Raw genomic sequence first — 72,089 nt, forward strand, 5'->3', positions numbered from 1 at the left:
ATATACATCATATGTGCGCACCGCAAGCAGGGCTCTTAAGTAGAGGAAATTGGTCCGAGATTTAAGTCATATTAAGTAGAGGTGCACAAACCGGTTTAAAAATCAAAACTGGTTCGGTTTGGTCAACAAAAGTCAAAAACGGTGTATGATCGGTTTCGGTTCGGGTTGAAACGGGTTTCTTACCATGTTACAATCGGTTTCGGTTCGGGTTTTGAGCGGTTTCGGTTCGGGTTTTGACCAATTTTTGTTCGGTTTTGGCCGGTTTCGGTTCGGTTAACCGGTTTGAAACCGGTTTTGATGGAGAAAATTACAAACCAGTTCTGAACCTGCGGTTTCAATTGGTTCCAAACCGGTTTCTACATAATTGGTTTCAAACCGGTTCGGTTTCGGTTCGATTTTCAGGTAAGTTCGGTTAATCAGTTTGTTTGCCCACCTCTAATATTAAGTGAAGGTTGAAAAATTATTGTATTTTTAAATAGATATAAAAAACTTTTGGAAATGTTAAACCAATATTTTAATACACTAATATTTTAAAGCAAAACATTTCATGTAATAACTTAGAATTAAGACCCAATTACAAATTTTGTCCTTTAAAAAAAGCCAAATTACGGTTCGTGTCCTTTCCTTGCAGGCGGTGTCCTTTAAACTTTTTTTTCCTACAAGTTTTGTCCTTTACGCTAACTGGGTTAGAAAAAGTTAGTTAAATGCCCTCACGTGAGACGCATGTGAGGGCATTTCTGTCTTTCCGAGAAAGTCAAACTCATCTCCACCGTCCGATCTAACTCTCACCTTTTGACTTTTCCATCTGTATAAACCTCATTACCATCATCGAGTTATCCGACACAATCCCTTGAAAGGAAATCGTTAACTCCGAATGATCTTGGTATATATGAAAGGCGGGATCATTTTCATAAGGTCTAAACCTGAACGAGCCCTCGGTCGTGATCCCGAGCTGCAAAACGGCATTAACATTAACCGAGTTCCCGGACCGGTGAGCCCGGTCAACGTCAGTGACCCAGAATGATATTAGGTTTAATGGGGATCTTGGATATGAATACGGATCTGGGTTTGGGTTTGACCCGTTGGGTTTATGGGCAAATGGCATTAATGGGTAATTAGCCAAATCTTGAAACCAATCGCCGTTAATGAAGGATAATTTTTGTTTTAATCGGGTTAATCTTTTGTTGTAGGGTTTTTGGTTGGAAATTGGGGGTAATATTTTGGAGCATTGTTTTTGAACCTGGTTGATTCGGTCGTAAGTGTAGGTGATTTTGGGTTGGGATTCCGAAAATGTGGCTCCGAAGACATCAGATTGTGATGTTACGGAGTTAATGAAGAGGAGTGATATAAACCCTAATAATATTATTGAGAGTCTTCATGGAATAATAATAATAAAAATATAAGCTAACCTGAACCAGTTTGCTGTGAAGAACGGAGTGAATCTTTGTGTGTTTTGAGATCTGAGGATTGATGAGAGTCAACTTGATTATTATTCTTTACGCAGGCAGGTGTCTTCGTTAGGTATAGTAGCGCCTGTGCCGTCGTTCTCGTCACGGAAACCGCCGCTGCCGTCGTCTCACCGGAAGAAGAAGTTGCAGGTAGACGAAAAGACAAAAATGCCCTCACATGCGTCTCACGTGAGGGCATTTAACTGACTTTTTCTAACCCAGTTAGCGTAAAGGACAAAACTTGAAGGAAAAAAAAGTTTAAAGTACACCGCCTGCAAGGAAACTTAGAAAAGGACACGAACCGGTTTTTGGCTATTTTTAAAGGACAAAATTTGTAATTCTGTCTAGAATTAATTAGTGATAGATAGATATCATAATCAATAACATTAATTAACATTAATATATGAATTAAATAGAGTGTCAAGAGAATAATATTATTTACTTTTGAATTATTTAATTACCAAGAAAATTTAAGAAACCTTAGTATGTATAGAAATATAGTAATGAACCAATAGAAATATAGTAATGAACCAATAAAAACATGACTTTTGTATAAAAATTCTACCTTTTTTAATAGCATAGGTAGATGCACTATGTTTAGATTACTAATATTTTGATTGATTATGTTTATTGTGGTGTTATAACTAAATGAAGATATGTTTCAAACCATATATGTCCATTTCCAAATTCTAGCTTTGATCCATGCATGATTAAATAAAAGCCAATCACCAAATTTAAATTCGTTCTTTTTTATCATCAATTAATCTGATTTTCAATGTAAACTAAGAACTAAAATAAATAAACCATCCATATAGGGTGGTGAAAAGAGGACCTTAATTGGTAGAAAAAAACCCACAACCCCTATCAAACGTAAACATTTACTATCAAACGTAAATGTAAAACACGTTGAAAAAAAATACACATAGTATTAAAAAACCAACATAGTGATACGAAAAATACACAGTATTTAAGAACTAAAACACAGTATGTTAAATATCATTAATTGAAACACAATATGATGATTTTCTTTTTTGAATTCAATGAATGATATGTTGAACATCATGAACTAAAACACAATCATGAACTAAAACAAAGTCGTCACATAATATCTTCACAAGCTGATGAACTACAACACATATTACCTTCACACGTTGATGAACTACTAAAATAATTTTTTATTAAACTTTAAAGTTATTAAAACAACGTTTTATTAAACTTTAAAGTTTATAAAAATAATTGCTAATTGATAAAAAGTGATCAATTATGGTTATAACAAATTCTAAAAACTTAGTGTCCTGTTTTTTAAATCAAAAGCTTATGTAAAAGTTATTTTTATATAATTAGTAAGTTTTTACAAATTACTTTCTATATTTCTTTGTTTTAAATGCTTAAAATAAGGGAAAAAAATCAAACTGCTCGTGGTCCTAAAAGTATGAAACTTATTTTGGAACACGTTTATTTAAAAATACAGTTTCACTAAAAATTCGAGAGTACTTAATGTTGTTAACAAAGCTTTCTAACTTTAGCCTTTAAAAAAATAAACAAACTGCATCATTACCCAAATCAACTCCAAATTTTACAAAATTTCGTTTGTGAACTTTCATATGACAAATTGAAGCTTTATATATATATATATATATATATATATATATATATATATATATATATATACTAGTTTTTATCCCACATATTACGGGGGTTGTTTTATATTGTTTGTTCTAATATTTTTTTATTTTTTTAGTTTATATTTTTTGATTGTATGAAAATTAATAATATACTTATGGTTTGATGAAAAATTGTTTCACAAATAAATGAGATGTTATAAACCGGTTTAAAAGTTATATGGTTTTGATGAGACCCAATACCCGTTTATGTTTTTTACTATGAAATTGGTTTTTTAATTATATATAATATTTATGAAAGTTAATAATATACTTATGGTTTGATGAGACCCAAGACCCGTTTATTTTTTTATTATCAAATTGGTTTTTTAATTTAAATAATATATATATATTTTTAAATAAATAAGATATTATTTTTTATTATATCCTAATTTATATGATTTTTACATAAATAATTTGGTGAGAATAATTTTTAATTTAATGAGATGTTATAACCCGTTTAAGGAATATCTGGGTTTGGTAATACCCATACCCATGAATTCGGGTCAAATGTATGAGAAGCCTCCATTTAAAAATCAAGTAAATCTGGTGACTCCAAAAAACGGGGGAGCGACCACATTGCGACACGTAGGATTTTTATGTCTTCGTTTATATATATATATATATATATATTGAGAATCTTAAAACTCTGAAGCTTAAAATCACTCAATAAATGTAAAAGACATTAAACAGAGGCGTTTCATCGAACAACTTATGTGTGAACTTACGTTAATGTCCAAAATACATAAATGTAACCCAAATTTTACCACCTAACTCCAATTCAACTAAAACATATAGTTACAAACAAAAACTTAGGATAAAAATTGACGATGCATCAAACATATCAACAATAGCAAACATATGACAGGCAATGCAACAACGAAGTATCAACAACATGAAACACAATCAGAAGAACCAAGGAAAAGGTGAAAGATTAATACTTGACCACAACTACAATTGGAGGAGCCAGAATTTGCATGTAACAATTTGAAAGGCATAAAAATAAGGCCATTCAACTGTGACATTCGTCGAGTTCGGGTAGTGTTTGTGTCCGTTTTATTACCCGTTTGTAATCGGATCCTTATTTAATAAAAACGTCCTATTATTAAAGTATGTTATTCGGTTTTATCTTTATTGTTTTATTTACGCGTGACTCGTAGTAATCTAATTTATAATCGTTTAAAGTATCCATTGTTTGCACTTTTAACCCCTACACTATATTGTTTACCACAATTGACCACCAAACCAATCATGAGGGACCATGTTGCAATAACAAAAAGATTTTTCCCTCCTCTTTCCCTTCTCCCCGTCGCCGACAGCACCCCCCCCCCTTCCAGTTATGATTTCATTTGACCCATAAATTGCGGGATTTGATTAATTAGGATGATCCTTATCATACACGCTTCTTCCTATTATAGTATAACGCATAATTAGCAACTAATTTCGTATCCGATCGAATCATTTTCGTTAACTATGAACGCGGGTTTAAATTGAACGTGTTAGCCTATAAATACATGATAAAAACTTAATTAAAATGCCCCACACCATCATCTCACTGGCACGAAGCAAACCCCTAAGATAATTGCAGCCAACTAACTGTTCTGGACCTCAATTGAATCCGTCTTCTGGCCGCGAACCCTAGCTCGTCGTTCTATTACCTTTCGTAACCAATTAGGGTAATTAAATATAGCTTATAGGTCGTTTTTTAACCATCTTGAAAACCCCTCTGTCGATTTTGATTAACAAAAAGCGTAAGACCGTCGATTGAATTCCAGGGTTCTTAGGGTTCTTAAGTAATTTATATTTTATAGCTTACACAAGTTAATCACTGGTCTGGATGGCCAGTGCACATTTTGTTAAGCCTTGAACCGGCCTGGGGCGCGGGTTCGATTATCCCAGGCCTGGTTTTTGTTGATATTTTTAATATTAATTGTTTTTTAACCTTTTTAATTATTAAATACTTTACGATATTAAAAGTGATATTGTTTATACTCGTTTAACTATACCGTATCTCGTTAAGCTTATAAATTGACAACGTTAAAATGTTTTCATAATATATATATATATATATATATATATATATATATGGTAAGGATCCTAAGAGAACCCTTTGCAAATTGAGAACTTTGAGAACCATTTTAGACCACTAAAAACACCTTCAAAAAATATTTAAAAAAATCCTAAAACAAAAACTAACAAAAATTTTTAAAAAATTAAAAAAGCAAAATTCTTATATTTTATTCCAGTTTTAATAAAAAAAACGTCGTATTATACTCATATGTATAATTTTATTTAATCTTTAGTTACGTAATATACACATACCTACAGAATCATTTATCTTAAATTATACATATGTATATAAAAAAACATGTCAATGCACATATATGTATATATTATACATATGTGTATATAATTTAGCTAAACCGAGTTTTTTTATATGAAACCGGGATGATAAAATAAGAATTTTGTTTTTTTTTTTTTACTTTTTTCATTTTTGTGTTTTCTTTTATTTTATGATTTTTTTTTTTATTTTTGGGTTCTTTGTGGTCCAAAATGGTTCTTATAGTTCTCAATTTCAAAAAAATTCTCTCATGATCCTAATTATATATATATATATGTGTATATATATATAATATTCGGTAATTATACTTTAAATAGTTACACCTAATAGTTTCATTTAATAATCAAATAGGATTTTTTTCTTTTAATATGATAATTAAACTAGTGAAATATTATTACACTTTTATTAAATATTCTATAAAATATAAACGTTTTCCCAAATCCGTTATAAACTCATTTCCTTGTGTCTTGCTTGCGTATATTGGTTAAGTATTTATTTCGTTTACGCCTTACTATTTAGGACAAATCGTCGGGACTTCTCGCGAACCATCTAGTTACTTATATCGTTACCATCTTCTCATTACCGTATTCCCTTTTTAAGTGAATTCTTTATAACCTCATTTTACCACTTTTAACATTTTTGGGGTGTAGCATGTCACAAGTTTTATCTCGTTAGTTATTTGCTTATTTATAAACCGATTCACAATTAGCGTACATGTTAATACTATTCTTGCATATTGTTTATGAATATACGTGAACTTGCTTACAACGTGTTTACTATTCTTATGGTGGAAGTTACGCAAACACATACACATAGTGGGAGGGTCCGACAGGACGTACCTACGCCGTCCAACGTTACGACTTCAGTTGTTCGTAAGGTGGTTCTCATTTCCCCAATTACTACGGCGTCGGCTAAGGAAACAGGAGGACGACATTAATTGATTTCATTTACTTTACGCTTGAATATTTATTGCATTACGAAACTTGAATCGTGCCTTTTATATATGTATACTCGAAAACTTATGAAAACTCACCAACTTAATTGTTGACAAATATATTATTTTCAACGTGCTCCAGGTTGAATCGATGGCATGCTAAGGATGAAGATCATTAGTATACCTTATGATATTTGAATAAAGAACTTATTTATTGTTTTGATGAAGTGTTTATTTTTATTTTTAATTATGAATAATTGTGTACTTGTTACGTTAGGAAATGAAATAAATATAATTATTGCCGCTTTAATAGTGTTACGAGCTATGAGTGATCTTGTCACACCCTCAAAATATACTAACGGAGTTTTACCGTCATAGGGTGTGAACTTACAGGATCGGAATCATTAGTTATATCAAACACCAAAATTTAAGTTCTCAAAAACAACCAAGACATACAAGTCTTAAGTAAAAATACGGAAGCGTAAATTGTAAAGCAAATAGTTGCGCTACACAGGACGACTCAAAAGAAACACAGTTATCATGATAAAATTTAATGCAAAGTTATAGCAACAGAGTTCAGAGTATGCATGTCCTATAACGCTCGCCCGCCTCGGCTACCTGAGATAAACATACTAAAAGTGTCAACACAGGGTTGGTGAGTTCACATGTTTAAGTCAATTTAAGCGTTGCGTTTTAGCGTTACCAGATAGTGTTAAGTCAATTATATATCAATAGGTAGCTAACCTATCAAGCATGTATTACTAAGTGTTCGACACCGAAGCTGACTGTTTATACGATTGCCTTGCCACCATGTCAACCACGACCATGGTAATGTGTTAGCCAAAATTACACCCACTCGACCTACAGTCGAGTTTAGAGTTGGGTGGGGTTTGTCAAACCCAGTAGTACTACTCAAAGGTGACTCGCTATTATCCAATATTAACCGGTTCGATTGTTCAGAAGGACTTAGTTGGTTTCTTGCCACTTAGCCTTACAAGTGATATATAAAGAGTAAACAAAATCTAAAGTATTGGAGTATGTTATCTCCCCCTAATAAAAACGTTAAAGAGTAAAAGGGGCCGTGAGACTCACTGTTTGCGAAGTTAACAAAAAGATTTGAGAAAAGCGTGCGTCTCAGAAATCCTCACTAGTGCTCTAAAAACAAAAATGAGATTTCTATGTGTTTAAACTACGAGTGAGTCTCTAGACTCGACACACATAAGTTATGCATGAGATGTGTTCGTGTTACTTTGTGAAACAAGTGCGACTCGACAAACACGTTGGTGAATTAGTTACATGTGTGAACAAGTATAGTATTAAGTGTTACCATGGTACATTACCAATAAATTATCTCCCACAAGGGCAAATATGTTAAACACATAGCAAACATCGATCAACAATTCACTTTTCATGTTAACTCAAATAATTCAGCAGCTAACTTATCGAGATAGATTTTAACCCGACAATATTACTCTATTTAATAGATCATAACATGTAAATAAAACCACCAAAAATCATCACAGAAGCACACGTGAGTTAGGTTTCTAAAAATACTTTTATTATATTTTTACCACATACGGTTTTCTCACAATGATCAAAACAATACAGTAAACACACAGCAATCATTATCATGCGCAACAAAACGTTATTTACTATTCATGTTACATGGCTAATACAATTAATTCAAGGACAATTGGGTTAGATTCCTCACTCAAAATATTAACTTCCAGTAGTGGAATCAACTCAATTGGTCTTGTCGTTTATGAGATACACTAATTACAAAACAACCTACCAGCAGGCTTCCCGAATTAGACTTGCACAACAGATTTGTAAATTAATAAAAACTAACTTTCACACGTCCAAAAATTACAAACTCGGACACTTTAGAAACTAGACTAGACCTACTACATTATAGAGTCAATAATCACTTCCAAACACAACATTAACATTGAGTTACCGTCATTTATACATGAAATTAAGAATCTGTCCAGCATCAATTTTCACCAAGATTCAACAAACTAATAACCTATGAACTAACAATCATGCATACAACCCTAGAATATCAATAATCAACATGTTTAAAAATTAGGGTTTATGATTATCATGTTTAACCATGCAACCAAGTTAATAGAATAGGTTAGAGAGCATGCTTGATTACCTAGTTAGTACTTTGAACCCTCAAGAAGCATGCGAATAACTTGTATGTATGTGTGTGTGCTTGTGGTTTCGGTCGAACAAGAGAGGGGAGGGGGGAGAGGGGATTCCATCGACCAAGAGAGGGAGGGAGGGAAGAAATTAGGGTTTTATGATAATAACTTGTTTATATATTAATTAATTAATCTACATGTTATAACTTGCACCCTCAACTTCCATTTAGTTTAATTCTATCACAAAATAGACTTTTTCATCCACAATATAATGTTACACATGCAAGCACGTAGTCACATAACATATATTATCGCAACATAATACGTATTATACCAAGTACTTGTTTATAATATTTATTGTTTGTTCACCAACGGTTTGAGTTGACTCGTGTGTGTTTCGGTCAAACTCCGAAAAACTACTTGTGTAATGATTATCATGCATCATATAAATCCTAATTTAAATATAATGAGACATGAGTTACAGTTCGTGTGATCTTGGGTTTTTAATTAACGGAGTTCGGATTAACGAAGTTAACCTGAAATTTGGCGAGTGTCACATCAATCCCATGTTGAAAGAATTTTCGTCCCAAAAATTTTTATCATGTCGCGATGGCTGTCTGAAAAAGGCAAAAATTTTCAGTTTGTCACAGATCTGTACGTTACACCCAGACGTATTCCGCTTAAAGCCGGGGTGTTACAGATTGGTATCAAAGTAGTGCTCCCAAAACACTTCTCGAGGAGGTTGTCCTTGTTGCATCCTTGTCTAACAACCACGTTAAGGCGGGAACCCTCAAAGGCAGCAAGAAGACTGTTGAGAAAACCGAGGTCGAACCTTCCAAAGAGGTTAAGGCCGAAGCCACACCCAAACCAAACCGCAACAACAACCATTCCAAGAAAAGAAAAAAACTATGCCATAACCCAACAAAACCCACCTCAACCTCAATACCAACAAACCCAAACCCAAAACCTTCAAGCCCCACCCCCAAATAAACCTTACCACGGACCACACCCGTTTTGCCAAATTTGCCAACGACACCATCAACTCGGCATCCCTTTCCGACAATGCACCCATTTTGGTCGTTTTGGACACCTTCTTAGTGCATGTTTCGAACTCATGCGTACCCAACCAACCCTCACAAACCACCCCACACTCCCCACACTTTCAACCGAAACCGTGTTTTAACTCAATCTCAAGCCATTGCTCAAGCCTACCCCCACCCCTTGAGCATGTTTCAATTGTGGAGATCCTAGTCATTTCCGCAACGCGTGTCCCTGACTCGCATATCAAGTCCAAATGGCTGCTCCGCCTTTGTACCGTGCTCAAGTCTATCAAGTTCAGGCCTTTCAACCAGTTCCGCAACTTATGTCCAACCAATTTGTTTAACCGGTTCAAGCCAGTCAAGCCTCGACTTCTTAAGCTACACCAGACGTCCCCAATGCTCGCGAGAGGGCATTCGTGATCAATGTAAATCAAGACCAACATAACAATGATGTGGTGAACGGTACGTTCTTGGTTAATAACATGTATGCATCCATTTTATTCGATACCGGTGCCAATATGAGTTTCGTGTCTTTTGATTTTGAGCCTATGCTTTCGTTGTCTCGTTCTAAACTCAAAATGTCCTTTACGGTTGAAGTTGCGAATGGTAAAACTATCTTGATTGACTCGGTTATTCGTGGTTGTACTCTAAATCTCAACGACTATGATTTTTCTATCAACCTCATTCCTATGCAACTCAGAAGTTTTGATATCATAGTAGGCATGGAATGGTTAGATCAACACCATGCCGAAATCGTGTGCTTTGAGAAGTATATTCGTATCCCGCTAGACGGCGATCGGATTTTGCGTATTTTCAGCGAAAAACCTTCCAATGGGCTTAAGCTTATGTCGTGTACTCCAACCCAAAATACTTACGTAAAAAGTATGTGGCTTTTCTTGCCAACATCTTGGAAAAGAAACAAGAAAAGAAGACAATAAAAGACATCCGGTAGTTCGTGATTTTCCCGAAGTTTTCCCTGAAGATGTTTCTGGTTTACCTCCTACTCGTGAAGAGGAGTTTCGTATTGATCTTATGCCTGGTTCGAACCCTGTCGCCAAAGCTCCTTATCGTCTCGCACCTTCGGAAACGCAAGAGCTAGCGAGTCAACTCCAAGAACTCTCTAGTAAAGGGTTCATCCGCCCAAGTTCGTTGCCTTGGGGCGCACCTGTTCTCTTCGTTAATAAGAAGGTTGGTTCCTTTCGAATATGTATCAATTATCGTGAACTCAATAAACTCGCGATTAAGAACCGTTACCCCTTGCCTAGAATTGATGACCTTTTTGGTCAACTTCAAGGCGCATCTTGTTTTTCAAAAATGGATCTTCGTTAGGGTTATCACCAATTGCGCGCTCATGAGGATGATATAACCAAAACCGCTTTCCAAACTCGTCACGGTCATTACGAATTTATGGTTATGCCTTTCGTCTTGACTAAATGCACCTGCGGTGTTTATGGACCTCATGAACCGCGTATGCAATCCTTATCATGATAAGTTCGTGATCGTGTTCATCGACGTCATTCTCATTTACTCAAAATATAAAGTTGAGCATGAAACACATTTGCATGATATCCTCTTGTTGTTAAAGAAAGAACAACTTTTTGCCAAGTTTTCCAAATGTGAATTGTTAAACGAAGTCCAATTCCTTGGTTATATCGTTAACGAAAAAATATTCATGTTGATCCTGTTAAAATCGAAGCTGTTAAAAATTGGAAGACCCCGACTTCACCTACGGAAGTTTGATCCTTTCTTGGTCTCGCTGGTTATTACCGTCGTTTAATTTTGAACTTTTACAAGGTCGCTTTACCCCTCACCGCCTTAACTCATAAGGGTAAACCTTATGAGTGGGGGGCTAAGCAAGATGAAGCTTTTCAAACCTTGAATCGTATGCTTTGCAATGCTCCTATCCTAGCCCTTCCTGAAGGAAACGAGGATTTTGTTGTCTATTGTGATGCCTTGAATCAAGGTCTCGGTTCTGTTCTCATGCAACGAGGTAAGGTTATCTCCTATGCGTCACAACAACTTAAGGTTCATGAAAAGAATTATAAGACACACGACCTTGAGCTCGGTGGTGTATTCGCGTTGAAAATTTGGAGACACTATTTGTATGGACCGAAATGTGTGGTATTCACCGACCACAAGAGCCTCCAATATATTTTCGACCAAAAAGATTTAAACATGAGGCAACGACGATGGGCTGAACTTCTTAGCGACTACGATTGTGAAATACGTTACCATCCCGGTAAAGCAAACATAGTAGCTGATGCCCTTAGTCGCAAAACCCATGTCAAAAGCATTCTTCTTCTAAGTGTTGTTATCCAGACGTATCTTTGAGGCCTAACACATCTCCGATACTGAAGGCAATTTGTACAAAAAGATGTCGTGTGGTGCTGAACACCAACTCGAAACCAAGCGTGATGGTTTGCTCTATTTTCTTAACCACCTTTGGGTCCCAGATCGTGACAATCTTCACACGTTTATAATGGACGAAGCTCACAAGTCACGATATTCTATCCACCTTGGTGAGAATAAAATGTATTTCGACCTTCGAACCAGGTGGCCCGGCATGAAGAAAGATATCGCTATCTATGTCAATGTTTAACATGTGCTAAGGTAAAAGCCGAGCATCAAAAACCTGCTGGTTTGCTCGTGTAACCTTTTATTCCAGCATGGAAGTGGGAGAACATTACGATGGACTTCGTCACAAAACTTACCATCACCAAGAGGCAACATGATAGTCTTTGGGTAATCGTCGATCGATTAACCAAATTAGCCCATTTCATTCCCATTCGGGAAAAGCTCTCAATCAATCAGCTCGCTCAAATCTATGTCAACGAGATTGTTTGTCACCATGGTATACCTTTGAGTATTATATCTGACCGTGATGGTCGTTTCGTGTCTCATTTTTGGAATTCACTTCAAACCGCTTTGGGAACCCGTCTAGATCTTAGCACTGCTTATCATCCTCAAACGGACGGTTAGTCTGAAAGAACCATTCAAACCCATGAGGACATGCTAAGAACTTGTGTGCTGATTTTGGTGGTAATTGGGATGCTCATCTTCTGTTGGTTGAGTTTTCATACAATAATAGTTATCATTCGAGCATCAAAACGGCTCCATTTGAAGCGCTATACGGCCGTAAATGTTGTTCTCCTATTTTTTGGAATGAGATCGGTGAGACTCAGCTCACTGGACCCGAAATGGTACAAGATACCACCGACAAAATAACTCAAATTCGTAATAATCTGCTTACTGCTAGGATTCCCCAAAAGTCTTACGCTGATAGGCGACGACGACCCTTGGAATTCGAAGTCGGCGACCTTGTCCTCCTTAAGGTTTCACCTTGGAAAGGTGTAGTCTGTTACGGTATGAAGGGTAAACTAGCCCCCCGTTTTGTTGGTCCGTTCAAAATCCTTGAACGAGTCGAAGATGTTGCTTATCCTCGAGCTCCCGCAAGAGCTTCAAGGCATCCATCTTGTGTTTCATGTTTCGTATGGATAAGGAAACCAAGCGTAGCCGGATCCCTTTGGTCAAGGTTCATTGGGAATCTAAGCGCGGTGCGGAAGTCACTTGGGAACATGAAGACCAAATGAAGACTAAGCATCCGCATCTTTTTGCTACGGATGTTAATTCCTAATTTCGGGACAAAATTTCTTAAAAGTTGGGAATGTTGTGACATTCGTTGAGTTCGAGTCGTGTTTGTGTCCGTTTTATTACCCGTTTGTAATTGGTTACTCATTTAATAAAAAAACGTCCTATTATTAAAGTATGTTATTTGGTTTCATCTTTATTGTTTTATTTATGCGTGACTCGTAGTAATCTAATTTATAATCGTTTAAAGTATCTACTGTTTGCACTTTTAACCCCTACACTACATTGTATACCACAATTGACAACCAAACCAATCATGAGGGACCATGTTGCAATAAGAAAAAGATTTTTCCCTCCTCTTTCCCTTCTCCCCGTCGCTGACAGCACCCCCCCTTTCCATTTTTGATTTCATTTGACCCATAAATTGCGGGATTTGATTAATTAGTATGATCCGTATCATACACGCTCTTTCCTATTATAGTATAACGCGTAATTAGCAACTAATTTCGTATCCGATCGAATCATTTTCGTTAACTATGAACGCGGGTTTAAAATGAACGTGTTAGCCTATAAATACATGATAAAAACCCAATTAAAATGCCCCACACCATCATCTCACTGGCACGAAGCAAACCGCTAAGATAATTGAAGCCAACTAACTGTTCTGGACATCGTTTGAATCTGTCTTCTAGCCGCGAACCCTAGCTCGTCGTTCTATTAACTTTCGTAACCAATTAAGGTAATTAAATATAGCTTATAGGTTATTTTTGAACCATCTTGAAAACCTCTCCGTAGATTTTGATTAACAGAGAGCCTAAGACCCTCGATTAAATTCTAGGGTTCTTAAGGTTATAATCTGATTTGGGTTTATTGTTAAGTATTTTATGTTTCATAGCTTGCACAAGTTAATCATTGGTTTGGATGGCTAGTGCACATTTTGTTAAGCCTTGAACTGGCCTTGGGCGCGGGTTCGGTTCCCCCAGGCCCGGGTTTTGTTGATATTTTTAATATTAACTGTTTTTAGCCATTTTTAATTATTAAATACTTTAATATATTTAAAGTAATATTGTTTACACTCGTTTAACTAAACCAAATCTCGTTAAGCTTATAAAATAGACATCCTTAAAATCTTTGTATATATATATATATATATATAATTCGGTAATTATACTTTAAATAGTTACACCATATAGTTTCATTTAATAATCAAATATGATTTTTTTTATTTTACTATAATAATTAAACTAATGAATATTATTTCACTTGTATCAAATATTCAATAAAATATAATAAACCCTTTAATGTTTTCCCAAATCCGTTATAAACCCATTTCCTTGTGTCTTGCTTGCGTATATTGGTTAAGTATTTATTTCGTTTACGCCTTACTATTTAGGACAAATCGTCGGGAGTTCTCGTGGAACCATCTAGTTGCTTATATCGTTACCATCTTCTCGTCACCGTATTCCCTTTTCCAAGTGAGTTCTTCATTACCCCATTTTACCGCTTTTAATATTTTTGGGGTGTAGCATATCACAAGTTTTATCTCGTTAGTTTTGTGCTTATTTATAAACCGATTCACAATTAGCGTACATGTTAATACTATTCTTGAATATTGTTGATGAATATACGTGAACTTGCTTGCAACGTCTCTACGCCTTTTAACGTTACGACTTCGGTTGTTCGTAAGGTGGTTCTCATTTTCCTATTACTACGGCCTCGGCTCAGGGAACGGGGAGGACGACATTAATTGATTTCATTAACTTTACGCTTCAATATTTATTGCATTATGAAAGTTGAATCGTGCCTTTTATATATATGTATACTCGAAAACTTCTGAAAATTCACCAACTTAATTGTTGACAAATATATTATTTTCAACGTGCTACAGGTTGAATCGATGTTATGCTAAGGATGAAGATCATTAGTATACGTTAGGATATTTGAATAAAGAAGTTTTTTTATTGTTTTGATGAAGTGTTTCTTTTTATTTTTAATTATGAATAATTGTGTACTTTTTACGTTATGAAATGCAATAAAGATAATTATTGCCTCTTTAATAGTGTTACGAGCTATGAGTGATCTGTACGTTACACCCGGGCGTATTCTGCTTAAAGCCGGGATGTTACATAAACTGAGACAAAGCATGGGAAATCAATGTAACATCCTGCTTTTGATAATATTAATAAAGGAAATTTCGTTTATTCAGTAATGTGTCGTTTATCAGTTTAGATAAATAAACTATTATAGGGTGGGCTTGGACATTAAAAGATGGAATAAGGATGGAATGGGCCTTAGGTCCATGAGCTTAAGGGAGTATTCAACTCTACACCATAGCCTACACCTTCATAAACACACACAAACACTTTCCTTTATCCCGAACCAAGATCCAAAGGTGAGAAACCGAGCTTGTTGGTGCTAGAACGTTGTAACGAGCCAAAACCGACGTCAAACCTAGATCGTGTTCGTGAAACTGATTCGTTAAAGGTACGTTTATAACGAAAAATTGTTCATTTATGTTCGGTTTGTTTAAGTAATCCTTGATCCATGTGAATATGGTAAAAATGAATCAAACGAACTGATTCACAGTGCAATCCATTAACATTTGATATGTTAATCGAGGGTATTAAGAGCCAGTATCAAACGCACCATTTAGACACGATGTTTGGGTGATTTGATGGTTAGGGTTTGCAGGCGCTGAGAATACGATCTCAATGACACCAAATTCTTGTTTTTTCATCGTGTTTTGAAGGTTAATTGGAATTCTAGGGTCTGTTGACTGTCGTTGTTCTTGACGATTTTGACTTTAACCCAGAGTCAAAGATTTTGATAAGAGCTGACGCTCATTCGTTATAATTGAACGAATCGCTGGTCATTCGTTAAGCAATCATAAGGAATGAGAATGCAGGAATGCGAATGAGCCCTCATTCGTCCTATAGGAGTCACAAATGACCTTATTCATTCGTGATCCGTTCATTCGTCATGAGAAGACAACGAATGGAGCCATTCATTATAGTTGCTCCTGTAACGAATGAGCCCTTCATTCATCTCAAAGAAAGCACGAATGGCCTTAGTCGTTCGTTATTTGCACATTTTTCTCAGACCAAGCCATACGTTATAACAAATGAAGCCATTCGTCCTAGCAAAATAGCATAGAGAATGATACATACCCAGAACCCATTCGTCATAATGAGTAGGGTAGCGAATGAGTCTTAGTCAGAGACCATTCGTCATAGCGAATGGGATAGCGAATAAAATAGTAATTTAAGAATCCTAATGAAATTTGTGTTAAGGCAGTTAATGAAAATAAAATTTTTCCAAGCTGACCTAGCAGCTTAAACCAGCCAGGGGCTCTGCCCCTTAGACCCCGCTAGGGGTTGCCGCCCCTAGAACCCTGCTGTTAGGGACGCTACCCCCGGACCCCTGTTCGTTGAGGGTTATAATAAACTAGAAATACGATATGGGTAGTGATAGTTGATTGACATGTGTAATTGTTATACAGTTAGTCATGCCCAGTTAAAGAAAGGAGTTACCATTAACTTTGAGAGGAACCGAGTTCAGGTGAGTTTCTAGACCCATTTCCTGTTATGATTTTGGGGCTGTGTGCATACTCAATGTGATTAGTTAATACACTTATCCTAAGTGGTAAGTGTATGCCTTATATGATTTATGTGATAGTGGATGAGGTTATGAATGAATGTTTATCGGTACGTGAACGATCTTTAGATATTGCACTTATCGCCAGGAAAGGTAAGTTTTATAACAGATGTATGAATGATACATGAATGATTAAGAGTATGTATGAAATTATATAATAAAATGTATGTGTAAAGAAGTGTATGTATGGTTGTATGGAAAGAAGGGACCAGACCCTACTAATATCTGAGATAGAAGGGATTGGACCCTAATTATATCTGAGATAGAAGGGACCAGACCCTAATAAAATCTAAGATAGAAAAGAAAGGGACCAGACCCTACAAATATCTGAGATGGTAAAGATAGTTATGTATGTAGTATGAAAGTATGAAACTGTGATGGAATGAAAGAATGCATTTATGAATTTATGAATGTACGAAATAAAGGTAACAGGAAAAGTATATAATATGTATCTTCGGATGCGTATATGAAACTAAGTGTACGAATGTATACCGCCTGGTTAACTAGAACTCACTCAGCATAGCTGACTTTTAGTATGCACGCAGGTAAATAGATTGAGACAGCTGGCTTGATGGGGACGCATGGCAGGATGGAAGAGGCTGGCATCTGAATATTTGTCATGATGTTTGATACTACATTTTATATTATGTTTTAAAAAAGGACAAGTTATGGATGTTTGTAATGAATGGTTGACTTTTAATATTATTCCGTGAATGTTTTAATTCACTATGATATTTAGATATGTGTTTATGAGTAAATCCAACGTCCAAGTAGGACACCGGGACGGAGGCCTTACAATCAACCTAAAAATACGTGTAGGACAACCAAGTGAATTGAAATTATACAACAAACACAACTGATGGTACAACACACTGAAGCCCCATATGTTTCTTAAAAAATTGGCATCATAACGGTTTTTTTCCGTTAAAAACCCAACACACATCACACCAGAGCCACAACTCCAAATTTCTCAAAAAGACACTTCAGCATATTGATAAAAAATAATCATCATGATTTGGATTAAAAAAAGTTTAGATGTTTTAAAACTAATTTAAGAAAACGTGCATTATGAAGTTTTTCCTAGCCAAATCCATCTAGATAATTATTTTCTTTATCAAGATTTGGTTTATAAAACTCATACGATATGAGATTTTGATGATCAATTCATGTTTTCATCATCACCTTGTGATTCAAAGTGTAATTAAAATAAAAGGTAACATAACATAGTTTGTGGATCTCATCGATCAATATAATCATTTGAACACTACTTTTACCAAAAAAAAAAAAATTGGACATTTGTGCAGGTCGAAGCCTGGAGGAGCAAGCTATTTTATATTTGGAAGCCCAAATTCGCTTGTCAATGGGGGCTCACTAAAATGGCTATAACTTGAGTAATTTTATATTTTATTGGACTTTATTTATAACCTAGTTTTAGCCCGTTTATGTTTGTGGCCCATTCGAATTTGCCAAGCATTTCATATTTCTATAAACCTTGGGAGATGATCAGTTTTTTAAAAATATATGAAACTCATTTTCTCCCTATCACAAGTGTGTGTTAGTGTGTGAAATTCCTGATTATCGCTATTCCTTGTGAATCAACAGGTTCAGTTATGTATCTTGTTAAAGTCTACATCAGTTTTGGTATCTGAGTAAAATTTCTTGATCAAGATGCCTCCAAGGAAAAGACATCTTTATGAAGTCCATGAACAAGAATTGGAGCAGCGTATTATGGAAAGAATTGAGGAGCGGTTGGATCAATTTGTTGACCAATTGGCCGATTGGTGCAAGATTTGATGAATCAAGGAAGGTGTGTTAATTGTAACCGTCGAGAATGGAAGATGAAAATTAGTTTTTTCAGGGTGGTGGTTCATCATCTGATGAGCAACGAGAGCAAAATTAAAGGGGTGATAATCGGCATTAGGAGTCAGGAATGAGAACCAGTATTCTTGAATTTGTTGGTGATACTTTGAAACCAGAAAAATTCATCGATTGGCTTGTCGTCGTTGAAGAAGTGTTTAAATTCAAGGATGTTCTTGAAGAAAAAAAAGCTTCTATAATTGCTACCAGATTAAGTGGAAGGGCATTCGCATAATGGCAACAATTGAAACTGACATAGGAGAGAGTTGGAAAGTCAAAGGTCACAACCTGAAGGATGACGAAAAAGTGCATGAAGGCCAACTTTATTCGTCATAATTACCAACGTTTAATGTACCAACGGTTATAAAATTTATGACAGGGGTCCAAGTCTATTGAAGATTACACAACTGAGTTTTACCAATTAATTGCAAGAAATGATATTCAAGAGACCGAAGAACAACTTGTCTCTCGTTACATTGGCGGTTTGAGGGTCTAGATTATTGAATTTGTTAACATGTCTGATCCGATGACACTTTCGGATGCACATCAATGTGGCTTAGCTTTTGAAAAACAAAATCAGCGTATTGGTGGTTTATCTTCTTATGTGTTGACAAGAGGTAGTTCGGGTAACGTGGCATCTTTTTTTGTGCCCAACCAAACAAAAAAGGGTGGTGGAAGTACTAGACCAATTTATAAAGGGGTCGGTACTAGTAGCATGAAGTGTTTCCGTTGTGAAGATATTGGCCATCGACAATCAGAATGTAAGGAAGCGGGTTAAAGACACCTGTTTGCTAATCCTATGGAATGGGAAGATGGTAGTGAGGCTGATGAAAATTATGAAGACACCCTAGTATTTAATAAGGAGCCTGAGTATGAAGAAGAGGAGGTAGCTGGAGATTTGGGGCTAAACTTGGTTGTTAGACCGTGTTATACACCAACGACAAATGATAATGATTGGCTTAAATATAACATTTTCCAATCGACATGCACCATGTTAGGGAAGGTTTGTACATTTGTTATTTATTCGGGAAGTTGTGATATTTTAGTTTCTGAAGAGGCTGTCAGAAAGCTAGGCTTGAAAACAGAGAACCATCCTAAGCCTTATAAGCTCCAATGGCTCAAGAAGGGAGGTGAGGTACCATTATCTAAATGTAATCTTGTTTCTTTTTTTGTTAGTAAAACATATAAGGATGATGTCTAGTGTGATGTGGTTCCTATGGATGCGTGTCATATATTATTGGGTAGGCCTTGGGAATATGATCGCAACATAGAACATAGCGGGCGGTCTAATACTTATGGTTTTCTGTTTGACAATGTGAAGATAACTTTGTTGCCTAATAAACCTAAAGAAGTAGCCACCAAACCCACAGGTACCCTGTTAAATCTTGCTTAGTTTGAGAATGAGTTGGAGGTGGGAGATGATGTTTCCGTGTTTACAGGTAAACAAGTGGTTGAAGAGGTAAAAATTCTTGATGCTATAATTTCTTTACTCGAGGAATTTCCCGATGTTTTCCCTAATGAATTGCCTGATGGGATTGCCTCCTATACGTGACATCCAATATCGTATTGATTTAGAGCCTGGATCACAATTTCCCAATAGGCCACATTGCAGGATGAGCCCAGGAGAGCATGAAAAGTTGTGTAGACAGGTTGAGTATTTGATTTATAAGGGCCATGTTCGTGAAAGTATGAGATCTTGTGTTATTCCCGCTTTATTGACTCCAAAGAAGGATGGAACTTGGCATGTGTGTGTTGACAGTCGAGCCATCAATAAGATTACTGTGAGGTAAAAGTTTCCTATTCCTCGGCTTGATGATTTGCTTGACTAGATTAGTGGAGCTACTGTTTTCACAAAGTTACATTTGAAAAGTGGATATTACCATATTTATCTTAGACCTAGGGATGAATGGAAAACTGCCTTCAAGACTCGTGAAGGGTTGTATGAATGGTTGGTAATGCCTTTAGGTTTATATAATGCACCTAGCACTTTTATACGTGTGATGAATTAGTTGCTCAGGCCTTTTGTTGGGAAGTTTGTGGTTGTGTATTTTTATGATATTCTTATTTAATAGTGCTTCTTTCAGTGAGCATGTCATGCATGTTAGGCAAGTTTTGGCCTTACTTCGTAGAGATAGTTTCTATGTAGCATCAAAGAAATGTGTGTTCATGACCCCTAAAGTTCTATTTTTGGGGTATTTTTTTTTTACATTGGGATACAAGAGGATATATCTAAAGTAGAAGCTATTCAAAACTGGCCAACTCCTACTTCCATTACTGAAGTTCGTAGCTTTCATTGACTCGCTTCTTTTTATAGACGGTTCATTCCACAATTTAGTTCTATTATGGGGCCAGTAACATATTGCATGAACGGGAAGACATTTGTATTGGCAAAGGAGACAGAGCTAGCCTTTCAAGTTATAAAATAAAAGCTCACTAAAGCGCCAATTCTGGTATTGCCTGACCTTTCTCAAGTTTTTGAGCTTCACATTGATGCCTCAAAGCTGGGAATTGGCGGGGTTCTCAGTCAAGGTGGTCGACCTATTGCTTATTTTAGTAAGAAATTGATAGGGTTAAAGTCGAGGTATAGCACTTATGACCTGTAGTTTTATGCGCTTGTCCAAGTTGTAAAGCATTAACGTCACTACCTATTTCATAAGGAGTTTGTTTTGTTCACTTATCATGATACTTTAAGGCATATTCGCATGCAAGACAAGGTATCTCACAAGCATGGACGTTGGTTGGCATTTCTTGAAAAGTTTACTTTTGTGGTCAAACACAAGACTGGTGTTACAAATCGAGTTGTTGATGCCCTAAGCTAGAGGAGTAATCTGCTTGTATCTATGAGAGTTGATGTGCCGGGCCTGGATCTCATTCGTGAGTAGTTAACCATTGACCCATATTTTCCAGTTGTTATGCATAATGTGCAAACATGGCAGAAATTAGACTTTCTTGTACATGATGGTTTTCTATTCAAAAGGAATCAACTATGTATTCCTGATTCCAGTCTTCGCTTGCAAATTATTAAGGAGCTACATGGTGAAGCACATGTCGATCGTGATCGTACTATACAATTAGTGCAAGCTTCTTATTTTTTGCCTGCTATAAGGAAATAAGTCCCAAGTTTCAAAGGGCGCGACTACTAATGCCGGACTCTATATGCCTTTTCCCGTCCCTTCGCAACCAAGGGTTGATATTAGTATTGACTTCGTGTTGGAGTTAGCTCGTACTCAAAGAGGTAATGATTCTATCTTTGTTGTTTGATGTCACACCCCAGACCACGGCCTAGGTGTGTGACACATATGTAGGTACTACATTTGTAAATAATCAGAGTTACGGTTAATTAGTGGAAGACTTATAAACATGTGGATTTAAATTATAAATATTTACATAATCAAAAGACGAGATTTAAAAGTTTCCTGTTTGATGTTTAAGGATTCCTTGTTTTACTTTACAAAACCACCATTAATATTATATTAAATTTTAACAAAAGATCCGAGCCATCAGATATCTATAGCACTTCGCCACTCCAAGCGCTATCCTTGTTCACCTGCAAAATGTAAAAAAATACGTCAGCAACGAATGCTGGTGAATATGCTGACGCTAAAAATATTTTCTTTACTTAATCACCACTCGAGACTACGTAGGTCTCGGCCCAACGTGGCTTAGGAATAATCAATTTAAAATAATACAATTTATAAACTCAAGTCTCTATACTCGGTTCCCCCAGCGAAACACCGCAGAGTTCGACTAGTTGTGTGCCTATACGTATACACAAGGTCATACACCACGCAGGCGAGCGTAATTGTGACCAGGTGCGATGTGCACACCACATATGAAAGGATCCAGACAAACGTACACAATAGCCTAAGGACAGTATTTATACCCTTGTTTATAAATGTTTTAGAGACACTTCGTCTCATGTAAAGTTTTTCATATAACACATTGACTCGTTTTGAAAACAAGTTTGTAAAAGTTGGGGCGTAGTCACCTTCTGATTTGGATTGGCTTCAGTAACCGTCCGAGGGTCTTTCCCCTTGCTATCTCGCACCTATAGTACGAGTATAACCAATTGGTAGTCGGATATACAATCCGGCTTAAGACCTTTAGTCTTATTTTATAAACGTTACTCGATGAACCTTTAGTTCATAAATCTCTTTTACTTGAAAACCTTTAGATTAAAAGTAATTTATAAACTTTTAGTTTATTTATAAAACCCTATGTTTCTTCTTCTCTAAGAAACGTATTCTTTCTTTTCTTTATTATTTAAGAATAGTTATTATTACTTAAATAATATTTTCATAACAAAGAATATATATACTTACACACAAACACACACACACACACATATATATATATATTAATATTCACAATCATATCTTTTTGTTCTTTCTTTGTTTTGTTTTCTTTTATTTTACCGAGGTATTGAATATAACCTCGACTTATGGTTTAAGCCTTTTATAACATTTTATTATTATTTTCATTGGCGTTATGCCTACCTTTGTTGGCTTATAGAAACCCTAATGACTCGAGCAGCACTCCAACGCCGCTTTGCCTTCTTTATCTTCTTGATCAAATTTCCTTTCTCGTCACCTTCCTTTTAGCACACCAAACGATGAACACCAAAACTTCACCACTCATCGGCACACCTTTCGAGACTCATTGCCATGGAATCGGAAAATAACAAACGCCTTCTTGGTCGATATGTTGGTGGAGAGTGGCACGAACTTCAAGGAAACAAACACGGAAATCAAGGAATTATGGCACGAACTTTGAGACGGATCAAGGGTATGGTTTGTATTACTTAGAGAGATGTTAGAGAGAAGTGAGAGAGTTGATTTTGGTGTGAGTTGGACATGAACCCGTAGCCTTCTATTTATAGGCAAATCTGGAGACCCTTCGTGATACGCGATGGCCTCCTGGGCACCCTTCACGTATCGCGAAGTATCCCAAGACAGTCACCATATAGGTATGCCACGTGGCAGCACGTGGCAGATGGTGTGCCACGTGGCGGAAAACGTGCCACGTTTTGGGACACGTGGCAGACGGTGTGTCACGTGTGGACACGTGGCAAAACTTGTGCCAGAGGTGTCAGGCCACGTCATTGCGATACGCGATGACGTTGGTTCAACAGCGATCGCGTATCGCCGTTGGCTCCTTCTAGAACCTTTTGACCAAGCCCTTCGCGATACGCGATGGGCTTGTCCTTTGTCCAGTCGCGTATCGCGATAGGACAAGAAAACAAAATTTTCCTTTTAAACCCTATGTTTTGGATTTTGATAGACTTGGATCCCTAGACTTTGGATAGTTGACAATTTGAACTCGAAATTTTCACGATGTTACATCCTCCCCACCCTGAAATAAATCTCGTCCTCGAGATTGCTTTACAAGAACAAGTGGGGGTATTTCTTTCTCATTTCTGATTCGAGTTCCCATGTATACTCGGGTCTACTTCGTGAGTCCCATTTAACTTTCACAATTTTTATTCTTCGTCTTTTCAATTTCTTTGTTTTTGAATCTTCTATTTGAATTGGTTTTTCAATAAATTTTAAATTTTCATTTATTTCAACATTTTTTAAAGGCATCGATAGAGATTTGTCGGTCAAACATTTTCGCAGATTTGAGACATGGAATACGACGTGTATCCATTGCATTTCCTCGGGCAGTCGCAAACGGTATGCAACAGTACCAATTCGTTCAAGTACCTCGAAGGGTCCAACGAATCGAGGACTTAGCTTTCCTTTCTTACCGAAGCGAACGACACCACTCCAAGGCAAGAGTTTCAGAAGAACTTTCACGATGTTACATTTGATGCATGCTGTTTGAGTAGCTTGTAAAATATGATTGGATTGGATATTTAGCTTTTGCACAAGATCGTGTTTTAAATTTATAGCAATGATTTTTAAAGAGACTAAACACACACAAAATTGGCAAGTGTACCTATCGTATATGTAGAATAGTATTGGTAAGAACCAAGTATCGATCCGTGGACACAGATGTTTCAAATAATAAATCGTTGTTTTACTTTAATCGGATGTTTTAATCATTTTGGGGTTAATTTTTGAACTTTTTATAAAATATTAATATTTATATATAATATATAGGTGACCAAGACGAGAAATTCTAAACAAGTAGTTCAATTATATGAAGGTTACCATCTAATATCTAGAATCCACTCCATTGTTCCTTGATGATTATTAGTTAAACATATGATAAACAAGTTTGTAAAAGTTGGGGCGTAGTCACCTTCTGATTTGGATCGGCTTCAGTCACCGTCCGAGGGTCTTTCCCCTTGCTATCTCGCACCTATAGTACGAGTATAACCAATTGGTAGTCGGTTATACAATCCGGCTTAAGACCTTTAGTCTTATTTTATAAACGTTACTCGATGAACCTTTAGTTCATAAATCTCTTTTACTTGAAAACCTTTAGATTAAAAGTAATTTATAAACTTTTAGTTTATTTATAAAACTCTATGTTTCTTCTTCTCTAAGAAATGTATTCTTTCTTTTCTTTATTATTTAAGAATAGTTATTATTACTTAAATAATATTTTCATAACAAAAAATATATATACTTACACACAAACACACACACACACACACATATATATATATATTAATATTCACAATCATATCTTTTTGTTTTTTCTTTGTTTTGTTTTCTTTTATTTTACCGAGGTATTGAATATAACCTCGACTTATGGTTTAAGCCTTTTATAACATTTTATTATTATTTTCATTGGCGTTATGCCTACCTTTGTTGGCTTATAGAAACCCTAATGACTCGAGCAGCACTCCAACGCCGCTTTGCCTTCTTTATCTTCTTGATCAAATTTCCTTTCTCGTCACCTTCCTTTTAGCACCCCAAACGATGAACAACAAAACTTCACCACTCGTCGGCACACCTTTCGAGACTCATTGCCATGGAATCGGAAAATAACAAACGCCTTCTTGGTCGATATGTTGGTGGAGAGTGGCACGAACTTCAAGGAAACAAACACGGAAATCAAGGAATTATGGCACGAACTTTGAGACGGATCAAGGGTATGGTTTGTATTACTTAGAGAGATGTTAGAGAGAAGTGAGAGAGTTGATTTTGGTGTGAGTTGGACATGAACCCGTAGCCTTCTATTTATTGGCAAATCTGGAGACCCTTCGCGATACGCGATGGCCTCCTGGGCACCCTTCACGTATCGCGAAGTATCCCAAGACAGTCACCATATAGGTATGCCACGTGGCAGCACGTGGCAGATGGTGTGCCACGTGGCGGAAAACGTGCCACGTTTCGGGACACGTGGCAGACGGTGTGTCACGTGTGGACACGTGGCAAAACTTGTGCCAGAGGTGTCAGGCCACGTCATTGCGATACGCGATGACATTGGTTCAACAGCGATCGCGTATCGCCGTTGGCTCCTTCTAGAACCTTTTGACCAAGCCCTTCGCGATACGCGATGGGCTTGTCCTTTGTCCAGTCGCGTATCGCGATAGGACAAGAAAACAAAATTTTCCTTTTAAACCCTAAGTTTTGGATTTTGATAGACTTGGATCCCTAGACTTTGGATAGTTGACAATTTGAACTCGAAATTTTCACGATATTACATCCTCCCCACCCTGAAATAAATCTCGTCCTCGAGATTGCTTTACAAGAACAAGTGGGAGTATTTCTTTCTCATTTCTGATTCGAGTTCCCATGTATACTCGGGTCTACTTCGTGAGTCCCATTTAACTTTCACAATTTTTATTCTTCGTCTTTTCAATTTCTTTGTTTTTGAATCTTCTATTTGAATTGGTTTTTCAATAAATTTTAAATTTTCATTTATTTCAACATTTTTTAAAGGCATCGATAGAGATTTGTTGGTCAAATATTTTCACAGATTTGAGGCATGGAATACGACGTGTATCCATTGCATTTCCTCGGGCGGTCGCAAACGGTATGCAACAGTACCAATTCGTTCAAGTACCTCGAAGGGTCCAACGAATCGAGGACTTAGCTTTCCTTTCTTACCGAAGCGAACGACACCACTCCAAGGCAAGAGTTCAGAAGAACTTTCACGATGTTACATTTGATGCATGCTGTTTGAGTAGCTTGTAAAATATGATTGGATTGGATATTTAGCTTTTGCATAAGATCGTGTTTTAAATTTATAACAATGATTTTTAAAGAGACTAAACACACACAAAATTGGCAAGTGTACCTATCGTATATGTAGAAAAGTATTGGTAAGAACCAAGTATCGATCCGTGGACACAAATGTTTCTAATAATAAATCGTTGTTTTACTTTAATCGGATGTTTTAATCATTTTGGGGTTAATTTTTGAACTTTTTATAAAATATAAATATTTATATATAATATATAGGTGACCAAGATGAGAAATTCTAAACAAGTAGTTCAATTATATGAAGGTTACCATCTAATATCTAGAATCCACTCCATTGTTCCTTGATGATTATTAGTTAAACATATGATAAAAAAGTTTGTAAAAGTTGGGGTGTATTCACCTTTTGATTTGGATCAGCTTGAATCACCGTCCGAGAGTCTTTCCCGTTGCTATCTCGCACCTATATTACGAGTATAATCAATTGTTAGTCGGATATACAATTCGGCTTAAGACCTATAGTCTTATTTTATAAACTGTACCTCGATGAACCTTTAGTTCATAAATCTCTTTTACTTAAAAACCTTCAGTTTAAAAGTAATTTATAAACCTTTAGTTTATTTATAAAACCCTACGTTTCTTCTTCTCTAAGAAACGTATTCTTTCTTTTCTTTATTATTTAAGAATAGTTATTATTACTTAAATAATATTTTCTTAACAAAGAATATATATACGTACACACACACACACACACATATATATATATTAATATTCACAATCATATCTTTTTATTCTTTCTTTGTTATGTTTTCTTTTATTTTACCGAGGTATTGAATATAACCTCGACTTAAGGTTTAGCCTTTTATAATATTCTATTATTATTTTCATTGGCGTTATGCCCACCTTTGTTGGCTTATAGAAACCCTAATGACTCGAGCAGCACTCCAACGCCGCTTTGTCTTCTTTATCTTCTTGATCAAATTTCCTTTCTCGTCACCTTCCTTTTAGCACACCAAACGATGAACACCAAAACTTCACCACTCGTCGGCACACCTTTCGAGACTCATTGCCATGGAATCGGAAAATAATAAACGCCTTCTTGGTCGATATGTTGGTGGAGAGTGGCACGAACTTCAAGGAAACAAACACGGAAATCGAGGAATTATGGCACGAACTTTGAGACGGATCAAGGGTATGGTTTGTACAACTTAGAGAGATGTTAGAGAGAAGTGAGAGAGTTGATTTTGGTGTGAGTTGGACATGAACCCGTAGCCTTCTATTTATTGGCAAATCTGGAGACCCTTCGCGATACGCGATGGCCTCCTGGGCACCCTACACGTATCGCGAAGTATCCCAAGACAGTCACCATATAGGTATGCCACGTGGCAGCACGTGGCAGATGGTGTGCCACGTGGCGGAAAACGTGCCACGTTTCGGGACACGTGGCAGACGGTGTGTCACGTGTGGACACGTGGCAAAACTTGTGCCAGAGGTGTCAGGCCACGTCATTGCGATACGCGATGACGTTGGTTCAACAGCGATCGCGTATCGCCGTTGGCTCCTTCTAGAACCTTTTAACCAAGCCCTTCGCGATACGCGATGGGCTTGTCCTTTGTCCAGTCACGTATCGCGATAGGACAAGAAAACAAAATTTTCCTTTTAAACCCTAAGTTTTGGATTTTGATAGACTTGGATCCCTAGACTTTGGATAGTTGACAATTTGAACTCGAAATTTTCACGATGTTACATCCTCCCCACCCTGAAATAAATCTCGTCCTCGAGATTGCTTTACAAGAACAAGTGGGGGTATTTCTTTCTCATTTCTGATTCGAGTTCCCATGTATACTCGGGTCTACTTCGTGAGTCCCATTTAACTTTCACAATTTTTATTCTTCGTCTTTTCAATTTCTTTGTTTTTGAATTTTCTATTTGAATTGGTTTTTCAATAAATTTTAAATTTTCATTTATTTCAACATTTCGGAAAGGCATCGATAGAGATTTGTCGGTCAAACATTTTCGCAGATTTGAGACATGGAATACGACGTGTATCCATTGCATTTCCTCGGGCAGTCGCAAACGGTATGCAACAGTACCAATTCGTTCAAGTACCTCGAAGGGTCCAACGAATCGAGGACTTAGCTTTCCTTTCTTACCGAAGCGAACGACACCACTCCAAGGCAAGAGTTTCAGAAGAACTTTCACGATGTTACATTTGATGCATGCTGTTTGAGTAGCTTGTAAAATATGATTGGATTGGATATTTAGCTTTTGCACAAGATCGTGTTTTAAATTTATAGCAATGATTTTTAAAGAGACTAAACACACACAAAATTGGCAAGTGTACCTATCGTATATGTAGAATAGTATTGGTAAGAACCAAGTATCGATTCGTGGACACAGATGTTTCTAATAATAAATCGTTGTTTTACTTTAATCGGATGTTTTAATCATTTTGGGGTTAATTTTTGAACTTTTTATAAAATATTAATATTTATATATAATATATAGGTGACCAAGATGAGAAATTCTAAACAAGTAGTTCAATTATATGAAGGTTACCATCTAATATCTAGATTCCACTCCATTGTTCCTTGATGATTATTAGTTAAACATATGATAAACAAGTTTGTAAAAGTTGGGGTGTATTCACCTTTTGATTTGGATCATCTTGAATCACCGTCCGAGAGTCTTTCCGGTTGCTATCTCGCACCTATATTACGAGTATAATCAATTGTTAGTCGGATATACAATTCGGCTTAAGACCTTTAGTCTTATTTTATAAATTGTACCTCGATGAACCTTTAGTTCATAAATCTCTTTTACTTAAAAACCTTCAGTTTAAAAGTAATTTATAAACCTTTAGTTTATTTATAAAACCCTACGTTTCTTCTTCTCTAAGAAACGTATTCTTTCTTTTCTTTATTATTTAAGAATAGTTATTATGACTTAATTAATATTTTCTTAACAAAGAATATATATACTTACATACACACACACACACACACACATATATATATATATATATATATTAATATTCACAATCATATCTTTTTATTCTTTCTTTGTTATGTTTTCTTTTATTTTTACGAGGTATTGAATATTAGCTCGACTTAAGGTTAAGCCTTTTATAATATTCTATTATTATTTTCATTGGCGTTATGCCCACTTTTGTTGGCTTATAGAAACCCTAATGACTCGAGCAGAACTCCAACGCCGCTTTGCCTTCTTTATCTTCTTGATCAAATTTCCTTTCTCGTCACCTTCCTTTTAGCACACCAAACGATGAACACCAAAACTTCACCACTCGTCGGCACACCTTTCGAGACTCATTGCCATGGAATCGGAAAATAACAAACGCCTTCTTGGTCGATATGTTGGTGGAGAGTGGCACGAACTTCAAGGAAACAAACACTGAAATCAAGGAATTATGGCACGAACTTTGAGACGGATCAAGGGTATGGTTTGTATTACTTAGAGAGATGTTAGAGAGAAGTGAGAGAGTTGATTTTGGTGTGAGTTGGACATGAACCCGTAGCCTTCTATTTATAGGCAAATCTGGAGACCCTTCGCGATACGCGATGGCCTCCTGGGCACCCTTCGTGTATCGCGAAGTAGCCCAAGACAGTCACCATATAGGTCTGCCACGTGGCAGACGGTGTGCCACGTGTGGACACGTGGCAAAACTTGTGCCAGAGGTGTCAGGCCACGTGGTTCAACAGCGATCACGTATCGCTGTTGACTCCTTCTAGAACCTTTTGACCAAGCCCTTCGCGATACGCGATGGGCTTGTCCTTTGTCCAGTCGCGTATCGCGATAGGACAAGAAAACAGAATTTTCCTTTTAAACCCTATGGTTTGGAATTTGATAGACTTGGATCCCTAGACTTTGGAAAGTTGACAATTTGAAATCAAAATTTTCACGATGGTACATCCTCCCCACCTTGAAATAAATCTCGTCCTCGAGATTGCTTTATAAGAACAAGTGTGGGTATTTCTTTCTCATTTCCGATTCGAGGTCCTATGTATACTCGGGTCCTCTTCGTGAGTCGCATATAACTTTCACAATTTTTAATGTTCGTCGTTTCAATTTCTTTGTTTTTGAATCTTCTATTTGAATAGGTTTTTCAATAAATTTTAAATTTTCATTTATTTCAACATCTTCTAAAGGCATCGATACAGATTCGTCGGTCAAACATTTTCGTAGATTTGAGGCATGGAATACGTCGTGGATCCCTTGCATTTCCTCGGGCAGTCGCAAACGGTATGCAACAGTACCAATTCGTTCAAGTACCTCGAAGGGTCCAACGAATCGAGGACTTAGCTTTCCTTTCTTACCGAAGCGAACGACGCCTCTCCAAGGCGAGACTTTCAGAAGAACTTTGTCACCAACATTAAATTCCAACGGCTTACGACGGACATCGGCGTAACTCTTTTGGCGATCACGTGCCGTCTTAAGTCATTCTCGGATTTGAAGAAGCTTGTCGGTGGTTTCTTGAACTATCTCGGGTCCAGATAATTGATTGTCTCCGGTTTCAGACAAACACACGGGCGTTCTATATTTACGACCGTATGACGCCTCGAATGGTGCGGCTTGAATGCTTGTGTGATAGCTATTGTTATACGAGAATTCCATTATGGCTAAGTGGTCATCCCAACTTCCACCTAGGTCAATCACACAAACCCGAAGCATGTCTTCCAACGTTTGAATTGTTCTTTCTCTTTGCCCATCAGTTTATGGATGATAGGCGGTGCTAAGGTTTAGCTTTGTGCCTTAGGCTTGTTTAAGCTTTTCCATAAGTGAGACGTAAAACGACTGTCTCGATCAGAGATTATCGATAGCGGTAATCCATGCAAAGCAACGATGGTGTTTACATAGATACGCGCTAATCTATCCATTGAGTATGATTCATTGATGGATATGAAATGCGCGGATTTTGTTAATCGATCCACGATAACCCAAATTGCATTGTGTTGTCAAGTCGTTTTCGGGAGTTTAATAATGAAAATCCATAGTGATTAACTCCCACTTCCATACGGGAAGTTCGGGTTGCTGAAGCAATCCCGAAGGCTTTTGGTGTTCAGCCTTGACTTTCAAACATGTCAGACATTTCGCCACATGCGAAGCGATGTCCTTTTTCATCCCATTCCACCAGTAGTTTGGTTTGAGGTTTTGATACATTTTGTCACTTCCGGGGTGCATCATGTTTTTGGACTTATGAGCTTCATTCATAATTTTTTCACGCAAGTCTCCAATAGTTGGTATCCAAATCCTATTCCCGAGTCTAAGGATACCATCGTCACCCTTAACTAGTAAGTCAATGGTGCCGTTGCGTTTTTCGTCGAAGATCTTGTTTTCATTGATCGCTTGAATTTGAGAAAATTTGATTTGTTAGAGAAGATCGACTTGAAGTTCTAGATGCAATGCTCGGACTCTTTTTGGCTTCTCATGTTCTTTGCGACTTAAGGCATCAGCCACGACGTTGGCTTTGCCTTCATGGTAAACAATCTCGCAGTCGTAGTCATTGAGAGTTTCCATCCATCGTCGTTGGAGCATGTTAAGCTCTTTTTGATCGAAGATATGCTTTAAGATTTTATGATCGATATACACGATAAACTTTACTCCATAGAGATAGTGCCTCCATATCTTAAGTGCAAAGATTATGGCGCCTAACTCTAGATCGTGAGTTGTGTAGTTCTTTTCGTGCACCTTGAGTTGACGAGAGGCATAAGCGATTACTTTCTTGCGTTGCGTTAGTACACATCCCAAACCGGAATGGGACGTGTCACTAAATACAAAAAAGTCCTCAGTACCTTCTGGCAAGGCCAGTATAGGTGCTTGGGTGAGTTTTTGTTTGAGTATATCGAACGCCTCTTGTTGCTTTGTTCCCCATTCATACTTGATGTTTTTGCGAGTCAAATAAGTTAAGGGAACGGCTATACGAGAAAAATTTTCAATGAACCTTCGATAATAGCCGGCCAAACCTAAGAAACTTCGGATCTTGGTTGGCGACTTTGGAATTTCCCACTTCGAGATGGCTTCATTTTTAGTGGGATCGACTTGAATACCATTCACATTTATGACAAGCCCAAGAAATTGCACTTTGTGCAACCAGAACTCGCATTTTGAGAACTTGGCGTACAACTTCTCGCTTCAAAGTAATTCAAGTAAGGTTCGAAGATGGACTTCATGATCAGCCTTAGGCTTAAAATAAATAATTATGTCGTCAATAAATTCGATAACAAAGTTATCCAAGTAAGGCTTGCAGATTCGATTCATCATGTCCATGAACGCGGCTGGCGCATTAGTAAGTCCGAATGGCATAACGGTGAACTCATAATTAGGGCTGTAAGCGAACCGGATGTCCGACGGACGTCCGGGCATCCGTTCGGCAAGAAGTTCATTTATGTTCGTCCGTTTAATAAACGAACCGGACATGGACACAAAAATTTCGTTCGGTAAGCTTAACGGACGAACACGGACAAGGGCCAAGTCCATTCGATAGTGTTCGTGAACATCCGGTAACATTCGTCCGATTACGTCTGGTAATGTCCGTCAGGTATCGTTAGTGTTTATATCTATCCAGTATTGTAATTTAACTGCAGAATTTCAAGTGTTATTAATAACAGTTTTATATTACTACACATGTTTGATGTCTCTTATATTATAGTGATCCACTTTATGTTAATTATTAAGTGTTAAGTATATTTGGATGTTATATGATGTAATTCCTAATTTGTATGTGAAGTTGTTTAGATATATGCTTGGTGTCAATTTGCAACCGTTTATATTTGTCCATTAGTGTTCGTTGTCCATTAATGTTCACATGTTTGTTTGTCCATTAATGTCCATTAGTGTCCATTTGCCCATTATTGTCCGTTAACGTCCGTGTAAAATATTAACGGACGGACATGGACGGACACGGACAAAATCAATTTCTTAATGGACGGACACGGACATGAATTTTCGTTCGATAGAGTGTTCGTGAACCGTCCGTTTGTTCGTCAAAAGCTTAACGGACGGACACGAACATGCTCTCGTCCGGTTCGGTCCGGTCCGTGTACACCCCTACTCATAATGGCCATACCTTGTTCGGAAATAAGTTTTCGGGATATCTTCAGATTGAACTTTGAGTTGGTGATAACCAGAACGAAGATCGATTTTGGAAAAGAAACTAGCACCTTGAATTAAAGGTCATCGATTCAAGGAAGTGGATAACGATTCTTGTTTGTGACTTTGTTCAACGCACGATAGTCGATACACATACGCATAGATCCATCCTTCTTGACGAATATAATTGGTGCTCCCCATGGTGATGAACTTGGTCGGATAAAGCCTTTCTCGAGAAGCTCGTCAAGTTGTTTCTTTAATTCCTTCATTTCGGTCGGAGCAAGACGATATGGTGCTTTTGCGATCGGAGCAGTACCGGGAATAAGATCGATCATTAACTCTACTTCGCGATCGGGAGGGATTCCAGGAAGTTCATCAGGAAAGACATTAGAAAAGTCGGAGACTACAGGTACGTCATTTATCTCCTTTGGTTTGGATTCTTCATTGACGTAGGCTATGAATGCTAAGCATCCTTGATTTAAACACTTGTTAGCCCTAATCATGGAGATTATGCTAACTTGGCCAACGTCATTGTCCCCTTTAATTCGAATGGTTCGCTTATCGGGGGTTTGAAGTTCTACGGTTTTGCTATTGCAAATGATACGAGCATGGTTATCGGATAACCAATCCATACCAAGTACAATGTCAAAACCAGCAAGAGTAATAGGCAACAAACGAATAGGCAGAATATAACCAGCTAAGAGAATTTTTCCGTTTTCAAGGGCTTCGGAGATTTTAACGATTTCGCCACTAGCAGTCTCGACGCTTAGAGTTTTATTTAACTTTGTTAGAGGTTCGTTTAATATACTACAAAAGCTATAATCTATAAAACTCAAATTGGCACCCGAATCAAACAAAACTCTAGCATAGGTGTCGTTGACTAGAAACGTATCGGTGATGTTTTCCGGTATGTCAGCGGCCTTTTTCATGTCGAGTATGAAGAACCTTGCATTTCCTTTCTTGTTCTGGCCACTTCCACCCGCACCACCAGTCACGGGTTTGTTCTTTGGGCACTCGAAACTTAGATGCCCCATCTCCTTGCAATTGTAACACGTCATCTTCTTCTTCCAACAGTTAGCAGCTGCGTGGCCCGGTCTTTGGCATGATTCACAAACGTTTGTTGATGCATGTCGGCATTGCCCTCGGTGGTTCTTTTGGCAAATATTACAAAATGGAGCGTTTTAATTGAACCCAGATCGCCTTTGATTTGTGCCCTTGCCTTTGTAGTTGGTTTTTCCTCCTGTTCTCCATTGAGCGATTGTTGTTGTAATCTTCTTGTCCTCTTCTTTGTTGCGGATCATTCCGCCCATCAATAACCAGCTAACTCCATTGTGGAATCAGCAGTTTGAGGTAAATGAGACCTCACCATATCGCGGATTTCCCGCGGCAGTCCCCAAATATAGCGTGTAACTTTGCTGGATTCAGGATTAACCAGCTGGGGTACCAAACGACAATACTCATGAAACTTGGTGTTGTATTCTCGGAGATTTGTCCCCATGACCTTATGATTAAGAAACTTAGTTTAAATTTGGTCGGTTCATGCATGGGACAAAACTTTGCCATTATCATTGCCTTGAATTCATCCCAAGAAAGGTCGTATAAAACTTGACGTCCCTTACTCAGAATCAGTGTGTTCCACCACTCCAACGCTTCGCCTCTAAACATTTTCGCGGAGTATTATATCATTTCTTGTCTTGAACATTTGCTTATTATGACAATAGATTCCATCTCCTCAGGCCATCTACGGTTGTGATAGCTCCTTTATCTCCATAAAATTCCTTTGGGCCGAAATACTTGAAATCCTTGAAAGAGCAACCTCCAATATTCAACTTCTTGAATTCTTGACGGATTATGCCATCAGTATTCGATTCATGAACACTCTCTTTGACATGAGAGGGTTTCGGACGAGACTTTACGGATTTATGGGAAATATTAACAGATTGAGAATGTTTCGAGTGTTTTGATTGGGATCTAGCCATAGATTCTTCTCTAACCGCATCCTTTATCATCTTTTGTATTTGACTCATATATTTTTTGGGAATTGGTTCATCTTGTTTATTCTCGGGGTCTGTCCCCTTTTCTTTTCTTATTTATTTTTCTTTTCGAGCATTCTCTATGTTGTTGCTTTGTTTAGACATTATCTTTTTCTTTTCAATATATCTTTATCTAAAATTTTAACAAACTTTCCTTTATTAAACATATATTTTATTTCATATCAATATATAAATCACAAAAGGATATATATATATTTATTTTACAATACACACACATATATATATCATTTGATATATATATATATATATATATATATTGATTATCCTATCTTTATTTCAGAACGTCTTAACGTTCTCTATTACACATATGATTATATTACACACACAACTTCTCCATCACATTCTTCTCCGTCATCTTGTCAATCTCTTGTGAACTTCCTCACCACCTTGGTTAACTTGTTGCATTTCCGAAGAAGCGTCTCTCCTATCTTCTTCTTTTTCTTCCCATCAACGGTCATCTTTTTCCTTAATTCGTCCGACTCATGCAAGGCGCGATCCAAGTGTTCCTCTTGTGACTGCGGGATTTCATTAGGATATCCATATCATGGAGGTGGGTCGCGGTAACCCATCGTCACCATGTCATAATGATTTCTTGGTTCTGGATACGGGGAGACGGTCACGTCATATGCATGGTGGAAGAAAGCTTCGGCAGCTTTGTTTTGTTCTCTATTTTCATTGGCTTGCTCTTCTTCTATCGGTATCTTGCCTTGAAAAGGTGGAAAACTTAATGAAGCTTGGTTTTTGAGTTTCTCGTGGTATTGAACATAGGGATCAACAAAACATAGCTTGGGTTTTGGAAAGTGAGTGATTCCTCCATCGGTGTTGATATCTCGTTGGGATTATCTATGACAAACTGAAAATTTTTCTTACTTTTTCAGACACTCATCACGACTTGACTCAAATTTTCGGGACGAAAATTCTTTAACATGGGAATGATGTGACAATCGTCAATTTCAGGTTAACTCCGTTAACTCAACTCCGTCAATTCAAACTTAAGATCATTGAATCTATAACGCACACTTCATTACATTTAAACTAGGGTTTAAATGACGCTTAACACTTACTACATGTGTAGTCTTTCGAGAATTGCACCGAAACGCAAACGAGTTGACACAACGATTGGTGAATAAACGAAAAACGTCAAAACAGTAATTATGTGATAATTATGTGTTAGACTTATGTGTTGTGTGATAACATCGTTATAAACGTTAACTCAATGTACTAGAACAAGTTAGTTTAAGCTAGATAAGTAATACTTAGAAGTGGAGGGGCCAAAGTGTAACATAGTATTATTATAAATAATAATAATAACTAAACCCTAACTTATTTTCTTCTTCCCCACAATCCCGATCGGAACCCACCCCCCCCCCCTCCCTTGGCTTCTTGGCTGCCGTCACCTATATACACACATACAATCAAGTTCTCAAGTCTTTGATAGAAGATTAAGGTGCTAGGAAGGTATAAACGACTATCATATGCATCCTTTGTACTTAATTTTGATGTTTAATGGGTTAATTGAAAACCCTAAGAGCCGATTTTATGTGTGTATGAAATTAATATGATTGTTGTTGATTTGATGATGATTTGATAACTAGATTGGATATTGTTACATGTTAATTGTTGTGTCTTTGATTTGAGTTCAAAAAAAAACCCTAATCATGTATGTAATGTGTAATTGATGTGCATGGATAGTGTTTATGGAATCTAGAGTGTTATATGAATGCATGATGGTCCATAGATAGTTAATATGTTGAGTTTGGATGCAAACGGTTTCTGAACAGATTGTGTTATTGATGTTTAATTGACTGTAACGAAGTGTAAATTTGAGAATTGGTTGAGATTATTGATACTACAGTGAACTAGGTTGAGTCTAGTTTCTAAAGAATATAAATTTGTAATTTTTGGACAAGTAAAGGTTAACTTTTATGATTTTACAAAAACGTTGTGCAAAGCTGAGCTGTTAGACCTGCTGTTAGGTTGTTTTGTAAATGTTATATCTCATGAACTACGAGACCAATTGAGTTGGTTCCACTTCTAGAAGTTGACTCATTGAGTTAGGAACCTAACCCAAGTGGTCTTGCATTTATTGGATTTTTCGTTTAACAGGAATTTCAAATAAAATTCTGTTGCGCATGAATTTGACTGTTATGAGTTTGCTGTAATGATTTGATGATTGTGAGAAACCTATGTGGAATAAAAATATAATAAAATATGTTATGGAAACCTAAGACATATATGCTTTTGTGATGATTTTTGGTAAACTAATTGTGATGCTATGATCGGTGAAATAGACTAGTTTTTCAGGTAGAATTCTGTCTCGGTGAAACTAGCTGCTGAATTTTGTGAAAATGCATGAAACATGATACTTGCTATATAATTGTTATGTTTTGACCAAATTGCCCTTGTGGGGAATAATTGCTAATTGATTGTCATGATTTGACCAAATTGCCCTCATGGGGAATAATGGATAGTTAATTGTTATGTTTTGACCAAATTGCCCTTACGGGGAGTAATTGCTAGTGATGTACTTTATGAATACATGACATGTATATAATTGCTTACACATGTAACGTATCACAAATACATTGGTTAGAGTCACACAGGATTCACAAATGAAACACGAAACATGTTTTGTGCATAGGTATTATGTGCCGGGTCTAGAGACTCGATAATATTCCGACACTTAGAAAAATCTCTTTGTTGTTTTAGAACGCTAGAGAGAGTTTTTCTGTGACGCGCATCTTGGTGAATTATTTTGGGAATACTTCGCAAACAGTGAGTTTCACTTTCCCCTTTTAAACTTTTTAAACGCTTTTCACTTGGAGGAGATAACATACTCCGAAACGCATTTAAGATTTTGTTAATATAGATTATATATCACTTGTAAAGACTAAGTGGCAAACGCAATAACTAAAGTCCTTCATAACATCGAACCGGTTAATATTTGGATAATAGCGAGTCACTGTTGAGTAGTACTACTGGGTTTGACAAACCCCACCCAACGCAAAACTCGACTGGAGGTCGAGTGGGTGTAATCTTGGCTAAACACATACCATGGTCTGGATGACCTGGTGGCAAGGCAAATGATAAACAGTCAGCTTCGGTGTCGAACACTTAGTGATACTTGTTTTATAGGCTAGCTACCTATAGATATATAATTGACATAACACTATCTGGTAACGCTTAACGCAAAACGCTGTAACGCAAAACGCTTAACGCAAAACGCTGAACGCAAACGCTAAACGCTTTATTTTTATATAAACTTGTGAACTCACCAACCTTGTGTTGACACTTTTAGTATGTTATTCTCAGGTAGCCGAGGCGGGCGCGCGGTTTAGGAACATGCATTGCTTGAAACACTTTTAATTATGCAAACTTATTTTAAACTGTTATCATTGGGTTTTAAGTCGTCCTGCGTGACGCAACATTGGTTTCTATGGTTTTACGCTTCCGCATTTGATTACTCGTAAACGTTTTCATGGTTTTGAAACTTTGTTTTATGGTTTGATTATAACTAATGATTCCGATCCAGTTAGTTCACACCCTCTGACGGTAAAACTCAGTTAGTGGATTTTGAGGGTGTGACATTATCAGGGTACTCTTCTTCCAGTTCTTCCTCAGATTCTTCCTCGAGATCTTCTTCTTCCTCCTTAGGTTCCTCCTCTTCTTCAAGTTCCTCTTCTTCTTTCGGTTCCTCTTCCATGAGTTTAACGGTCTCCTTTACAATTGGTGGCATTAGAAACTTTCATAGGGCATCATCACCCTCATCCTGGGTTTGCGGGATGACCCTTCACCGTTGTTAGGTTGGGAGTCAACTGCATTGTAGGTAGAGTTTCCGGTATGCCATCTTCGTTGATCTGAGTGGCATTGTATCCAGTCGGAGGATGGAGACCTTGGTTCTTCTTTGATTGGTCGATTGGAGAGGAAAGCATAGGATGGGTGAGGATTTGGTGGTAAATATGTTGGATTGCTTGATGGGTAGTAGGGTAGAATCTCCGATGGTTGATATGTAGGGATTTCTAACGGATGGTATGTTGGAACTTCAGAGGGATGGTACATGGGTATTGTTGGTGGGTGGAAGCGTGAGTGCATTGGTGCTTCATTTCTTTGTTTCGGTGGACTATCGGGAACATTTATTGGATAGTGCTTGGTTCCGGGGTAGTATACTAGTTTAGTTAGGTCATGCTATATGTCTTGGTCGAAGAATGCTTCATAATATCATTCACTTATATTATCTTCAGGGAAAGGTTCGGCAATTCCAGCCTCTTTAGCCTTGCGTACAAAGTTTTCCATCATACTCTTGAATGACATCTAACAATTTGGGTGGTTTAGAGTGAGGAGGGAAAGAAAAGGTTTACCAGCATATCTTATCCCTATTTCAAATAAACAATTAATTCCTATACTTGGATTGAAGCTTAAGTATTATATTGTAATACCTAATTCGCTAAGATCGATGGCTCTGATACCAACACTTGTCACACCCCAGACCACGGCCTAGGTGTGTGACACATATGTTGGTACCACATTTGTAAATAATCAGAGTTACGGTTAATTAGCGGAAGACTTATAAACATGTGGATTTAAATTATAAATATTTACATAATCAAAAGACGGGATTAAAAAGTTTCCGGTTTGATGTTTAAGGATTTCTTGTTTTACTTTACAAAACCACCATTAATATTATATTAAATTTTAACAAAAGATCCGAGCCATCGGATATCTATAGCACTTCGCCACTCCAACGCGCTATCCTTGTTCACCTGCAAAATGTAAGAAAATACGTCAGCAAGAATGTTGGTGAATATGCTGACGCTAAAAATATTTTCTTTACTTAATCACTCCTCGGGACTACGTAGGTCTCGGCCCAACGTGGCTTAGGAATAATCAATTTAAAACAATACAATTTATAAAATCAAGTCTCTATACTCGGTTCCCCCAGCGAAACACCGCAGAGTTCGACTAGTTGAGTGCGTATACGTATACACAAGGTCATACTCCACGCAGGCGAGCGTAATTGTGACCAGGTGCGATGTGCACACCACCTATGAAAGGATCCAGACAAACGTACAGATAGCCTAAGGCCAGTATTTATACCCTTGTTTATAAATGTTTTAGAGACACTTCGTCTCATGTAAAGTTTTTCATATAACACATTGACTCGTTTTGAAAACAAGTTTGTAAAAGTTGGGGCGTAGTCACCTTCTGATTTGGATCGGCTTCAGTCACCGTCCGAGGGTCTTTCCCCTTGCTATCTCGCACCTATAGTACGAGTATAACCAATTGTTAGTCGGATATACAATCCGGCTTAAGACCTTTAGTCTTATTTTATAAACGTTACCTCGATGAACCTTTAGTTCATAAATCTCTTTTATTTGAAAACCTTTAGTTTAAAAGTAATTTATAAACCTTTAGTTTATTTATAAAACCCTATGTTTCTTCTTCTCTAAGAAACGTATTCTTTCTTTTCTTTATTATTTAAGAATAGTTATTATTACTTAAATAATATTTTCATAACAAAGAATATATATACTTACACACAAACACACACACACACACACACACATATATATATATTAATATTCACAATCATATCCTTTTGTTCTTTCTTTGTTTTGTTTTCTTTTATTTTACCGAGGTATTGAATATAACCTCGACTTATGGTTTAAGCCTTTTATAACATTTTATTATTATTTTCATTGGCGCTATGCCTACCTTTGTTGGCTTATAGAAACCCTAATGACTCGAGCAGCACTCCAACGCCGCTTTGCCTTCTTTATCTTCTTGATCAAATTTCCTTTCTCGTCACCTTCCATTTAGCACACCAAACAATGAACACCAAAACTTCACCTCTCGTCGGCACACCTTCCGAGACTCATTGCCATGGAATCAGAAAATAATAAACGCCTTCTTGGTCGATATGTTGGTGGAGAGTGGCACGAACTTTGAGGAAACGAACACGGAAATCGAGGAATTATGGCACGAACTTTGAGACGGATCGAGGGTATGGTTTGTATAACTTAGAGAGATGTTAGAGAGAAGTGAGAGAGCTGATTTTGGTGTGAGTTGGACATGAACCCGTAGCCTTCTGTTTATAGGCAAATCTGGAGACCCTTCGCGATACGCGATGGCCTCCTGGGCACCCTTCGCGTATCGCGAAGTAGCCCAAGACAGTCACCATATAGGTCTGCCACGTGGCAGCACGTGGCAGATGGTGTGCCACGTGACGGACAACGTGCCACGTTTCGGGAGACGTGGCAGACGGTGTGCCACGTGTGGACACGTGGCAAAACTTGTGTCGGAGGTGTCAGGCCACGTCATCGCGATACACGATGACGTTGGTTCAACAGCGATCGCGTATCGCTGTTGACTCCTTCTAGAACCTTTTGACCAAGCCCTTCGCGATACGCGACGGGCTTGTCCTTTGTCCAGTCGCGTATCACGATAGGACAAGAAAACAAAATTTTCCTTTTAAACCCTAAGGTTTGGATTTTGATAGACTTGGATCCCTAGACTTTGGATAGTTAACAATTTGAACTCAAAATTTTCACAATGTTACATCCTCCCCACCCTGAAATAAATCTCGTCCTCGAGATTTCTTTACAAGAACAAGTGGGGGTATTTCTTTCTCATTTCTGATTCGAGTTCCCATGTATACTCGGGTCTACTTCGTGAGTCCCATTTAACTTTCACAATTTTTAATCTTCGTCTTTTCAATTTCTTTGTTTTTGAATCTTCTATTTGAATTGGTTTTTCAATAAATTTTAAATTTTCATTTATTTCAACATTTTTTAAAGGCATCGATAGAGATTTGTCGTTCAAACATTTTCGCAGATTTTAGACATGGAATACGTCGTGTATCCCTTGCATTTCCTCGGGCAGTCGCAAATGGTATGCAACAGTACCAATTCGTTCAAGTACCTCGAAGGGTCCAACGAATCGAGGACTTAGCTTTCCTTTCTTACCGAAGCGAACGGTGCCACTTCAAGGCAAGACTTTCAGAAGAACTTTCACGATGTTACATTTGATGCGTGCTGTTTGAGTAGCTTGTAAAATATGATTGGATTGGATATTTAGCTTTTGCACAAGATCGTGTTATAAATTTATAACAATGATTTTTAAAGAGACTAAACACACACAAAATTGGCAAGTGTACCTATCGTATATGTAGAATAGTATTGGTAAGAACCAAGTATCGATCCGTGGACACAAATGTTTCTAATAATAAATCGTTGTTTTACTTTAATCGGATGTTTTAATCATTTTGGGGTTAATTTTTGTACTTTTTATAAAATATAAATATTTATATATAATATATAGGTGACCAAGACGAGAAATTCTAAACAAGTAGTTCAATTATATGAAGGTTACCATCTAATATCTAGAATCCACTCCATTGTTCCTTGATGATTATTAGTTAAACGTGTGATAGACTTATCCTAATAATATATGATAGACTATGAACCTTATTTTTGAGTGAACACATTTTATGACATAATGAATAATAGCATGCATATTTTCAAGTCCATCCTATGCTTAATAGCATGCTACCCCGAGAATGTCAATTTAAGTAGATAAGCAGTTGGTAAAGCAGAATGATTAGAACTGACTTCGATTTCTCAAATACCAATCCTAACAACTTCGAGTGGTTGTCGTTAACTCACACAACCTCCCCTTGGTTGATTAAATTAGGCTATAATTACACATTCCATTAACATATGATTTCTTTAACTAGCATGATAACCTAAGCAATCGTGTTAAGAATGTTATTTTAAAATTATCAAAACTAGAGAAATAGATCAAAATCTATATCTCATCATTTCTAAGTACAACATAGAGATCCATGTTTTATCTTGAATAAATTACCAAAGTATTCTTTTTACCATTTCTAGTTTCCAAGAACATGAATAAACATGAATGACTTTTTAGTCATCAACTTTAGTGTATTGGATTAAAGTGATAAAACATTTCTTCATCAATGGATAATTGCAAAATAACCATGTACTTTACCAAACTAAACCACATGTTTTACATAATTATCAAGTAAAACAAAGCTTCGTCATAGGTTTTAGATGGTAAATGGAGTTTAGCTCATAATGAGCATAGTTACGAACATTAGGATGGATGATAATAACAAACACATGATTAAACTAGAACAATCTAACCAAATGTGGATGAATCTTCCTTCTTAATGATGATGATGATGATGATGGATGATAATGATGGTTGATGATGGTGACCTCCAAGCCTTCAAACTCTTCACTAGATCTTCAATGTGAGTGTTAGTGGGTGTTTTTATAGATTTTTGTCTTTTCTGGTGTTCAGAAGCATGGGGGCGTGTTTCTTGAGGCATGGGGGCGTGTTTCTTGTTTTTCTTGTGTTTTCTTTCGTTTTTCTTCGTCTTTTCGCTTGTTTCTTCGTTTGGGGCTTAGTTTCACTTGAAATTACATTTTATTATGATAAGTAGCCTTTTGTACTATGTTATTTAATAAATATTGCAGTTTTTAGAGATTATTTGATGCCGAAAAGATGTATAATTTTATGTACATCAAACATCCCCACACTTGAACATTGCTTGTCCTCAAGCACTCTTTTTATAAATATTCTCTAAAAACAGCAAACTTGGATTATAATCATCCCTTAAGCGAGCTTCAATAAAATGGAAACAAAATAACCAATCTTAATTAGTGATAAATAAAAATAAAATTTTGTTTTTGTGAGCTTTCGTTTAGGCAAAACATCACGTTCTCACAATGTTCACTCACACTCGGTTTTATATCTGATCATACCTGTGATGTATGTAAGTGAACACTCTTAGTCAGAATGCAACCTGTGATAAATAAGCTTGTAACAAGTTCAAATCAACACCTTTGTGAAGGGTTGCATAAATCCAAAGGTAATACGGGTTGGTTTTGTGTGAGTTGGAATTTTGGTATTTTGTGGTGGATAAGGGCTCTTGGTTGAGGATGGTAAATACAATCTTTTCTGATTGTCGGGGGTTCTGAGATGTCTTCGATGGTTAGCTTTTTCTCCCGACAACTAATTTTTTTTTAGAGACCTAATGACTCTTTTAAGGTCAGATCGTCAAGACCAGTTTTGTCGAGGATGTGACTTAGTTCTTCCTCAATCCTGTTCTGAACATAACTTCCAACTCTAGTGGGCCATTCGGCTTTGAGCCTAATAGCCCCCACCCTCATTAGTTCGGTATATTCATGCTGAGACTGGGTTTGACTCTTTCTACATCTTCCTTCGTGGGACCAGTTTCCGCAACCAAAGCATCGTTCGTATCTTTTTGCTCTTATCTTCATTTCATTTTTGGAAATTCCACAAAATGGTAGCCTTTGCTCGTCTTGGCGCCACTTTTCCTCACATCATTGCTAAAGAGAAAGATTCTCTCCCTAAGTTCTGGAGGCAACCTAGGTTTTGTGAAATATATGCAGCAAAGGAATTTGAAATCGAAAGAATGCATTTCCAGTTCTTTAGGGTCTGCTGGTAAAAAACCAATGATGTATTTTACCGGTGAGATGGATAAAGTAGTAGTTTTTAGGTTAAGGTTTTTGGGTTTTGTAAATTGGAGAATGGTGTGATGGGATTGTGACAGTATTACATTCTTATTTACACAATGCTTCGTGCGGTCTTGAATTGAATAATTACGACAAGTTCTAAATCACACGATACATGTGACTCACTCAAAGCTTCCAAAAAATATTTATATGGCATGAGGTTTATCTCACAGTAATGGAGGAATTGGGTATTAACGCCATATTTTGCATAAATTTATTCTCAATATTACAGAACTTCTTTTTACTTTTTCACTTTCCTTTTGTTATTGGAGTAGTAATTGGTTATTTGCGAAAAAATTTTCTTGGATTTCTCTTCAGGTTTTATAAAAATAATCTTTGTTTGCTGCAAAAATATTTGTTGATTAGAGAATTTTTATAATTATTTGAACAAACAGTTGGTCAAGTAATTCCTCTCCCCACACTTTAATCTCACATTGTCCTCAATGTGAAAAGATTCATAAAAAAATAAAAATTCTAATAGAGTATAGTGGGTTAAAATGGAGAGTTACTTCCCTACGGGTTAACGAAATTTCGACAGAGCGTCCCCTGTTTATCGTCTGTTTTCTTGTTTTTGTACCTGTATCAAATAAAACTGCAAACAACCACAAACAACCAAGCATAATTTGCTAAATATTGGGTATGGAATCATCCATCCCTTGCCTTATCGGGCTAAATTAGTACCTACCATAATTTCTTGGCACCTACGGCCGTAAAAGTATCCAACCAAATCAATAAATAAACAAGTACGACAGAAAGTAAATTGTTTAAACAGACATAATAATAATAATAATAATAATAATAATAATAATAGAAGTGTCATGAAAGTGCTACCAACCCATGCCCATGCCCATACTGTAGGCTCCTGGACGGATCGTACACGGGATGTCGCTAACAACGCAGGTGCGGAATCCCTGCGTAGGTAGATACGAGTGTAGAGTATGTAGAGATCGAACACCCAAGCAATAAACCAAACACGTTATATTGATAACGAACACGTGACCCGAGGTCACTATTACAGACAATGACACGTAACACACGAAGTGAACAACTGAAACGAAACCCTAAACGATCAACCCAAACTGTTTCGGCTGAAACAGTTTATATACACGACAACTTCGCCATAGGCGAAGTTGTCAATAACTTCGCTGATTCAACAAGTTCGCCATAGCGAACTTGTTGACAACTTCGCGTATTACAAAAATAAACATAATCAAAACATAATTGCATTACAGACTCGATTACAAATGCTAGACTATGAACTACTGACACACATGTACCAACAGACTCCCCCTTGGCAGTAGCTTCATATCTTGATCTTCAAATCTTGAGTCTTGTAATCTTGCATCTCTACGCATGCGCCCCTTCTCTAACACATAACGACACCACCCGTTGATATTTCCTAGCTTGATCCTTCCAAGCAGGAATGTAGAAGATCTTCTTCTCGTTGAGCACTTTCAGATCAGCCTGCGATAGATTAACAAGATGCATCGGGTCGTAAACCCGAAGTACTTCTTGTTCATCCTCATCTTCCATTACCGCCTCAGCTGTCTCACAATCCACGTACCACCATTTTAGTTCTTTGAGCACGTCCTTGGGCATGAACTTCATCGGTACTTCTTTAAGGCACCGGATCGGTTTGTATTTCATGACCATCCAAGGTTTTCCATCAACTCTCAGACCTCTATCCTTGTCTTCGACAAGTTTCCCCTTTTGTGGTTTCAGTAGCTCAAACTTTTTCTCTTTAACGCACTCTTTCCACACGATCTTCCCGATGATTCTAGCCATGTTGTCTTCACTTCTGTTTATCAATCCCAATCTGGCTAAATCTTTTACTTCACATTCTGGCAGTGTGTTTAGAGATCTCAACTTTCTCTGGAAGTACTGAATGCCATCGTATCTCTTGATCACGAAGAGCCGCAGCTGCTCGTCGTATAACCAGCAGATAATACCTTTCTTGGCTTCCGCGTATCCCTTAATATTGTAACTTTTTCTGAACATCTTAGGGACCGCCGGCTTCTTCGTCTTTACGAACCAGTGGGCACAACCCTCCTTCCATTTCGGTTGTTCCTCCCACTCAGCATCTTCCTCCGCGTTCTCATCACCCAACTCTGGTCTCTCAACCTCCGGAATCTCGTGTTCCACGGAGTCATCAACAATCTCACCTTCCTCTAACACGTCTTCAACCGTAATCTGCTCTCCAATCCTCTCGATCTCATCAACTGGCAGCACATCGTCTTCAATCATAAACTCATCATCCTCCTCATCCAACTCTTTCAATGCGTCGATAACATCTTCAACATCAGCATCATCATCAACCGCTACCACGTCGTCACCAGCTGCATTTGTAGACTCCCCCTCAGCTGTGGAAGCCCCAAGAGCCTGAGAGGTTCTTGGCAGCTCACCACCTGCACCTTCCGGTGCATTGGGATCATCGTCATGATCTTCTCTCCGTTTCTTCCTCAACTCATCTCCCCTACACGTCTTCTCCCCCTGAGATGCCAAGAATGCCTTGAAGGCATCTATAACTTTACCGTGTTCAACCAGGAGGGCTGCTTGTAGTCGATTGGATTCCACTAGGCTTTGAATGGTCTTTGTCTGTTCAGCAACAATCCGCTCTAGTGATGTAATCCTCTCGGAATCTGAAGTAGGCGTTGGAGTTGGCGGGACATCAGCAGCAGAAGTGACCGCAGGTGGTACACTTGGTAACCCTGCAGTAGTAGTGACGGTCGACTCAACAAAGCGTGCAACTACCACCGGTGGATTAAGCGGTTGGGGTGGTAGAGACACAATTGCTGGTGCCGACGTCTCGACAGCAATAACCTGTGCTGTGGAAGGAATAAGAGACATACCAGACAAGGCAGGTGGAGCAAAACGTACCAGCCTCGAAGATTCTCCAGCTCCGGAACCCATACCTGTCCGTTCTCTTCGTGAACGTCTGAGCACAATCTGTACTGCCTCCTCTTCATCAACTTCGTCCTCATCCTCGTCTACAGTTCTCGGCCTCTTTCCCGTAGTTCTCTCCCGAGACACCATAAGTCGTCTCGCTTCAGCAAACGTTTCGTCTAGATCGGAGTCAGCTACCGAAGTAACTGCTCTAGTAACATCAATAGACTGAGGACCCGAGACATCCATATCAAACAAACCATGTCCGCCAAAGGCAGCATCAAGATCAACGTCTTCAGCAGTGGACACAGCAGGAGATACCGCAGCTGGCACAGCAGCAGAGGCAACAGTAGATACAACAGGCGCAGCTGATACAGCATGTGGTGCTGCCGCCTGATGTGGTTGCGGGTCTCTGAACTCGTCCCCTCCTGCAGGAACATACTCCGGATTGATGAGATATCCGAATAATGGAGTATGCCTGGGACGCAGCTCAGGCTTGCTACGAGTGCTCGAAGTGCGGCACTGAGCAAAGATACGTTTCGTCACGCATTCGACGTATCTAATCGGGCGTCTCTGCGGTAGCGACGGAGCGACATGATTCAAAATCATCTGTAAGAAACGAGGATACATAGTGAATCGCTCGCGCGCCACAGCCCTTCTCTGACGATCGATCTCGTAGAATATTAGCTGACTAAAAGAATATCGGCGGTTGTAAGTCAGCGCTATCATGGCTGACTGCATCGTCGCGCCCATCCCATCTGTTCCTGCCTTCCTGCCGGACATGCATACAATCAATACATGCATCAGGAAGCGCCATTGATCCAGCAGAAACCCTTTCCTCCTCTGCGAGTCCCCCAGCGGACCCGAATAACCCATCCTTAAATAAGCTCCATCACGGAAAGGAGCTACGAACTCCGTTGGGTCATCTCTTGTTTCTTCACCGAACTGCAGAGCCAACCGTATATCTTCCGAGGAAAACTGTATGTTATGACCATTTACGGTTGCTCGCATCACCGGAGGCTCAGGCCTGCAATCATAGTACACTGTCTGCCAAAAGTCTTCAATGTTAGGCAGAGAAATGGGCAGTGTATTTGTGATCGCATGAAAGACTCTTGATCGCTGGAGAAACGTGATAATCTCCCTGTAGTCTTCTACGCCTCTTACTTCTGGATCTAAAATGATGTACTGGTTATGGGCCGGAAAGAATTGTCGTTGATCATCACCGTCATCACCACCAGCACCTCCAACAGCGGCCATATCTGCACAAAACGAAACAAGTTAGAGAACAGTTAAGCAACTCACAAGTTCGCTTTGTACCACGTGCGAAGTTGTGATTAAACCTGTACAGGCGAACTTATAGGTGAGGCGAAGTTGGGAACAACTTCGCTTCAACTGTAAGTTCGTCAAAAAACTGTTAAGAAAATTGGTATAGGCGAAGTTGATGATAACTTCGCCTTATCACAACATCGCCACAGGCGAACTTGAGTTCAAGGCGAAGTTACGGATAACTTCGCCAAAGGCGAAATTAATCTCCTGGCGAAGTTGTGGATAACTTCGCCTAAACCTTAACTTCGCCTGAATCTGAAACGGCGACTGTTCAGATTCAAAGGGCATAGATCCGATGTTTTCGCAACGATTTGACGATCCAGGAGTAGAGAACAGCTTATATTAAAGGTTTTGAGACGAAAAGGTCGTCCATGAACACGTAATACACGGTTGAAAAACTAGGTTTTGAAGGTTCGACGACCCGAGGTCTCGAACCGGGTAAAACTATAACGAACGAGTGAGTTTGGGAATGATATTGACAACACCTACCGTCAATGAACACAAGAAACTGAAATCAACGATCGAAATCGGAACGTAAACAAGATCGCCGGAATACTGTTTTTGAGATTGAGTATAAGTTCGCCGGAGTTTATGAAAATAATGATACTGTTCAGATTTTTAAAAAGCCTTATATAGGGCAGAGTTTGTTCAGGCGAAGTTACGCTTAACTTCGCCTTGGCGAAGTTAAGCACAACTTCGCCCGTAATTTCAAAATCAGCCCTTTAAGTTTGAAGAATCTTGCACTTAACATTAGAAGTTTCCAAAAAGAGTTAAACAAATATGATCAAGACCCAGTAACCAACGATGAATTAATATAACTACAAAAATAGAAAAACTTATAAAAATTTAACGAAATAAGGGATCAAATTTCAGTCTAGTCAGGGACCACTACGTTTTTAGAAAAGATCCTAACAGGAATCATTCTAACTACGTGACTGTCACTTGGATCCGTGTTTAGCTGTATTATGACATAAAGAAACAGGTTGTAGGCATGTAAATAACTTAAATGGTTTTCATCGTTTCTGTGATAAGAATTAAGGTTCAGTTAAGCTCAAAATTTTAAGTGGGCAACAACTCAGAGATAATGATGTCTTCTATCTATTCTCAAAGCGTATTTGGCTATACCCAAGTCACCCCGAATTGACTTCGACCCATAGTGTCTGATTAACTTGTATATACTCGTTGTCTGCTTCCCGTTCTCTTCTTACTCCAGAATTGAGAAGTCTTGATTGTTACTATGTCTCATAAGTACATGAATAATAATTTATTATTTTTTATTTTTTATTTTATTTTATTTTTTTATTATTTTTTTTTTTTTAAACAAAACATTCTTATTGACTTCGGAGTACTAAACCACTGCAAGTCCCGAATCTGGATCACTGCAGTGTCTTGAAATGCTTCCTTTACGGGAATCAGAACACTCACGGGCTCGTGTATGACTGGGTAGTCGCTTTTCTGCCTATCATTCGGAAAGATATGTATGAAGACATACAAAACTCTTAAGGAGTTTCCACGTAAATTCGAGTAGTTTAAGTTAGTATCACATACACTTTTACGCACCATAAAAATTACCATGACATACAATGACTGTTCTAAAGCCTTTTAAGCCTAATAACTTCACTAGTTAAGCACACACAATCAGTATATATATCATTTTCCAAGGTTGGATCAATTTTCTGTTAAACACAGCAAAGAACTTCTTACGAAGTATTAGACTTGAAAAGTAATTTCATTTCCCAATAAAATTTTGATTTCAATCGCCCCGATCACGTCAAAGTCGTCAGGTAAACGGCAATCCTGAAGATCCAATGGATCAACTGGACCGACCACATACAAGTATGTGTCCTTCTTACTAAGAATGACCGACTAATTTTCAGCAACTGAAAGAACACACGTCATAACTGCCCCGGTCACTTTCAGTCTTCCGGTTAATGGCTATCCTCATTCTCTAAGTCGAAACGAGGACCAAAACATATCCTATGTACATCAAACTGAGGTAACCGACTAATTTTAAGCAATAATGACACAATTTTTTTTTTTTTTTTTTTTTTAAATAAATAAACACAAAGACATGGTTACTCGGGATTGATCATCCCGTTCAGCTCAATTAGGTTTTGAAATCTGGATTTATCAAACGCTTTTGTAAACAAGTCAGCAAAATTTTCAAGTGTATCAACTTTTTCGATCTTGATCAGTTTCTTCTCAGCACAATCCCGTATGAAGTGATGACGAATGTCAATATGCTTAGTTTTACTGTGCTTCACGGGATTGTTAATTACTGAGATGGCGGCAGTGTTATCAATTAAAATAGGAGTGAGTAAGAAATTCAGACCATAGTCGCGTAATTGTTGCTGAATCCACAAAACCTGAGAGCAGCAGTTGGATGCTGCCATGTATTCAGCTTCGCATGTTGAAATTGCAACTGATGTCTGTTTCTTGCACTGCCAGGAAACTAATCTTCCTCCAAGAAACTGACAGCCTCCTGTTGTTGACTTCCGACTCTGATTGCATCCCCCATAATCAGAATCTGTATATGCCACCAGTTCAACGTCTCCTCCCTTTGGGTACCACAACCCGAGTTTCGGCTTGCCTCTGAGATACCGCAAAATCCTCTTCACACCTTTCATGTGAGATTCCTTTGGGTTTGCCTGAAAACGAGCACAAAGACAAACAGCAAACATTATATCAGGCCTAGAAGCAGTTAAATACATTAAAGAACCTATTATCGCCCGATACAGAGTTGGGTCCACATCTGCGTCACCATCTGATTCAGCGCCCAATTTGTGATTGACGCAGATTGGAGTGTCATATGGAGAACTGTCCTCCATCTTGAATCTTTTCAGCACATCATGAACGTACTTCGTTTGATGAATGAACATCCCGTCCTTCTTCTGATCAACCTGCAATCCTAGAAAGAAAGTAAGTTCACCCATAGCACTCATCTCGAATCGTTTCTTCATGACAACCTCAAAATCCTGACACATGGATACTCTTGATGCATCAAAAATGATATCATCCACGTAGACTTGAACCAGTAGGAAGTCACATCCTTCTCTCTTCACAAACAACGTACTGTCAATCAATCCCCTTTCAAAACCATTTTCCAGCAAGTAGTCCGATAACGTTGAATACCAGGCACGAGGTGCCTGATGTAACCCATATAACGCCTTGCTCAACCTGTATACGTGATCAGGAAAGTCTGGGTCAGGAAAACCCGGAGGTTGCTCAACATACACAACCTCATCAACTTTCCCATTTAGAAACGCGCTCTTCACATCCAACTGAAATACCTTCATCTTTTTAAATGCAGCAAACGCCAAAAACAATCGAATCGCTTCTAACCGGGCGACAGGAGCGAACACCTCATTGTAATCAATACCCTCTTGCTGATTAAATCCTTTAACAACCAGCCTCGCCTTATTTCTTACAATAATTCCCTTATCATCTCTCTTACACTTGAACACCCATTTTGTGCCTATAGCATGCACATTCCTTGGTTTTTCAACCAAGGTCCAAACTTCCATTTTCTCGAACTGAGCCAACTCTTCTTGCATGGCCTCGACCCACGAGCTGTCCTTTAAAGCCATTTGATAATTCTTTGGTTCAATTTGGCTTATAAAGCAGGAGTACAAACATTCATTTATTATACCCGTTTCTTTTATGCTTGTATAAACACAGGTGTGCTCATTCAAGCTACTTCTGGTTTGTACACTGGAGGACACATCACCTATAATATTCTCCAATGGGTGATCTCTGTGAATTCTCGTGGTCGGAACAGATCCGACATGCAAATTATCTTCCAGATTTGAAGAGATCTCATCTATGGTTGTTTCTGGCTGAGAGTGAAAAGGATTAATAAATTCATCTTCAGTTGAGGCCGCAGGGGTATCGATAGGGTTTGATGTGGAAGGTTGAGATTTCTCAAACATCTGATGTTGCAATAGATTCTCTTCCTCATCAAGTATCATCTTCGTCACAGCTCTTTCGTCTTCTTCAGAAATTTCCAAATCAGGTACGTTAAACGACTTAAAAAGTTTAACATAGTCGAAAAGCTCAGCAGGTCCATTGCTTGGTTTTGGCGGTTGGTAACTAGTAATGTCGGTGTTACAAACCACCTCCACCTTGCAAGTCGATGTATTGAAGACCCGTCTGTTGGGAGTTCCAACAACATAACCAACTAGGATTCCCTCATCGGCTACTTCACCAAATTTCGAATTAGTCTTCAAAATCGAACAAGGAGACCCAAATGGTTCAAGACCGCACAAGTTGGGCTTCCTTCCGTGCATAAGCTCGTAACAAGTTTTTCCAAGTCTCTTAACGGTTAACACCCTATTCAGAACATAGCAGGCTGTAGCAACTGCTTCAGCCCAGAACATCACAGGAAGCTTCGAGTCTGCCAGCATAGTTCTGGCTCCTTCAATTAACGTTCGGTTCTTCCTTTCAGCCACTCCATTCTGTTGTGGAGTATACGGAGCGCTGTACTGATGTTCAATTCCCTTCTGACGACAGAAGATTTCCATTTCCAAGTTCTTGAACTCTGTCCCATTGTCACTTCTGATGAATTTAACTGATTTACTCATGACGTTCTCAACTTTTGTAATTAGATTCTTCACCATTTGAGCCGTCTCATCTTTCGTTTTCAGAAAATATACCCACGAATATCGCGAGTAGTCATCAGTGATCACCAAGCAGTAAGAGGTACCTCCTAGACTTTGTACATTCACTGGACCGAAGAGATCCATATGAAGTAGTTCTAGAGTACCGGCAATAGAATTAATCTTCTTGGTGAGATGGGATTTCTTGTGTTGCTTTCCCTTCTTGCATGCTATACATTTGTCTTCAAAGTTAAAACTTTTTAAGGGAACGCCCATCACAAGCCCATTCTTGACAATGAAGTTCATCTTCCGAAGATGAATATGTCCCATTCTCCTGTGCCATAATTCTGATTCTGATTCGCTTGCTTTTGTCATTAAACAAGATTCTCCAGTGGCCATTTCAGTAGACCTCATATCCATCACATATGTATTCGTTTCACGTGGAGCTTTCATTACTATCCATTCGTCTGGTATTTGAAAACCAGGTTTCAATACGATCGCTTCATTCTTCGTGAAATGGACAGTGTAATCTTTATCACAAATCTGCGACACACTCAGCAGATTGTGCTTTAATTCCTCCACAAAGTTTACATTCTCAAGTGTCATTCTCCCATTCGACACAGTTCCTCTACCGGTAATCCTTCCACCGCTCTCACCAGCAAAACTAACTCTTGCTCCCTGAACAGGTTTTAAATCTTGCAACAAGTGTTTGTTGCCCGTCATGTGCCGGGAACAGCCGCTATCTACAATCCAAAGATTGTTGGCAGCCCTGTTCAACTGTTCCTGCACAATAAAACAAAGAGTTAGAATCTTGGGACCCAAGACCAATTGGTCTTGGATCGATACGTCCCGTACCCTGGCTTTCTCAAGTTAGCATCAGGATAATTTCTGTAAGTCCTGTTAGGGAATCTCCCTGCAGATTAAGTGTAATTCCTTCCAAACCTTTGAGAATTGAAAGTGTTATATCTTGTGGTTTGGTTGTAAAACTGAGGTTTGTTTTTATGAAAACTTGAATTCGTTACATTTTGGCATTTTTTAAAGTTTTCATTTTTAGCAGTAACAAAATGACGCTTATACTCAGTTTTATTTGGCTTCACACCTCTGAATCTCGGCTTCAAAGGGCAATCTGCAACTAGATGTCCTAACTTGTTACATCTAAAGCAACATCGACTCTCCATTTTCTTGTCAAATGTTGGTTTGGATGTAGAGGCAGTGTTACCAGCCGTTCGTCTCACATAAGGTGGGACGTACGGATTGAGTGGAGAACTCTTTTTAGAAACTTTATTTTTATCTCCATCGGTGGGTAACCCTACCTTCTCTTTTGTCTGACCAGATTCGGACAACTTATCCGAATCCGATGAGACTGGACTCGAAACAGAAATATTCACACTAGAAACAGGCGAACTCGTTTCGCCACAGCTAACACTTGGTTCTACCCTTGTAATCTTGATTGGAGTTGTCTGAGTAACCTCGAAATCAACAGATTTCTGAACACTCGGATTATAGGTATAGTTGTGGTTAAAGGGTGGTGGAACTTCGTGATATCCGATTCCTCCCCTCTTTGCAGAGGTACCTTGATCACTCACGAGGTGATCAAGGATGGCCGAGGAATTCCTGAACTGCTCAAGTTTGCGGTTCAGTTCCACCACCTTCACCTGGTGGTCAGCAATCTGTTTATCCCGATCAGCAATCACTTTAGTTTTTTCTTCTAAAACTTCATAACTAAGATCAATTATTTCAATTTTCTCAGCAAGTTTAGTTTTTAGGCTTTGAATGTCTTTTTCACATGCTTTTATTTTAATTTTATAACTTGTTTCTCTTGCTTTCGTAAAATGGTGATCTTCTTTAATAGTTTTAAAATCAGCATCTAAACGGACGTACTGATCAGTTATCGTAGTGAGTTGCTCAGACAAATTCTCACAACTAGTACAAATATTCTTAGTACTTACCTCGGAGCGATTATCCTTCTCATCTGCCATGAAAGCGGTTTCTTCTTCATTAGCTTTCTCATTTCCATCAACCTTCTCACATTCTTCAACTTCAGACTCAGCCATGTTCGCTTGCTCACCAGAACCACTTGAATGCGGGTTCCAGTTGTACTCACCTGCTTCTCTGGTCAACATGGCGTTAATCTCTCTGTTAACTCCAGAGTGTTGTGTAGGCCGACCTTGTCCTCGTTCAACCCTCTCATTTCTGCATTCCTTGGCAAAGTGCCCGTACTGTTGACAATTATAGCACCTTACCTTGGATTTGTCGAACCCGAGCCTACCACCAACAAACTTTCTCCCAGTTTTGTTCATAAACCGTTTTACACGCCTCACAATCATTGCCATTTGCCATTGCAAATCCATCTCCTCCAGATCATCAGCATCGATCTGGTCGTAGTCCTCATCCAGTACAGCAGGGTCCACAATCTTCCCCTGGATGTAGTTTTCGTAGGAAGCAATAAATGATGCATAGACTGCAAACTGCTCTTCAGCAGACTTTACACTCATAGGCATTTTGGAATAATTATTGCTTGAGGCATTTGCAGAAAAACCACTTGAGGATGCTTGAGGCTTTGAAGTACTTGATCCTCCAGCAACGAAACAGACATCACCGTTCATGTTCACAGAAACGTTTCCTTCATGAGAAGAGTCAGGACCTGACTCCCCTTTCGAGTAAAAAGCAGCAGATTCAGGCCTCGAACTTGAGCCTGAGTTAACCTTTGCACCATACATACCAGGGTCTTGTATCTGATCTGTTGGTGTTTCTTTTCGAACCATATTAAGCTCATAAGTTCTGAGCTTGTTTACTGCTGTTTCAAGATCATAATTAGGAAAGTCTCTGTCTTCCCTCATAAGAACGGTGTACATTTCCCACTTCGGTGGGAGAGCATCGAGAAGCTTTTCAACGATCTCTTCTTCTCGGTAAGCAATCGAATAATTGCTAAGCTCTGTCATTAGATGATAGTATCTGGTGATAATATCATCCAGTGATTCGTTCTTCAAAAATTTGAAGACGGAGAACTGGGTCTTTAAGAGTTTGATCTTTGATGCACGGATACCCACATTCCCCTCGAATCTATTTTCAAGAGCATCCCTAAGCTCTCTCGCAGAAGTGTACTTTCGGAACGTATGGAGAACCTCTTGAGGAAGTGCCATTGTTATCGCAGCATGGGCCTTGCTTTCGGCCTCGTACATTTTCTTTTCTTCGTCCTCCATTTTGCTGTACTTCTTAACCACGTCACGGCCTTTGTATTGCATAGTTGGAGGGATATATCCATCCTGGATGCACACCCACATTTTGGCATCCTGGTATTTAATGTATTGGATGAATCTATCCTTCCATGCCACGAAGTCAGTTCCTTTCATCAACCTCGGGGCCTTAGTGGCTGACCCCGCTTCTACTTCCATCTTGACCAAATCGGAGATGTTAATTGACGACATCCTTGCGAAAACCTGAAAAACCTGAAAATACAAAAAAAAATATTAAAACAGCTCAGTAGGCGAAGTTAAGAATAACTTCGCTTGAAAGTTAACTTCGCTGAAAAGAGAACTTCGCTGGATCTTAAATTCGCTTGACTTGGCGAAGTTAAAAATAACTTCGCTTAGAATGAGCGAACTTAGGAGGTAAGCGAACTTGGGTGGAAAGCGAAGTTGCGGATAACTTCGCTAAGGCGAACTTATGAGGTAAGCGAAGTTGTGGTTAACTTCGCTAAACCTTATATCTTCGCCGAAAACCCTAATTCCAGTGACGGCAACTTCGCCTGAAGAATGGTAACTTCGCCCGATGAACAAGGAAACTGTTCAGATCTGATTTCGTCAATCCAGCAGTTTTCGATCAATGCAATGGCTTGAAAATGACTGTCAAGCACGAGCAAAACACAATCCCAACAAAAACACGTCCAGCGAATAGGTCAAACGAGACGTTTTCTACACCCGCGTGAAATCCCGAACCTCACAATCGAGCCGATGGCTCTGATACCAATTGTAGGCTCCTGGACGGATCGTACACGGGATGTCGCTAACAACGCAGGTGCGGAATCCCTGCGTAGGTAGATACGAGTGTAGAGTATGTAGAGATCGAACACACAAGCAATAAACCAAACACGTTATATTGATAACGAACACGTGACCCGAGGTCACTATTACAGACAATGACACGTAACACACGAAGTGAACAACTGAAACGAAACCCTAAACGATCAACCCAAACTGTTTCGGCTGAAACAGTTTATATACACGACAACTTCGCCATAGGCGAAGTTGTCAATAACTTCGCTGATTCAACAAGTTCGCCATAGCGAACTTGTTGACAACTTCGCGTATTACAAAAATAAACATAATCAAAACATAATTGCATTACAGACTCGATTACAAATGCTAGACTATGAACTACTGACACACATGTACCAACACATACCCATACCCGTACTCGACCTACCAGTACCGCGGCTCATTAGTTACCCGTGTCCGGGTCAAATGGTCCCTACTGCCTGTCCATGCGATAGCCCAACCGATCAATTTCTCGCCTCGTCTCTGCGTATTCGGCTGCTCGTTGTGCATCTGAGGCAGCCATCTATTCTGTGATTCTGTCAAATGAGGCGGTTGTTCTCTCAGAGAACTGATCAATTAGGCCGTACAGGCCCTCGAGTGAGCATCGGCTATCATGTGATGAACTGGGGCCGACCCCTGATGAAGATGGGCCTCCTCTTTGATGGTAGGTGCGGCATCGGTACTGTCAGGGCAGTGATCTCCTCTCGGGCACATCCTGAAGCATCATCTCTGCAGGGTCTTCGGGTTCCCAAACCTGGTTATAGTTATCACAAAACCTCCACACATCTGGGTTCTGATCTACTCGCTGAACCACCTGCATGCTAATACAATAATCAATGGTTAGAGCAATCGAATCAGGGCTTCTGGTACCTTCCTTGTCTACACCATAGGCTTCATAGAGGTTGTAAATCCATGGGCCGCCAAAGATTGGCGTGTTTCCTCTAGCATCAGCATTCGTTGTGAACAACTTGCAGAATAGATACGTGATGTTGCATGGGACGTTGTTCTTCATGCAATAAAGTGCCCAAAGATCCTTTAGATTAACAACCCCTTCACTTTAACCTCTAGCATTGACAATGTGACTGAGCAGGCAGTGGATGTATCTCATAAGCGGGTCCCGTAGTGCAGTGCTCTTTGAAACGCTTGCATTATAGTTCTCAGTTTCGTAACTTAGTTGTTCCGATGCCTCTAAACGTATGTTTCTAGCTTCCGCATCATCATCACCGTCTTCGTCTGCAAATGTTGCTCCTGCCCTGAACTAGATTTCTTGGTCTGTTTCCTCTTCCGTGTAGATTCTTAGATCAATACCGAGTTGAGTGAAAGAAGTTGTGTGCCGTATACCCCCACATCTAAACTCAATGGCTTCTTCATCCCACATATCCGGGTTTTTGGTCTTTATTTGGAAAGAAGCCAAGAACTCTTTTATAAGTTCGATTATAGCCTCCCCTGTTTAACCAAGGACCCGTCTCCATGATCCTTTCACAATAGATTTGTATCGGTTCCATTGATTTACTTATTTTAATGTGGCTTTGCATGCATAGAAGTTTGCCTCTGGATGTCGACGGTTGAGGTATGTTAATCTTGTTTTCGCTCGTTTATTCTTCGTATCACGGCCGGGAAAGACCAAAAATGCATGAACATCATCATCATACTCGGCCATCTGTAATTTGTATCCAAATTAGTCAAAATTTGTTCAAATTTATTTAGTTAGTGGAACAGAGAGTAGGGCACGATATCGTGCCTTTAGAGGCACGACCCGTGCTGTTACTGTTCGTCAGTTTATACTAATTTTAACTTTTTGTGACCAAAAGGTGACCACGAGTCATGTTTGTTCAAGGCACGGTTAGTGTTTTTAATTCTAATTCGACTCTATTCAGACTCGAACCTTCTCTTTTAACCGGTTATAACAAATGGGTTAGTTAGTTTGTTGGATATTCAAAAACCCGAATTGTTCCTTTCAATTAAACCTTAACAATTATTCAATAATCTATTCATCCTATACTAATAGAATAACCCATATCATTTTCGGGTTTAGACCCGATTTGGTCAATTTGAGAGATTTTAGGGTTAAACTAAACCTAGAATGATGAATTTGAATAATATAATCGTTAAATTAATATACCTTTGGTTCGGAATTGAAGATTTGATGAATAAATTAGTGTAATAGGGGTTGGTCGGCGGTTTATCGTTCATAAACGAATTGGGTGTTAGGGTTGATGGATGAAAAGTTATTTTAACAATTATAAAATCGTAACTGTATTGAGGTTAAAAGCACGGCGTCGTGCTTTTGGAAGCACGGTACCGTGCTGCATGATGCAGACAGTTCCTCTTTTGATTTTTTTTATTTGTAGAGTTGGTTCGTTTTTAACTGATTTTGGTTAGTTTAAGATAGTAATTAAAAGTCCTAAATTTCATTAAAACAAATAACATAAAGACATAATTAAACATAGTGGAAATGAAAAGTACAACAACAATCCTAGATCCTAACACATAACACTAGCGGGAGCAACTTCAACGTGAAATAAAGTCGGGACTTCAACGACCACCATTCCCGAACAAGTCTTGGATGTGGGGAGGTGCTCGTTTGGCTTCCAAGAGCTCGGAAAGCTTTTTGTCGAGCTTAACGATTTCCCAGTTGAGAAAGTTGGGCTTGGAAGCCACATCTTTGTGGTGGCCATCCACAACATGGAATTTTCGAACCTAAGTAGTTCGACTTTGTTGATTAGCTCGATTATGCAAGCTTTGGTTTGAATGTTGCTTTCAACTTGGTCTCTCATGATGCATTGTAGCCTCATGACCTCCTCCTCAAGATTTGAGGAAGATTCATGGTGCTTGCCTTTCCTCATTGGCCTCCATTCAACCTTCTGCTTTCCATTTCAGTAATGTTGTGTTTGGTGTGAATGGAATATTGAGTTTATGCATGCATTATATAGAGACTGGAAAGTTGAACACGGCCCCGTGCTTACGTAGGCACGGCCCCGTGCTGCTAGGGAATAAATGTTTTTGAGTCAGAGAATTGTACGGAGTCAGCGCGTGTTATGCTGAAGATTCTAGGGTGACCACGGCCCATGCTTTTTGTTATTGATGTTTTTCTTTTATTTTTTAGCAAAACACGAGAGTTGGAATTTTTAGAAGGATGTTTAATATGTTAAATTAAGAGCTTAGTCATCCTAAAAATTACTTATCATTAAAATTAAAAGGTCCTAAAACAAATACGGGATAAGCCCGGTGTTCCTAGAAATAAGAAAATATTCGGGTTAAGCCCGAAATTCCTAGCACATTGTGCGTAATGCACTTGTTTACACATAAGAACAGAAAATTAAGTTTCCTAAATGTCCCCGAAAGGTTCTCCTCCTCCGAATGGCCCTGGTGGTGGAAAGTACGTGAAACCGAGAACTTGAAACTGGAGTTGTTCATTAATGTCTCAAAGTTCCATTTTCATGTTTTCCACTGATTCGGTGAGTTGAACAAGGCGCATCTCAGCAAGGAGGTTCATTTCGGTGAGTTCTATAACGAGTTCTTGAAGTTTCAAGAGAAGCTCGGTTTTGGAAACATGACGGGCATCGTTTCTCGGTTGTCAAGGAACGGGAATTGCTTCACTCATTTCAGTTGGCATGTTTAATTTTTCAGAGAGGAGTGTATTGGTTTTGGTTGGAGCAAGGAATGCATTGGAAAGAGGTGCCTTTTATAGCCAACCAAACACCTAAACACAGCCCCAAACACACACCTTGGCCAGACCTTGTTTCCTTAATTTCCTATTCAGGGAGTTGGAGGGTTACTACCTCCAAAATTTCTTAAAATGGTCCATCGATATAGGGTTTTAACCGATGCCCATTTATTTTGAACTTTTTGCCATTTGAATTTGAAATCTCGACTGTCCCGTAATCAAAGACTGATTCAACTATGTATGAGCCTATCCATCGTGATTTCAATTTTCCTAGAAAATGATGTAAACGTGTGTTGTATAACAGTACACGATCGCCAACTTGGAATTTCTTGTTTCCTTTTAAATGGGCGTCGTGCAGGCGTTTAGTCTTTTCTTTGTAAGACCAGTAATTTTCATAGGCTAATGTTCTTAGTTCCTCGAGCTCGTGGATTTTGATATTCCCGGTTTATACTGGCGGACGTTAGATCAAAGTTTACTTCTCTGAGAGCCCAGTAGGCTTTGTGTTTTAAATCTACTGGTAGATGACATGATTTCCCGTAAACAAGTTTGAAGGGTGTCGTTCCTATGGGGGTTTTGTAAGCCATCCTGAGGGCCCACAAAGCGTCATTTAACTTATCTGCCCAATTTTTGCGATTCATCCCTATGGTTCTTTCTAAGATCCTTTTGACTCCTCGATTTGAGACCTCTACCTGCCCACTAGTCTGAGGGTGATATGGTGTTGCCAGTCGGTGGTGAACTCCATATCATGCTAAAACATTGTCCATTAAAGCATTACAGAAGTGGGTACCTCTGTCGCTGATTAGGGCTTTTGGAGTGCCGAATCGTGAAAATAACTTTTTCAGAAATCGTACAACTACTCGAGCAGCGTTAGTGGGGAGAGCTTGTGCTTCTACCCATTTATATACGTAGTCGACTGCTACAAGGATGTATTTATATCCGAATGAGTTAGGAAATGGGCCCATGAAATCTATTCCCCATACATCAAAGTGAAAGGCCCCATTACCAGTGCCTCACATTTGGACGTTGGATTTACTCATAAACGCAGTTCTAACTATCAGAGTTAATTAAAACCTTCGCTGAATAATATAAAACATTAACCATTCGTTACAAATATCCATAATTTGTCTTTTAAAACATAACATAAAATATAACATTCAAACATCATGACAATCTTTAGATGCCAGACTCTTCAATCCTGCCATGTCCATCTCAAACCAGCTGTCTCAATCTGTTAACCTGCGTGCATACTAAAGTCAGCTACGTTGAGTGAGTTATACTTAATCACATAACTTAGTTTACATACACATATACATGCCAGAAGGTACGCATTACATACATGTCATGTTCGTCATTCGTCCATACACATTTCTAGTTAACCATACATTATAAAGGGCATTTCACCCTACATACCTCGGATATTAGTAGGGTCCGGTACCCTCCATCCTAGGATATTATTAGGGTCCGGTCTCCCTTCATCCTCGGATATTATTAGGGTCCAGTACCCTCCATCCTCGGAAATTATTAGGGTCTGGTACCCTCCATCCTCGGGTATTATTAGGGTCTGGTCAACCTTCCTTCCATATCTCCATACCATACTTTTCTATATACATAATTGTAAGTTTCATACGTACCATCAAACCATTACCGGGCAGTATATGCAATATCCGAAGACCGTTCACGTACCGACAAGAATCATTCATACTTTTCACATAATACACATACGGCATACACTTATCACTTAGGATAAGTGTATTAACTAGTCACATCGAGTATGCACACAACCCCGAAAACATAACAAGGAATGGGGCAAGAAACTCACCTGAACGCGATTACGTTCACTGTTTATGGTTATTCATTTCTTTAGTTGTGCGCGACTAACTGTATAACAATTACACGTGTCAATTATCTATCGCTACCCACATCGCGTTTCTAGTTTAATTATTACCCTCAACGAACAGGGTTCCGGGGGCAGCGGTGTTCTAGGGGCGGCAGCCCCTATCGGGATCCAAGGGGCATAGCCCCTGGCTGGGGTTAAGCTGGCAGGTCAGCTTGAAAAAATTTTATTTTCATTAACCGTCTTAACACATTTTTCATTAGGATTTCATAATAATATTTCATGGTTAACCTCTTAATCCTTTAAGGTATCTTCTATAAATTAATGAAGTTCAAGGGCTATTTTGTAATTAAATCATTCCTTTTTAAGTCCAGGGACTGTTCTGTACTTCTCTTAAACTTTTAGCTCGTTAATCGACTGTTTAGCGAATTGGTTGGTCATAACGAACTGGACCCTCAAACGATTTGGACTTTATAGCGAATTGGACCCTTGATGAATCAGTCCATACAGCGAATCAGATCTTTTAAATTCGTTATCTCTAGTTCGTTATCTTATCCTTAACGAATTTGAACACTAACTAAGTCTAGTTCGTTAGACTTCCTTTAACGAACCATTTAGTGAATCACCACTGGTTCGTTAACTCCCCGTTAACGAATTAGGGTTAGGTCAGAGAATGTCAGAACATTTACTGAAATCTCTTAATCTTGTACCACTTTCCGGCGCCGTCGCCGGAAAAACGCGGTTTTGCCGGAAAAACGAGTTTTGACTCATTTTTCACCGTTTTTCGCCCCGTTCGTTCCAGATCTGAGCTAGGGCGATCCCTAAGCTCATCTTAGGTTCAGTTTATACTCTATTCCACCCAGATCTCGTGACTCAAACGGTTTAACGGTGTCGGTTAGTCGTTTCATTAACCGTCTTAACACATTTTTCATTAGGATTTCATAATAATATTTCATGGTTAACCTCTTAATCCTTTAAGGTATCTTCTATAAATTAATGAATTTCAAGGGCTATTTTGTAATTAAATCATTCATTTTTAAGTCCAGGGACTGTTCCAGACTTCTTTTAAACTTCTAGTTCGTTAATTGACTGTTTAGCGAATTGGTTGGTCATAACGAACTGGTCCTTATAACGAACTCGACCCTCTAACGAACTGGTCCCTATAACTATTTGGACTTTATAGCGAAATGGAACCTTGACGAATCAGTCCATATAGCGAATCGGATCTTTTTAATTTGTTATCTCTAGTTCGTTATCTTATAGTTAGCGAATTTGAACACGAACTAAGTCTAGTTCGTTAGACTTCCTTTAACGAACCATTTGGCAAATCACCCCTAGTTCGTTAACTCCCCGTTAACGAATTAGTGTTAGGTCAGAGAATGTTATAACATTCTCTGACATCTCTTAACCTCGTACCACTTTCCGGCGCCGCCTTTCCGGCGACGTCGCCGGAAAAATGCGGTTTTTGCCGGAAAAAACGAGTTTTGACTCGTTTTTCACCTTTTTTCGCCCCGTTCGATCCAGATCTGAGCTAAGGTGATCCCTAAGCTCATCTTAGGTTCGGTTTATACCTGATTCCACCTGGATCTCGTGACTCAAAGGGTTTAACGGTGTCGGTTCGTCGTTTCGTGACCATGTCTAACGGGTTCGCCGTACTGATGTTCAATTTCGTTCCCATTGCTTCATGGAACTTCTTCCAAAACCTCTAAGTAAACCGAGTATCCCTATCTGATACGATTGATAACGGTACTCCATGCTTAGTCACAACCTCTTTAATGAACAAGCTTGCTAACGTTTTTGACGAGATAGCCTCTCGTATAGGCAGAAAGTGAGCACTCTTGGTCAAACGGTCCACAATAACCTAGATGGTATCATGATGCTTAGTTGTACGAGGTAGCTTTGTTATGAAATCCATGGTGATGTGTTCCCATTTCCATTCTGGTATCTCTAGCGGTTGTGTCTTCCCATAGGGCTTCTGGTGCTCTACTTTGACTTGTAAACAAGTTACGCACTTACTGACATAGTTTACCACATCATTTTTCATTCCTGGCCACCAGTAATCTCTTTTCAAATCCTGGTACATCTTAGTAGTTTCTGGATGAATTGAATACCTTGACTTATGAGCTTCATCTTAGATCCGACCTCTAAGATCTTCATGGCGTGGGATCCACATACGGTCAAACCTAGTCTTAACACCATGCGTGTTTTCCATCAACTCGCTCTACTGATCGAAGATTCTTTCTTTCTTCACTAGCTCTTCATCTACCAGCAACTCTGCTTGCACTTTGACGATTTCTTCGAAAAGACTTGAATTCATGATCAACTGGTTTGACTTTACTGTTGCAAGGACTTCCTGATTCTTACGGCTCAGCGCGTCGGCGACTACATTAGCTTAACTAGGATAATACTTAATGTCGCAGTCGTAATCCTTTATCAATTCTAACCACCTTTTTTGCCTCATGTTCAGTTCTTTCTGCTCGAAGAAATACTTTAAACTTTTATGATCCGTATAAATAGTACACTTGGTACCATACAGGTAATGTCTCCATATCTTGAGGGCATGAACTACTGCTGCAAACTCTAAGTCATGCGTCGGATAAGTACTCTCATGGACTTTCAACTATCTAGACGCGTAAGCTATCACTTTCCCTCGTTGCATCAACACGTAACCTAACCCACGATGCGAAGCATCAGTACAAACAACCAAATCCTCGTCACCATCGGCTAAAGAAAGGATTGGAGCTTGCTTGAGTCTCTTCTTTAATTCCTGAAAAGCCTCTTCTTGAAACTTACCCTAACTGAATACTATCGAATTTCGGGTCAAACCGGTCAACGGTGCGGCTATCTTGGAGAAACCTTCGATGAATCTCCTATAGTAGCCAGCTAACCCTAGGAAGCTTTGTATATCAGTCGGATTCTGTGGAGTCTTCCAATTCGTTATCGCCTCAATCTTAGCTGGGTCCATGGTAATCCCTTCAGGATTTATCACGTGACCTAAGAATTGCACTTCTCGTAACCAGAATGCACATTTTGAAAACTTAGCATACAACTTCTCTTTCTTCAGAGTCTCCAATACTTCTCTCAGATGCTCGGCATGATTAGACTCGCTTTTTGAATAAATCAATATATCATCGATGAATACGATAACTGACTTATCCAACATCGGCCAACACACCATATTCATCATATCTTAAAATGCCGCAGAAGCATTGGTTAGACCGAATGACATCACGAGGAACTCGTAGTGTCCATACCGCGTCCGAAACACTGTCTTAGGAATGTCTGCCTCTTTCACTTTCAGTTGATGATAGCCTATCTGAGATCTATTCGTGAGAACCAACTTGAACCTTGCAGTTGGTCAAACAGATCATCAATCCTTGGCAAAGGATATTTATTCTTTACCGTAAGTTTGTTCAACTCGCGATAGTCTATGCACATTCTCATACTTCCATCCTTCTTCTTTACGCATAACACTGGCGCACCCCAAGTGGAAATGTTGGGTCTTGGACCTGAGTCGCTATGCGAACACTTAAACCAAGACTGAAATCAAGCTAGAGTGGTTTATGAATCAGTCATCAAAGATCTTCGCCAAACGGTGACCAGCGCCCCCTGTCCTTCTCCTTAGTTTCTAAACTAGCAGAATCGCGGGACATCAAAAGTGGGAAGTTTCTTGTTGGTTTTTCTTCCTCACAGACGCTCTCAACGGCTAGGCTCCACTCTCTTTCTGAGTTATTCCAGCTTCTTCATGATTTTATGTCGCGCGAGCGTACCTTTGTTAACTTCTTCTCCTTTGTCGAGGAGTTCTTGCAGTTGGGACATCAATTCTTTCATCTCGGACGGCGCTAGACGGTAAGGCGCTTTCGCGACGGGATGGGCTCCTGGTAGTAAATCTATCTGGAACTCTATTTCTCGCTCTAGTGGCAACCCCGGAAGATCCTCGGGAAATACTTCTGGGTAGTCGCACACGATAGGAACATCTCTTATTTTTTTCGTCTCGGCCATGGCGTTGACAATATACGCCAGGTAGGCACCACACCCTCGTCTTAGTAACCCTTCGGCTTTAATCATCGAAATGACGTTAAGCCCTAAACTTTCCTTATCACCATAAACCGTCACCGCACTACCATCCAAGGATTTTAGCTTTATTATCCTACTCTTACACACTATCTGAGCTTCATATTCAGACAAGCAATCCATTCCCAAAACTACATCGAACCCTCCCAAGGTCCATAACATACAATGTGACAGGGAGCTCATGTCCCTCTAGCTCTACCTTACAGTCCTTAACCATTTTCGTTATTTTAACTGAAGTGTCAATAGCGGTTTCTACTATAAAGGTTTTAGACACTTGGCAACATTTCATTTTAGCTATTTTACTAAATTTCGTAGCTACAAAACATCTATTCGCACCCGAATCGAATAATACCGAAGTAGAAATACCGTTTACTAAGAACGTACCAGTCACAACATTAAGAATCTGCCAAGCTTGTTCCTGGGTCAGCATGTAGGCTCTAGTCCTCGGCCTTGCTTGATCGGCATCCTTCTTTCCACTACCTCCAGCTCCACCATCAGTACACTCATTTGCCATATGACCCGTCTTACCACATTTGTAGCATGCGGGCTTTGCATCACATTCATTAGCATAGTGCCCCACCTTCCCACACTTATAAAAGGAATTTCTCCCAAGCCTGAACTCTCCACCATGAGCCTTTCCACATTTGTGACAAACATCCGAACCAGTACCCCACTTGCACTCGCCACCGTGCACCTTTCGATATGTCTTGCATGTCTTTCTCTCCCACACCTTCTGCTTTTTGTCCTTAGGATTCCATAACCGAGTACCTGATTGCTTGACAGGAGTGACCCATTTCTTATCCCTCCTTTCTTCCGCCACCACTTCGTCTGTCGCCAAGTCATTGTAAAACATTTTTGTGAGTCCCGCAGCAGAATCAAAGGTAGCAAGTCTACTAGCCTTGACCAAGACGCGAAAGTTTTGTCGCAGTCCTCAGATGTAACACTTAATCCGCTTGGCTTCAGTGTTCACCATGTCTGGCACCAACCTAGACAGGCGGTTGAATTCAGTGGTGTATTCGCGATGTGTCATATTTCCCGCCTTCAGACTTAAAAACTTCATTTCAACCCTTTCAACCTCCGCATAAGCACAAAACCTCTTTATTACTAACTCCTTCAGATCATCCCACTTCATTGCCTTGACCTCCTCTGGACTCTTCCTCTGCTCAACCGATTCCCACCAATACATTGCTTCCTCTCTGAAAGATTGGGTAGCATAACCCACAGCTTGGTCAGGACGGCATTCACTAATTCGGATAATCTTGTCCATCGCGGTTATCCATTAGAGAGTAGAGATTGTGTCTCCCAAGTCAGTTAGCTTCGGTGGGTCACAGCCCTTGAAATACTTATAGTTGCACCCACCTCGGTGTTGAAACCCGATTAATCAATCACTATAACTATAACAGATCTCGGATCTGTGTTAATATGATTAATACTTTAACTCGGATCTAGCTCAAAATTACGTTTGATTATATGTTATATGTGTATATATTATCAGTATTAACAGTTGTATATGTGAATAATATTAAGATGAAGATCGAGAGTGATTTTAACAGCACTTCGTCAATTATCTCTCAAAAACTTAAATTAATCATGAACAGGGTTCACTATAAATAGGAAGATGGAACTGATTCGTTACACAAGCCGTAACGAATCAGCTTCCATTTCGTTACATACACTTAAACGAAATAAATTAGCGAATCGCCTCTTGATTCGTTAAACATTCTTAACGAATCAGAGGGATATAACTTATATCTAGTTCGCTAAACATCCTTAGCGAACTAGGATACTATATTAGCGAACTACAAGATAAATAATATTTTATTACATTAAACAAAATGACAAATACGTTAAAGATAAATACAAAGACTCGAGACGCAAAACCGTGCACTAACAGACACCCCCTCGTCTTGAGCTCTTTGTCTTTAAATTACTTGAAGCGCTTGGACTGCCAGTCTCTGCAACTATGAATTCCGTTTTCATAACACGCACGCACAACGCGTTGGAACTGCATAGCCAAGTCGTAGTCTTCATTGTGCTCAATCAGAATCTGATTCTTGTGTAGCACATCATTGTCGATCTTGTTTAAGTTTACCAACCACATTGGGTCAATGATCTTGATCATTTCAGTTTCCAAACCCTTTCCCAACACAATGACGGCCTCGCCGGTTTTGTTGTCATAGTACCAGCGGTTGAAAGATACCTTAATGTGTTGGTTCATCAATTTCACCAGCACACGCTTCATAGTCTTTGGCGGTTTTACCTTAAGAACCAACTTCTTCCAACCTGTCCTTGGGTCAATCTCGTTGAGACACTTACGGATTGGAATCTGTGGTTTAAAAAATTTGAACCCGTGGTTCACTTCAAACAACAAATGTTGGTGAAACCAACTTGCTTGTTTATTCCCACCCCGATTAATAAACGGACGATACGCCAAAGTGTGCATATCCCATCTCGGTAATGAGAGAAGGTCAGACATCCTTTCGTAATACTAGACGCCTTTCTCCCATTTAACAATGCATACTTTTAATTCAGAATCGTAAAGCCAAGAAACGATTTCACCTTGTACTTTTGACACGGCCTTGAAAGTAGCATGTTTACCCTTGGACATCTTCTCGAGATTGAATCTGGTATCAACAAATTCAGCAGCATGTTTACCCTTGGACATCTTCTCGAGATGATCTTCTGCTTCTTTTATAGTCTTCTCATTAAATACAGGAGCACCTTGATCAACATTTGTGTGTTGAAACAAGTCAGGATACTCCTCAGCAGTCACATATTCCACCTCAACTTCCTCATTATCATAAATAAAATCCGTATTCATTTGAATTGACGGATCATCTGTTATACCTTCTTCATTCACCACCTCGATGTCAGGCTCTATCTCTAACACGGTCAATTGTTCATCATTTAACCCTAGCAATATTGAAATCTGCTCCCGTGTCAGAGACCTATCAACAAACTCACCAACTTCGATCTCATCCCTGTTCACCACACTTCTAACCACCCCCGATCCATCTACAAATACCACAGTGTTGGCTTCAATCATTTCAATTGGCTTAACAGCAGTTGAATCCTAATACACAACAATCTGTTTACTCGAATCATCACCGCCACTTGTACCAGTACCGGAAGATGAGCCGTGCGTTTGTTTAGGCTCACCTCCTGCACCAGACTCGTCAAGATCTTGATCATCATTCTTGAGTTTTTTTAAGGCATTCTCTTTGCAAGTCAACTGCAAAATTAGATCCTCTTGCTCCTTCATTTTCACCCCCTGAGACTCAACAATCGCACGTAGCTCTTTAGTCTCCTTTTGACAAAATGAAATATAACTCAACATCCGTCTTTGATTCTCCAATAAACGTTCTTGATTCTGACGGTCAACAGACATTTGGTTTTCATATAGATGAAGAAGATTTAACAGCATATATGTCTGACGGATCGATGGCATGTTGTACAGGGATGGATGAACTGGTTGGATCGGTCCTTGAGGCCGAGTAATTTTCATAAAAGAGACATCGCTAGGAGGAGGAGGAGGAGGAGGAGGAGGAGGAGGCCTCATGGATGGTGTTGGAGGGACTGTAGACGATGTAGCCGAAGGCCTTGGGATTTCAGATAAAGCCATCTGTGGAATCAAACCAAGCCTTTCATGAGACACCATCGTCGTCGTTAATGTGAGCATCGGAGTGCTAGTAGTAGGCGGCACGACCGGGCGTTGAGGCGTTGTTTGACGAGGTAGTTGCACACCGATGATTACACCAGCCCCAGCTGAAACACGTCTCTTCTTTGAAGGTTCGCCAGTTGCCATTTCCTTTCCTTTTCTCTTCCTGTCTCGTTGAGCTGCAATAGTGGCAGCTAACGCAGCTTCAACTGCAGCATGTTGCTCTCTAAGAGCTGCATCACCATTACCACCATCACCGTTATCATCATCATCATCCCCATCGTTCCCACCTTCTCCTCCCTCACGCTCGGAATCCGAGTTATCATGGATCCAGTGATCCTCGGGAGGTCATACATAATCCGGATTAATGATATGACCAATCATTCGCTTGTCCCAAGGTCTCTCCTTACGGTAAATTGTCATTCGACGTACAGTGTCGGCCGTCATGTGTTCCATAGAAAGCACATCATTCACCAGTGTTTGATCAATAACTAAATTGGGTATCAATTCTTGAATGATCAGTTGTAG

Source organism: Bidens hawaiensis, unplaced genomic scaffold (assembly GCF_021521415.1).
Source record: "Bidens hawaiensis isolate Kalapana, Puna unplaced genomic scaffold, B.hawaiensis_p1.1 tig00028242_1, whole genome shotgun sequence".
NCBI classification, from domain to species: Eukaryota; Viridiplantae; Streptophyta; class Magnoliopsida; order Asterales; family Asteraceae; genus Bidens; species Bidens hawaiensis.